At 37.7% G+C, this 72,089-nt stretch overlaps 3 protein-coding genes across 11 annotated transcripts in view; 1 reads left to right on the top strand and 2 right to left on the bottom strand.

Annotated features, from left to right (window-relative positions):
- The window catches only part of LOC131429868 (ras-related protein Rab-8A), a 12,254-nt gene extending 8,998 nt beyond the window's left edge, over positions 1-3,256 (bottom strand). For both annotated transcript variants that reach the window (XM_058594297.1, XM_058594298.1), the window contains exon 1: positions 2,732-3,256. In XM_058594297.1, coding sequence (XP_058450280.1) covers positions 2,732-2,855 — 124 coding nt within the window. In that variant the 5' untranslated portion in view covers positions 2,856-3,256. The remainder of the gene's footprint in view (positions 1-2,731) is intronic.
- A 4,643-nt stretch (positions 3,257-7,899) lies between these two features.
- Positions 7,900-9,825, bottom strand: LOC131431177 (uncharacterized). Of its 2 annotated transcripts, XM_058596738.1 has the most exons (6): positions 9,756-9,825; positions 9,442-9,697; positions 8,850-9,392; positions 8,505-8,792; positions 8,094-8,440; positions 7,900-8,036 (listed from the first exon to the last, which is right to left on the bottom strand). In XM_058596738.1, exons 2-6 carry the CDS (start codon positions 9,655-9,657, stop codon positions 7,955-7,957), a joined length of 1,476 nt encoding a protein of 491 aa, XP_058452721.1. In that variant the 5' UTR covers positions 9,658-9,697; positions 9,756-9,825; the 3' UTR covers positions 7,900-7,954. The 2 variants fall into 2 exon arrangements, with proteins under 2 accessions (XP_058452721.1, XP_058452720.1); XM_058596737.1 differs by having other exon boundaries at positions 9,442-9,783.
- Positions 9,826-15,641: 5,816 nt separating this feature from the next.
- LOC131432883 (ubiquitin carboxyl-terminal hydrolase 32) lies at positions 15,642-69,455 on the top strand. 7 transcript variants are annotated; one of them, XM_058599446.1, is made up of 13 exons: positions 15,642-15,881; positions 22,862-23,155; positions 37,145-37,379; positions 40,105-42,749; positions 42,842-43,153; positions 43,299-43,597; positions 58,326-58,957; positions 59,020-59,183; positions 59,244-59,452; positions 59,516-59,701; positions 67,191-67,838; positions 67,899-68,229; positions 68,302-69,455. In XM_058599446.1, the coding sequence occupies exons 2-12, from the start codon at positions 23,098-23,100 to the stop codon at positions 68,169-68,171; spliced, it is 5,661 nt and encodes a 1,886-aa protein (XP_058455429.1). In that variant the 5' UTR covers positions 15,642-15,881; positions 22,862-23,097; the 3' UTR covers positions 68,172-68,229; positions 68,302-69,455. The 7 variants fall into 7 exon arrangements, with proteins under 7 accessions (XP_058455429.1, XP_058455427.1, XP_058455432.1 ...); XM_058599444.1 differs by having other exon boundaries at positions 15,642-16,075; positions 22,867-23,155; XM_058599449.1 differs by having other exon boundaries at positions 15,642-16,075; positions 43,320-43,597.
- The last annotated feature ends 2,634 nt before the right edge of the window (positions 69,456-72,089 follow it).

The raw sequence follows: 72,089 nt of genomic DNA, 5'->3' as shown, positions 1-72,089 counted from the left end.
ACATTCTTGGTAGCCGGCTACCCAGAGCAATAAACACATGATAACATTATTAAAACATTTACTAACAAAGTATCCTCTCCTGTGATGCATGTGGGAATGCAGAGGATTCCTCGGTTCTTAGTAGCAACATGCATCGAACTAACAATCCTTTCCCTCCCAAGTAGATCTGCATTCGGACGTGGCCGGCGTCGGTATTGATCAGCATGCATGGTTCAATACAGTTTGCACAGTGTGAAACAATGTGTTATTCCCAAACATGTTACTTCAAAAAATCATTTTGCAATCTCAATTGGTCCAGATCAATAACGGAGTAGCAACACACGGGCGGTCTCTAATGCTAATGCTAATGCTAATAATTTAGGACTCAACATTGCTAGTCCACATAAATGAGCCGTTGCTGATAGCGTAGCTGAGGTTGACCAATCAGACAGCTGCGGAAAGTTGAGTCACTGCGAATGAGCTGATGGCTATTGTGAAAAAATCCGAAAATATGAAGGCCCCCGATTTCGACAACACGTTTAACATTGAGCTGAAACATTTGAGTATTCGGTCATTTGTTTTCTTAGCTAAAATGTTTAACAGATGCTGGGAGCTTGGATACTTCCCTTCAATGTGAAAGTTATCCCAGTTTTGAAACCGGGGAAAGATCCTTCCTTTTCCAAGAGCTATCGGCCCATCAGCTTACTCTCTGCCCTATCCAATCTGTTTGAGAAGTCAATACAAAGGCGAATTCTTGCTTTCGCAGATGAACATGAAAAATGAAAAATAATCAAAAATTATATTGCAGATAGAGCATTCCAGATTTCTCTGAATAATGCACTTTCAGAAAGATTTACTATTCCTGCTGGTGTACCCCAGGGAAGTATCCTAGGTCCCATTCTATACAACATTTTCACATCAGACATCCCACCTCTTCCAGGTGGTGGTGTTCTGTCACAATTTGCTGATGATACTGCCATTCTTTACAAAGGTCGTGTCATTAATGCTCTGAAAAATAAACTACAGACAGGTCTGGACGCTCTAACTGAATATTTTACAAGCTGGAAAATTGTGATCAATGCAACAAAAACTCAGGTCATCTTGTTTCCACACCCAAGATATCCAAAACTTGTTCCATCAGACGAATGCCGAATACGATTCGGTGATGAGGTCATCCAATGATCCGGAAGTTATCTATCTAGGACGCACCTTTGACAGACATCTGATATTCAGGTCACATGTTGACAAAATCGTTTCAAAATGCAGCATACTCATTAGGTTTCTGTATCCGCTGATTTGTAGAACATCTAAACTGTGCCTGAAGAACCAGATGGCTGTATATAAACAAATCATCTGCCCCGCAATTGAATACGCAGTCCCTGTTTGGCGGGGCTGTGCACGAACACACAAACTTAGGCTTCAGCGCATTCAAAGTAAGATCTTAAAGATGATTCTAAATCTACCCCCTTGGACAAGGACTAGTGAAGTACATGAGATGGTCTCCCTGGATATACTAGAACAAAAATTCAAACAAAACTGCAAGAAATTTGAAGAGAGGTGCTCAATCTCTGTAATACATTAGCTTGCTTGACCACAGCTACATATTACCAGCCAAAACAAATATTTTTTGGGAAACGACTTTTTTTTTCTTAATTCTGTAATGCTCTTCCGCGTCATTCTGGTGGTTCCTAAGTTCCGTTTTTGTTTTGCTCCCAGCCTTGCTGACTGTTGCCAAACATGTATCGAACGATTTAGGAACGTTATGGACAGTGCGTACAGGAAAACCAAGCTGTTTTGCAAGTTTGATGCTTCTCACGAGCGATACGGATTCCGAAACAGATGACTACTTTTCCAATATCTTTAATACAAAATTTGTGTTATTTCGATTTCTTTGGTAAGAGTCTGGTTTATAGAAAAATCCTGTAGTATAGACACAAATCATATTTCGTAGGAATTAAGCCGAAAATACGTAAAGCTGCATTGAGTTTATCATTCCACACACGACTAGACTGTTTAAGTTCCTAAAGTGCCTTATTTAAGCGACATACTAAATTTCGTTTTCGTTTTTCATGTAAAATTTTTTTGTTAATTCACCTAGAAAAGTTGTCGATGAATAAATCATGCTTTCTCCAACAAGCATAAAACACCTCATCTTTTATACCAACAGATTAACAATATCCAAATGGTACAAGAAAGACTTATGACATAATAACAGAAACGAATTTAAAAAGTTGTGAATTGAATTTAGAAACAATACAACCATCACAAGCCGCAATACATGCAGTGGCGGCAGATTGTCTCTGCACTTGTTTCCGAAGATTGAATTTTCTAACCTTTGAACTTGTAGATTGATCGTATCATATTGCAGTACTGTTAATAAATTATTAATGCTCACAGACCTCATTGAAGCAAGTCATGCCAACTTTCGAATTGGAATACGAAAGGATTTACGAACAACTAACATTAAAAATAAAACATCTTGGAACTAATAAATAAGAATTAACAAGTTCGAATGTGTTAATTCTATAGGAGTGACAACATGCACATCCAACAGATGAATTTCAATCCTAAATGCCTTTAAAGCTTATCATCCTGGCTCTTTCCACAATAACACAGTGACAAACGAGCAGTACATTCCAACAGTTAACTTTCTATCTGTCACATCGCCCGAAACACATCATGTCGAATGTAACTTCCACTCTGATTACTAATAACACTATCAATGCAAGACTGAAACTGGTAAGTGACTCACCGATCGTACTGATGAAGGTGGTGTTAAATGCATCTTCGGAAAAGCGAAATAAGATACACGTCTTGCCAACACCGGAATCGCCGATCAGCAATAGTTTGAACAAGTAATCGTAAGTTTTCGCCATTATTTCCTTCACGACAGGTTCTTCACCTGAGCTGTCGGTACTATTTTAGCAGCAAGAGCCAGCACCTACGATCCAGTCAATGAGACGATTGATGATTTTGTCTCGTTCACTCCCGCTGACCAGACGGCAATATCAGAAGTATTTTCCCTTCTTTTGCACAGGATCGCCCTTTTGCACAATTCTTTGTTCCGTTTGACTGTTACATTCGCTGTTACTATACACTAATGTTCAACAAATTTTTCGCGAGCTACATGAAATCGTACGAACAATAACTACGTTATTTTTACAGTATGAAATGTGAACATACGAAATATAAAAAAAATAATACGCTAGACTTCCACACTCCGTGGTCAAGACGACGAAGTTTTCCTTTCTATTTTCTCCTTTTTGACTGATGATGGATGTCGTTTTTGACGTTTTCTGGAAAAGACGTAATGAGTTGTGGTGAGTTTATCGCTGTCACCTTTGGCAGGAGTGCCAGACAAAGTTTTTTTTTCTTTAGTTCAGGATTAATTTACACTAAACGCTTTTTATTCGAAGGAACGTACCAATTAAGAAGAATGAATAGATAACGCATCTGAAATCCGCATGAAAAACACGCAAGTTCGGAAATCCGTATATAAAAACTTCAACTTTTTAAAGATCTTTAAAACAGAAGTGTGCATATTCGCTAAACCAGCCAAACCCCACAATTTTGGATAATCGCATGAATAAAATAAACAATGGAAATTATACCACAGATAACAGACATCCAAGCTAGTACAAACTTTTTCAAAAAAGCAAAAACATTTTGCAGGAAGGAAAAATGACAACACGTTCACGTATCAGGAAATGATATCGTTTCTCATAATGAAGAGGAACGATTTCGAATTGATTATTTTGTCCGGTTATTCCAAAAATTCATACTTACAAAATAACTTGACATTTAAATTGAAAATATTTACCCTATATAAGCCTTTTTCCGTCATTTACACAATTTTTTATTCACTTCAAAGCAAAAGATGACCAGCGATCTGCATTGAGGTTTATATGCCCGTTGAAAAATGATCGGCGACCCTAGTGAAAAATGGGTGACCAATATATTTCCTGATGAAAACAAAACATTATGTAAGGCGACTATCACCGGCATGGAACGGCTACGGAACAACAACATTATTTGTAAGCTATTTTATATGGAGACACACAACGTCAAATTCATGGAACATTTCGACGTAGTATGTGAGTAATATCCGATCTTGCCAGGCTTCTGCCGACTGCCAGAGGATTCCGACAGCTTTCTAAATTTTGCAGGTGAAATTGCGTCTTGCACTCGCCACGTCACGTCTTGCAAGATCGCTTTTCCTTTTTTTCTGTTCGATTTCACTTGATATTCGTCAATACGGCAGTACATCCAAAAACGAAAACGAGTCTTGAACTCAGGTAAATGAAACGAATGACGCAGCTCGCCGTCAGTGTAGCGTCTATCCGGCAAACTCGAGTTTTTTATTTTCACTTTCATTTCATTTCATTTTTTTTATTTTCACTAAAGTCGGTTTGTCAGCGTCCTTGCTGTGCCGGGACGGAAACGACAAAGAAGTGTTCCGACAAAAAAAAACACTGACGGTACTTTCACTGAATTGGAACGAACAACTGTGAATAGTCCTTTATGTAACTCTATTTCGACGGAAGGTGATCATTGACTTTTCTGACAGCTTCTCCCTTCCCAGCATTGGCTAGGCTGCCCGACGGCTGACTAACGGCTGCCAGCGGGCACAATATGGCTGGCAGTCATTCTGGTGTCCGTCTGCCTCACCGTTACCAGACATACACCCTCAACGATACAAACGTATCCACCAGGATTTCTGAGATAGACGTGGCTGCCAGCCGTTTGGCCATACCGATGGAATTCTTTGACATTTTCAGCGAAGGTGAAAAGATGAAAACGCCGTCACTGAAACAATTTTGGTAGCCGTCTGGTGACCATGGCTGCCCAGGTAGCCAAAACGCTATGCGGGTCAAACAGCGATGCCAGATAGTAGTAGTGTCATTTCCGTATAGATTGGCATTTTTCTCGGAAGCTTTCGCGGTGAAAAGCTTTTTTTTTGCTAGTCAGACAAAACTACACGCTGCCAAAAAATTACCTAATTTTAAGTACTTTTCACTCAATAGAGGGGTTGTGTGCAGGAAGCCAATTTTGGGTAAAATGGGTTTTACTTATTTTTGAGTAAAAGCATCAATAGTACTGATTAGGTAGAAACTACGCAAGCGATATAAAAATCAACTTGGGTAATTTGATTTCAGTTTTCGTTCGATGGTTTGAAAAATAAAACGCAAACAATAAAGTGAACTATGATTACTTTATTTATTTAATATTAATCTTTTTACATATTTCAACAATGTAACTATATCATTGAACTACCAAGGCTGTTCTATTCAGTTGCTGAAACTGCACCGTTGAGCGATCGAACGCATCTCAATATCTTCCATCGCCTGAAATGATATTGTGGTGTAATTATCATATTAAAAAGAAATTATACAAAGCTACTCACACTGCGATTGATGACAATCATTGAATTATTCTCCCAAAACCGGCAATTTCACAAAATAATTTCACTCACTTCAAATCTGACCGATAGTTTCTGCAATGCAACACACAAAATTTTTTCACCCAACAGCAACTTATTGAAGTAAACTACACTGTTGAGTGAAAACTACTCAACCGATACAGTACTTTTCACCCAACAATTAAAAACATGCTTGATTACTTCATGTTAGGTGAATTTAAGTCAACCGTTGGGTTTTTTTTTGGCAGCGTGTAGTTTCCGAAGTTCTCCGTTGATAAATTTAAATTTCCGTAGATTTCCGTAGAAGAAATCTAATTTCCGTAGATTTTGTCTACGGATTCGTAGAAAATGTTCGAATCCGTAGATTTACGGAAATTTCCGTAGATCTGACATCGCCGGTCAAAGCTACAACCCACATTATCAGATCCAAATGGATTCCGAATCAATTCCGAATCGGCGAGAAATTTTCATTCGGAATTTCATGTGGAAATCATAATGAATTCCGAATCAATTCCAATCCAGTGCAACAACCGATTCCGAATGAATTTCGCCTACAACCGGTTGATTCGGAAATCAGTCGGAATTGAGTGAGAAGATGCGGACTGAATTGTCAATTTGTCTTCTTCTTCTTTCCCGATTTTGCACGTTTTCGTGCTGACTTTCAGTTTATTTTTAAATGAAAACATTACATAACTGATTATACACATTGAAATCTTCATGTTTTTCGGATATACAGAACTAGTAAATAACCAGTTCTTCTTAGAATTCCAACATAAACTGTTGAAATTCGCTGGAAATTAACAAAACGGCCTACCTTAGTCAGCATCATCCATTCCTCTAGCTGGAGTGTAATGAAATGGCTTAAGTCACCTAAATTTTACACTAACACATTCATAAAATGAGCGAATATTCAATGACATTTATAATGTCACTGTCAATCAGGTTGATCGAGCAGCCAACTCAGGCGAAAATTCTAGCACTGAACCGATCGAGCACTGAAAAATCATACAGTCGAGTAAGAATTCATTACGCATTCCGTCATTTCGATAATGTGGGTTTCCGAAGTTCTCCGTTGATAAATTTAAATTTCCGTAGATTTCCGTAGAAGAAATCCAATTTCCGTAGATTTTGTCTACGGATCCATAGAAAATGTTCGAATCCGTAGATTTACTCTCTACGATAAACACCAATAATAATCACCCCAATTTATTCTGTTTTTGTTACAGACTTTTAAAAATTGAGTTGTTCGCATACTTTGGACAAAATCTACAGACTTTTGAAATTGTCGCGATGTTTTCTTTACTCGTCAAGCCAGTTTTGTGTATCATACTTTATAGAGAAATTAAAACCCGCAGACATTTTTTCGGATTTACAGACTTTTGTAACCTTGTCTGAATATTATCGTTGCAGTTGGAAACTGGAAAATACTCCCAGCTACAATCATTATTATCACGTTCGACGTGGAATATATGATGTCGCAAGCACCACCAATGACAAATTCAAGAAGGAATGGTCAACATCTTTCGCGGCTCTTTGTATTTGCATAAAAAGTCAAGTTCTTTTATATCGTATTTTGCACCCAGTATTAATTTATGGATATTTGCCTTCGAGTTTGCATACAAAAATTAAAAAGTATTCCGAAGAACATTTGCTCTAGTTTAGATGTCCGTGGTCTCTGCTTGCAGTTTAAAAAAAATGTTGCTGACAGCGGTTTCTTAAAATAGCATGTTTGCACAGGTGGACGAATGAATATGTTCAAGGAAATTATTTAAACGCATTGAAGAAACCTTAAGAAAATTCGAAAGTTTCAACACGGAAAATCAAACCAATGAATTTGACCATAGAAAACAGACATCCAAGTAGAGATTTCAATGTGTGTAAGAAATTTAACGGTTGTTTTAAACGGCAATCACCAAGTAGTAATTCCCCTGTAGAGACACCAAAGATGAATAATAAAGACATGTATGTGCTTATAAATATTTTTGAAAAATGTGATTCGTTCCCGGTACCTTCTAAAATGACCGCACTCACCGCTTGGTGGAGCGCGAGATTAATTGCATTATCATTTCAACCAAAGTGTGCCATTATATCTCAATATATACAAATAAGCTATACCGAATCGAAAGGGTTCTCACGGTTTGACTTTTGCATTATGAATGTATGATGGGAACTCAGCAGTGCAACCAACTTATCACCATTGGTGCCAGGAGGACCGCAGATGTGCGCCAAAAAAAGATCGTGACTGTCATGTCTGGAAATTCGTTTGTGGAGACGCTTCGAGCAGCCCAGTAATCCTTTATGGGTTCTTGCGTTCGTGCTTTCATACAATGATAGTTCATGCGTACCCAACGGTGATTTTTAACAGATTTCTACTTGTATGCTTTACACAGCTCTTTTGGAAAAGTTTGTACTAGATTGGATGTCTGTTCAGTGTGATTCGACGTTGGTAGACATAACGTACGATCAAAAACACTATTTAATAAATTCATATTAATAACGCGTGTACATGGAAAGATAGTATCAAAATGTACGAACAAAAAATAACGAATAACGAATTTAATTTGTGATTTCCATTTTGATGGGACCATTCAATCGATCATTACCGTGTTGGCGTACGAAACCTTCAAAGTGTTGTTGCCTAGAAATAAATAACTTTAGTTCGTAATTCATCCTCTATGCATTGCGAAAAACTAACCTTTTTCGAATGGTCTGAATTAGTTCAGTAATTTTGAATATATAACGATTCACATTCAAAATTGACGTTGACAAATAACTCACAGAAAGTTGAGGCAAGTATCGATTGCAGAAGGCAGTTAGATTGTAGCACAAGCAGCTCAACATAAACACTAATGCATCAACTGCTTTTAAGTACAGTTCGGCACAGCTGACAGTTTCAGGAAGTTTCCAATTATTGTAATATTCGGTCAAATCAGTAGTAAACTGATCGTAGTATTCAATAACAGAAATGAAAGATGTGTACATCATTGCCTCAGTCGGTGCGTGCGGTAGTCTAGTCATGACCAGTAGAGCAAGTGATATTAACTGTAAGGAACATTGCTTCGAATCAATTATTGCAAAATTTTATATAACATTTCTTGAACGTTACTTTGATGAAATAAGAACATTGTCCATACTTCAGTGACAATTTCGTAAGCAATTCCATCAGCTTTATAGTTGATTTAGCGAAACGAGGTGCTCCATGGCTCGCCACCTCCATGAATTCCTTGTTCGTACGATGTTTCCCTCTGCAAATGTACGTTCCAAATGCAAACTCTTCGTAATCAGAATAGAGCAGCCGTAACAGAACCATCAAGAGATGCTCTGCATGCTCAATGCCCGTAACGTTAGTAATATCACTCATAACGATTTCCATTATTCTATCACATCGGTTTCTCTATATTTAGGTAAGCAGTTTAAAAAAATGAACATTATTTGGTGAAACTGGCGTTACCTGTGATGATTTCAGAATGCTGGATTTATTTAAACTTGCAACACATTTATCCAGCGCTGACAGAAAACTAAATGGATTGTTATGTCGCAGTTCAACAGGGGCATTCGTTAAATCGTCTAGTAGCCTTATAAGAGCTTTCGGACCTACCAAACTGCATGTGTGATTGGTAAGACTACTTTTCAACAATGACAGAGCAAAGGAAAACGTACGCCGGTCAGTCGTTTGCAGTAGTTGATGAATGCATGTCATGGTCTGTTTCATTAACTTTTTCGGACAACCCGGAATATCATAAGATGCAAAATATTGCATAATTTCACGTAAACACAATAAATTTCCATATTGGAATTGCCAGTTCGGTGATCTGAAGGTTTTCAGAAGATATCGAGTAAGCTTCCGAAGCAATATATTTGTTGGACCTTGAAGACGCATAATGTTTTCGATTTCACACTTCGACATGAAAACCTCAATAGACAGGTCAGAATGGTTCATGTGGGCTTCGATCAATTCGTGTTCGTAGGTAATGAGTAGTAAATGCATCTGAAACTATTATCAATATGTTAGTATTATGCTCAGAAAAAGTATCTAACTTTACCTCGGCGTTATATCGATCTGGCTGTTCCAGCAGCACATTATGATACCTATTAAGCAGGAACGCTAGCTGTCCTAAACGCTGCTCATAGACAGGAATAAAATACCGATAACAACTTTCATCCGGCCATGTTCTGATGACATTGTGATATGTGCCGGGAAGTCGACATCGTTTTGCTAGTCTGGTGGCTTTTTCCAAAATTCGTGTTTCAATTATCATCTTACCGTTGATTTTTTTTTATTTCTTCAATACTTTTTGCCTAAGACAAAATAAGACGTATTGTGATTTTGGAACCAAGAATCGGGAATCACTATTACAATTTACATCGTCTCGTCGACTATGATCATGTACGGAACCGCAAAACTACCAAATTTTGAGAGCTTCCCATCTACCCAGTTAGTTTTGTCGATTTCCATTGCACCGATAATCGGACCAAAGCGGACCTTACACGAGTCATTAAAAATGTCATTACTAAAAAATAATTTCATTTTAATGAACGTGTAATGGTGCACTAATGACGAGATTTCTAAAGCGGCCCTTACACGAGCATTAAAAATGTCATTTTAAATGATGACTAAGTAATGATGTATTTCAAATTTGTTAGGGCATGTTCAGGAGTGTTCTAGTTCTAGATGTATAATTTAAGTCAGTTTTAAAATTTAAATCTAGAAATTACAACAAAATAAACTGGCAGCTCCAGCAGCGTTTTATCTGTGTTTCAAATATAGATAAAATAGAACGACAGTGTATACCAGTTATAAATTTGACAGTAGAACTAGTCGAATAAATAAAACTAAAACGGATTGCTGGGGATACGTTTGTTTCAGTTTCATTTACATTATAGACCACCCATATGAATTTTGCAACAGCTGAATTTGCTCTTAGAAATCTCGTCATTAGTGCACCACTACACGTTCATTAAAATGATATTTTTTTTTACTAATGACATTTTTAATGACTCGTGTAAGGGCCGCTTAACAAATTTGAAATACATCATTAGCGGCCCTTACACGAGTCATTGAAAATGTCATTACTAAAAAATAATATCATTTTAATGAACGTGTAATGGTGCACTAATGACGAGATTTCTAACAAATTTGAAATACATCATTGATTAGTCATCATTTAAAATGACATTTTTAATGCTCGTGTAAGGGCCGCTATTACTTAGTTATCATTTAAAATGACATTTTTAATGCTCGTGTAAGGGCCGCTAATTAGCGGACCTTACACGGTCATTAAAAGTGTCATTACCAGAGTTGCCAGGTTATTTTTTCCAAAAATCTGTCAAAACTCAAAAAACTATCTGGATTTGTCTGGGTCTACTATATACAAGAAAATTTCTGCCGGGCTTCACTTTCAGTGAGCCAAAAAGTAAAGAAAAGGTCTCTTCATTTATCGTATGACAATAGCTAGGAAAATTTGGAAAATCTGGGAAAATTTGGATAATCTGGGAAATTTTGGAAAATCTGGGAAAATTTGGAAAATCTGGCAAGAAGCGAGAAGAATCCTGCATTTGCCAGACAAATCTGGCAACCTGGCAACGCTGGTCATTACTAAAAAATAATATCATTTTAATGAACGTGTATGGTGCAGTAATGATGAGATTTCTATGCAAATTTGAACTTAATTGATGAGTTGATGGACTGTTGGTTAATTTTTAAAAGGGATGCACCACTTTCTTCGTATATTGAAATGTATTCACCAGTAGTATTTATACATGGTCGATAAGTTTTGTCAACCGTCAGTGTTGGCAACTGTTAACTAAATCTGTACATATAAAGCTCTAAGACAAGACCTGACATCTGGGGGGGCTGCTTTTGTTCCAAAATGGACCAGTTTCTGATTGGCTGATATTGATGTTGCCACCTGCACATTGTGAAAAGAAAAAACTTTTGCAGGGTACGCGAGCAATGATGCCAAGTATAAAGAAAATCAGAAAACAAATTTATTAAAATGTATAATTTTAGCTCACCAATGAAAATGAGAATTTTCGGAGAATGTTTCACTTTTTTTCAATCTCATTGGTGATAAATGTTTATAGTGGCAAGACTGTGTAATTAAAATAGGCAATCTTTTTAGTGAATTAAAGTGTATCCAAAAAAGATTTGTTAAATTAGTGTAAACTCGAAAGTGTGTTTAGTTTTACGAGAAGAATGAACTGTTGCGTTCCTTACTGTGGTCGCATTAAGCATTTCTATCCAAACCTGACTTTTTCCGGTTTGCAAAAGATCCGATAATACGTCAACAATGGATTCGATTTTTCGTTCAACAGGAGATATTTCGTGTTTTGTCATCAAAGCTCAATTAATTGTTTTTAAGCATTAATATATAATAAAGAAATGCATTCACCAAAACATGTTTTATGTTTATTTCAAATCAAAAACCTAAAGTCTAAAAATTTAAATGTTATATTTTTTTTCCTAGCATATTTACTAAAAAAAACTGTAAATATGGCTACACTGTAGCCGATACGTTGGTATTTTTTCCCCAGGGCAAAAATGACGAGAAGGATGATTCGGTAGGAAGAATAAGAAGCCAGTTGTCAGGTCTTGTCTTAGATAAAGCTTAGGAATAAACTCACTTCGTTTTAGTAACCTGAATAGTGTACACGCGTTTTTTGATACTCCGAAAACCTGGAAAGAGAAGAAAGTAAAAATTAATAAAAAGTTCTAAAGTCTAAAGTGGAAAGTTACAAAAGTGAAAAGTTCGAAAAACATAAAATTACGGAAAGGAGCAATTCGTAGCAATAGAATCATTACTCTGTTTGCTGGCAAGATAAACGGTGGGCGAAACTTACAAAAACAACTGGATTGACGGTTTCGCTATTCATAGTTCCTTGTAATATTGAGATTGAGATTTTTGTAGAATCATAATTTCTAGGCTAAATCACAGAGACCAAACATCCAAGCTAGTACAAACTTTTTCAAAAAAATTGTGTAAAGCATGCAAGTAAAAATCCGTTGGAAATCACGTTGCGCACGACTTCACACGCATGAATTACCGTTGTATGAAAGCTCGAACGCAAGAGCCCATAAGGGATTACTGGGCTGCTCGAAGCACCTCTACAGGAGAATTACTACTTGGTGATTTCTTTTTAAAACTACCGTTAAATTTCTTACTCACATTGAAATCTCTACTTGGATGTCTGTTCCCTGTGGCTAAATTGTAGGATTTCAAAGGATTCATTCGTAGGACAGAGAAACTGAATTTGTTTATATTTGTAACATTCGCTATTGAAAAAACAGCTGACTTTAAGTAAAGTGTTTCTTCACTCAAGCAAAACATAGGGAATTTCCTAAAGATATCGTATGGTTTGAGCCTCAAGAAGATCGTATGCGAATAATAAGACCACATTATGAAGTTATGAAACTTAGAATTTCGAAATAAAATTTTATGAAATTCATACGAAATTTAAAAACAAATTGTGCAAGATTTCTATGACAAACATGCACACAAAAAAATAACGTTGGTAAATTTAAGAAAATAAATTTGAGAGCTTTGCTTGGCGCCCGACTGGTAAACCTCCATAGCCTAGATACGTGTCGATAGCTCCCACATTCTTTTCCGCAATTCTAATGCATGAATTCAACCACTGCCAGTCCGTCTTCTCAACTAACGCATGTATCGCTCCTGCTGATAGACATCCAGATTATTCTTTGGTTCTTGATCATGAACCAATTGCTGATACCGGGTATTGTTCACGACTATATTTATAGCAACATTTTCCTCATGCTCTGGAGAAAGCTTGGTGGATGCTTATTTGGTTCGCCCACTATTGGTCTATCGGCGATGTAAGCACATGGAACATTTTAAAGATTTGGACCTGCTTTCGTAGGTACAAACAGAACAGAATCCTTTTCCGATTTTTCCAGTTTATCGTGTGCATACATACTGATCGGAGAAATTGAAGTCGGAGATTGGATTTTTGCCCCACCGATAGGATCGGAATCTCTTTAGTATTGACTCAAATGATCGGCTGTGTATAGTGGCCTTTACACTCAATACAAGGAGTATTGAAAATACTTTTGATTGTGTTGCAAAAACTTCATCGGATTGATGAAAATATTAAGGAAACTGTTTAATATGTGCAACGAACTCTTCTCTCGTTGTTTCAATGTTCTGTTGAAATATTAAAAGCTCAAAACGCTTTCTTTTTTTGAAATGAAATTAAATGAAAGTGAACGGCATTGGTTTTAACAATAATCCCAGTTATAACTCGTCTGGAATATGATTCGGACTTCAGAATGGTTTCTAAATGATTCCGATTCCGACTCGGATCCATTTTCCATTCGGAAATCATACTAAATTCCGAATCACATTCTAGTCAAGTTAACTGGGGTGGAGAGAGCGGAACAAAGAAAAGATTAAAAACCGAGGGGGACGACACTTAACAAATGCAATTCAGATCCGAAAGGATTTGTCCTCTTTTTTCAGTTGTGCATATCTTTGCAGACACTTGTTCATCTTTGTTACACATAGTAACGGTTGGAGACGGATCGATCGTCTTTTGTTGAGTTTTTGCTGGTTGAAACTATAACCATGGAGATTTTATACCTTATTATTATTACCAGTATTTACATATGTAAATAAAACTGACACTATAATTAGAAAAAAATCGTGTATTTCCAAAATTGATACACAGAACCCATGGTAACTCTCAAGTGGTCACGGTATATATATAATAATTATTAATTGAGGTTTTCTGAATAGTGTACTGAAATCAATAATTTGTAGGATTATTTTTCAATGTGGACAAGGATAACGTACGAATTACTATAATGTTGACTATGTGTTCTAGTCAACCAGCGGTCTTTGAAGTAAAAGTTCTCTAGAAGATTTAGTAAATTTCAAATATATACAGAAGCATCCAATACAGAACCTGTCTCAACAGAAAATTCAACGCAGCTCTAGGAAGTTAAACACAGCACACTCGTGAGATGTAATTCCTCTTTTTCATACTCGTGAATGTCGATAACTATTTTCTTATTACAGTCACAAAAAGTACTGGATGTTGAGATATTTCGAAAGTAAATAAGCCTTTACTGTCAGCCAAATAGCAATTATTATGGTCAGTGTGTTACCGAGGAAATTTGACACCCGTGGCAAAATAAGTTTTGCTGCCCCCATCGTTGGTGTAATGAGACTGAGCTGCATCTCCGGAGAGATCACTTGGACGAGCAAAACAAAAGTTCTCAAGGATTGGTTCGCTTCCCCCCCTTAAACGTTGTGCCAGGGATGAATGCCCCCAGAAATGCCTGGAAAATGCTTTTTGTCGCAGTATTAAGTATTAAGGAAGCAGTGATAGAGATCTTATAAAAAGTTCATACCACAAATTGATCTAAGAAACTTTTGATTGGTGTTCAGTCATTTTCATTAAATACTGGGGATCTTAAGAATATAATAGTTGCGATACAAAAGTAATACAAAACAAATATCAATATTTTAATAATTTTATTAATAAATAACAAATAATATTAATAATTTTCGATAAAGAATCCATAAGCAGTATAGCAGCACAGAATAATCATGTATGCAAATATTTTCATTTTTATCGAGCTCTCACTATCGAATCTCAAGAATACCTCTCCAAATGTGACAAACGAAATGTTTCGGATTTTCCATGTTTTCGAATAAAGGAAACCAATCCATTTCATTAATAGATCCTTGCTCATGATCAGGTTTTCCTATGCCCCTAAAGATCATGCAGTTTCGAATTCTTGTCAAACAAATCAAACTATCCACTTAATGAATACAATACATTAAAAACACAATTTCACTATTCTTGATTTATTGATCCACCTTGACAACTCGTTAAATGTCACTAATAAATATAAAAAACTCTTCTAGAGATCGCATGCGCTTCGACTTTCTTACTGACGGTTAGACACACTTCTGAACGGTTAGATACGCTTTTGAACGATTATATGTCTTATTAGAGGTAAATGCAATTTCATTATATTTTGACGACTTTTTTTCATTTCTTTTGTATAATCCGGATCTGTCGTCCCCCTCGTTAAAAACAACTTAAAATTAATAGAGGTCCAACAGGAGGTAGTTTTTATTTTCCGTGTATTCATTATTCACCACGAAAATTAGTTCCTCATTATCTCACCACGTATACGTAAAGCGTGAGACAACAAGCGTGAGTGTGTGCTGATAGTGTAACTTCTTCTCCTGTGTCATTCCGATACGTCAGTCAGTCGAAAAGCAGAGCATTCAGCCAGAATGCAAAGTACCGTCAGCGGAGCTCGCGTAGAGGGGAAAATTTTTGATGTGATTAATTTGCAGTTTGCAAAAAAAGTTGATTCCTCAATCGGATCATCCATTTATCTAAATTTTGTTTCAAATGCATGACTACACGGTTACGCGAGTGTTATTTTACTGTTGAACCGAACTCCCGTGCAATTTAAAAATGCATCGTCACTGCTCAATTGAATCAAGTGCGTCGAGATAAAGCGAAATTAATTTTGTTTCCTGTTCCCTTTCCGATACCCGTTCGATTCCGTGGAAGTGAGCAATAAAGGAAAAAACAGCGAAATCCTAGGACAATGAAAGAAGTGCTGGTGGTGATACTACAATTCTCATCCCGTTAGGGCGGAAAATACTGAAATTTTAGGTTGCTGGATTTGATGTGGTTCGTACATCCTAATCACCTGATACGGTGAAGTTGGTCCCTTTTGCGTGATCGCTGTTTGTTCTCCAGTCTGATGTGCAATAATAAAAGAGAATCGTCACAAATTGTCAGTGCTGCCAGATGGAAAGTTTTAAAAGTGCTATGTATAGGTTTTGGTGTTTGCTGAATAAACAAGTTCAATAATTTCGTCAGGCCGAAATTTATTAGGAAACTACGAAATATGCTACATCCGATGGATCGCCGTGTTAGTTTACAGAATATAGTTTTGCCAAATATGTAAACAAATCAGAGGTTTTCTGTCGAAAAAGGGAATCAGCTACGAAAGTTAGTTTGTACAATGCATTTTGGATCTTTCCGAATGTTTTTATCTAAATAATCTTATCTTATATATCGTTCTTAGCATACATTTCCTTTTGTGGAATTTGGCCTTTATATTTCAACAGATTGCAGCCAATTCATAGTGTACAGAATCATTGCAAAGCTATTACTACAATTCTTCTGACACTAAGAATCCTTTCTGGATCGAACATACGACAACTGTCTTGTAAAACCAGCACCCTATGCCCATTTCGTTGCATTAAAAAGGTGTTTGCTATTTTCATATTGAAGAATCCTGCTAGATTTTTTACCACGAGATAGGGTTGTGGTAATTCTCTGGACATGTCCCGTGTAGGGCAACGGTACCAGCTGATCTAAACATTACAGCTTCGACCAAAACAAAAAACAATTCCTCATTATAGGAAAATGTTGAGAAATGGAAAACTCGATTATAATAAAATCTAACTGGTTTAAATTCTCACGCAATTTGTTGCTTTCTATAATGGTGTACCCAATAACACAATACGATATAGAAAACTTATTTTTCGTAAATTGTTATGACTAAGTCCCAGCGTACACACAATTATCGGGAATTCCTCTTCAAAGAGGATGTTGATAGATGATTACTTGACCGTTATCGCAAAGAACGTGATTTAATAGATAGTGTCATGTGTTGCAAGCCTAGAGTTAGTTATAGATATATGACTGTTCCAAATGATGTTTTGATGTTTTGCTCATTATTACTATTCATTTCATGAGGTAAAATAACGACAATTTTACGTTATTTTTCAGATACAAAAGCATGTAAATCTAATGTATTAAAGATCTTATTTTTATGTTCTGCCTTCGACTCATCAGTGCATTGGCAGTTTATCCTGAAAGACTCCTAATGGTTCAACATAAACCGCTAAGAAGACGTAAAGTTAATGCCATTTGCAAAAAAAATTGTACTGAAGTGTCATGTATTTACTGCAAGAAATGAAATTTGGTGACGGTCTGGTTGTATGAAGATAGTAGTTATTTATAAGTTTTAGTGTACAACGTATCTCTTTGTCGTGAATACGACTTACTTTACTATGGGACACCTTTTCAAAACTAGCCATATGGATGAATGGGCAGGACTTAATCGTGAATATCTCGACTTGTATTGATGGCAGCAACATAATTCTTTCACCATTTCATCAAAAATGTGATCCGGAATTTAGGATAATATTTTGACCAGTGTGAGAGAACCACAAACAACTCAAAAATGAAGTTTTCTCAAAATTTGAAAACAACGCGGAAAACTCTCTACTTTTGCTTGGTTTTTTTTTCTCGCAAGGACCACGATTTTGAGGTAGTCAGGCACATATCTTCAACTGAACGTTATAAAAGGGGAACCGTGGTCGAACATCTATAATTTCTTCTTGAGCGTTGGATGGAAGCAGTTGTCAGTGCGAGAAGACGCATTCAAGCAGCGGTTAAAAACCTCAAACGCTCAGGTCGTAGTTCTCGTTTGCCTTCCGCTCGTCGGGGCGAGAAGACGCATTAAACCATTTTCGCATCATTTGGCACTGCGAAGGGATGTGTTGCGGTTTGTACGCAAAGCTAGTTCAAACTCAAACAGGATTGCATCATACAACAGAGCTGTTGGTCGTTTGCATGGTGGAGAAAGAAAACGAAAAACAAAAAGTGGACAACATTATAAAAAATCAGCCGTTTTAATGGCCCTAAATATTATGTAACGAACTATTAGGATTACTTCTTTGCAAATCGAAGGTAAAAATCATCAGTTTATTGAAAATCCAAAATAGTTTGTTTTGCTTCGTGCACTTTTCGCTGTGCAAAAATCGTTCGAGAAAAATGTTCTGAACTGTGATAAATATCGTAGAGAATCCCACAATTTGGTCCTTATAAAAGGCAAAAATGAATTCTGTACAGCATCTTGATAGTTTTTTTCAATGAAATATGCAAATCCGAAATGAGATAATCGACGTCAAAAATCGTTTAAAATTCTAGTCGTGAAAAGTGGGAAAGTTTCACAATTCACGCAATCGATCAACTATCAATTCGATCTCGAAAGTATAAAGAAATCGTGTCAGTTTTATTCGTATTCACGTCATCCAGTTATGCCTCTGACATCACACACCCCTACTTTTTAAATGTAGCATTTATTAAAATATAGTTAAAATTAAATTACTAAGATTTAAATTGGGTATGCAGGCACAATGGTGACTTTTCAGCACTATTATATACATGATTTGGTTATTACCATTAAGACACCATTTGCTTCCGCAATTCTGTGATTTTTTGTGTAGGGAAAATTGTAAACCTGCTTGTAATGGGGAAAAGGAATTTATATACTAACTAACTAATACAGAGAGCGAACCGATTCAATTAAAGAATGCATCGATTTTTGTTGGAATTTGCTTATAATATTATGTGACATTACATCTAATGGTTCTATATTTGTGAGTCTGTGTAACTCATTTGTACTAAACCAGGGGGGACGCTTCAAAATCATTTCCAGAATTTTATTCTGAATCCTTTGAAGCGTTTTCTTCCTGGTGGAACAACAACTTGACCAAATTGGTACTGCATAAAGCATGGCTGGTCTGAACGAATTAACAATTTGTTCTTTAGACAGAGTTCATAATTTCTGTTTATAATTACACTTTACCTGGATTCGTTCAACGTGATCCTTGAAAGTAAGTTTTTTGTCATGCCGTAAACCTCAGTATTTTACTTGACCAGACCATGTCAATTCCAAGCCATTCAATTTGATAATGTGACTATTGTTCGGTTTAAGAAAAAAGCTCTTGGCTTATGAAGAAAGATAATTAATTGCGTTTTTGCTGCATTTGGTGCAATTTTCTGTTTTGACAGATAATCACTGAAAATATTTAAACTTTTTTGTAGGCGACTGCAGATCATTCTTAGATTTCTACCTATGGCTAACAGACTTGCGTCGTCACAGAATAGCGATTTCTGACTACCGGATTTGGAAGATCGGAAGTGAAAATATTACACAAGATTGGAGCTACGCTCGAACCCTGAGGAACACCTGCTCGTACGGGTAGCAATTTAGATTTAAAATTCCGAAAACTAATCTGAAGAGTACGATCAGTTAAATAATTTTGAATTATTTGGATCGAATAAACAGGAAACTGGAAGTCGGATATTTTTGCTATTAAACCTTTGTGTCAAACACTGTCGAATGCTTTTTCTATGTCTAGAAGAGCAACTCCAGTGGATAACGCAGAAGATTAATTTGCTTTTATCATGTTCGTTACTCTTACTAGTTGATGAGTAGTTGAATGTTCATGACCTAAACTGCTCTAATAAAAAAATTAAATTCTCATTTGTATGAGACATCACTCTAAACAAAATATTCTTTTCAAAAAAGTTTATTGATAGAAGAAAGAAAACTAATTGGCCGATAACTTGATGTTTCTGTTGGATTTTTATCAGGTTTAAGGATGGGAATTACTTTAGCGTTTTTCCATCTTTTAGGGAAGTAAGCAAATGAAAAACACATGAAATTTTCACCAAGAGTCTCAAGGCAACATCGGGAAGATTTTTAATAAGATTCTTCCCGATTATTAAAGATTCCATCATTACCAGGAGCCTTCATGTTTTATGTTTCCTTATGATTGACTTAATTTCAACAAAATTCGTCTTAGTAATATCATCTCGCAACAACACTTGAGTTGAAATATGATCATATTTAAGGGAAACTTCATTTTCAGTAGGACTCACAACGTTCGACTAGATAGTTTTGTTGGTATATAAACATAATTCAGTACTACTGGTCTCCCGTTTCCAGTTCCGGAAGTACCAAAATTAGTGAAGAAAAACTCCAAAAGTAGAACTCACTTCGATTTCTCTGCGACGCTTGAACCTATTTCCAAAAATCTTCCATTCCTTTAAATTGATCACATTTTCTCCAAAGCTACTGTAACATTTCATCCGGATCCGACTTCCGGTTCCGCAGTTACAAGGCGGTGAGTGTCAAAATTTTCAAAGCGTCATCTAAAATGATGATACAAATACTGGTACGCACCAGTACGTGCTGGTTGGGAAAAGGGAAAAACAATACATCTTTACGAACGATGCACACAGCGTGATTTGTGCGTTTGTCATACACGCTATAAAGAAAACGAAAACCAACACGAAAGCTTAGATTTGAAAATACAACCTAGTCCATCAGCACCGTAAACACGGGAATAGGATTTTTAAATCGAGTTGAACAAACCAGAATCACGGTGCGGCTACGAATGTCTGCTACTGGTGTGTGATTTTGGTAAAACACGGTGCTGCGGTTGAGAAAAATCTTAGCTTTTTTACGGTTTTTTGTTTTAAGTGCGACCGAAAGAATAAGAGAATGTCAATGAATTGATCTCTGCTCCGAGGCCCGGCGGACCGAGTGACATATATAATTCGAATCAGTTCGTTGAGTACGCAAAATGTCTGCCTGCGTATGAACAAATTTTTTGAACACTCACCTTTCTCGAAGATGGCCAAACCGATTTTCTCAACTCTGGAATCAAATGAAAGATTTTAAATTGCCATAGAAAATTTCAGAACTTTAAATTCATCCGACTCCGGCTCCGGAATTACAGGGTTACTAGTAGGGTGGGACAAAGTTGTATGTGAAAATGATGAATATGTATATTCATGTATGTATGTATATTAAACTATGCAAAATTTCAGCTTAATCGATGAAACCATATTTTCGCGCCCGACGTTCAAAGTTTGCATGGAATTTTGTATGAGGAAATCGACTTTTTACAACAAAATCGGCTGGAGCTCACCTTATGATTTAAAAAAAAAAACAGTGCATGTTTTGTTTCCGTAAGAAATTTAACCAATAATAAAACTTTTGTAGTCTACAAAACAATTCGACCGTTTTTGAAATTTTGCAATAAAACATCGCTGTTTTAAGTTGCGATTAAGAATGTCTCTTATTTTTATCAGTTGTTAACTTATATATCCTACCCTCTCCTAGTCTAGCTAATTAGTTTTTACAATTGGTGAGAATCTTGGGGAGGAGTTAGAATGCGCAGTGTTAGCCGGGTTTAACCAATGGGACTAGTTGTATCGAGTCGGCCATTGTACACTTGGAGAGTAAGAGGGGAAATAAGCTTTTTGATGAGAGTGAGCGGGTGTGATACGGAGAGGAGCGGACGATAGCAGGTTGGGTTATTCTCGTGAGTGTCGGTTTGAGTTAGTGTGCGTTCGTGAGTTACTGTTATTCTAGGTCGTGCCGGTTGGTATTCAAATGTGGACATGAGGGGTGTCAAGAAAAGGGGAAGTGACACAGTAGGTCATGTTTATTTTGTTGTTCGACGATGATATAACCGTTTGTAACTTGATGCTTCCTTGTTTCTTTGCAGTCGAAATTTATGTCAACGTCGTTCCTTTCTTTGGGTCAGCGTGAGGTGCAAGTGTTGATATTTTAGTTGCCTTCATGTAGGTAATGTATTTGTTTTATGTAGGTTTCTAGGTTTTCGTGGAATGGTGTTTTTACTAAATTTTGTCAAGTGCGTGTGGTCTGGGATGTGAGAAAGATTTAGTCTTGAATATTCATATTACATGGACTGAAATGTGTGAGGAGATTTATGGTTTGAAATGTGTGAGGAGATTTAGCGTTGAATGCTCATATTACAAAATAATTATCAAAAGAGAACCGACACAAGGATCGAACAATTTCTCATTTCTTAATATATCTAGCACCACTGCTGCCAGTGGTCGTAATATGATTCGACTTTCTTTTATTATGTTATAACGGTTGATCTGATCTGATTTGTCCTATGTGTTCACGATAGTTATTCAGCTTTGAAGTTCCATTTTAAGTGATAAATGATGTTCCAAAACTATTCGAAGGAATGTTTGGAAAACTAATAAGCATTCCACTATATAATCTGTAAAGATAATCACATGTATCATGCAAACGAAGTACTAAGTGTGCTGTTGGATAAAATATTTCACGTGATTTATAGTTCTTCACAAACACATGTTTTGATTTGCAACTCAACTTCTGCCATAAATATTTCTCTGTTAGAGAAAAATTTTTGTTCATAGCTTCATTTGTTGATATTTACCTCTATCCTGATAATTACGAGACTTTTTAATGAAATTGGTAAGCTCAGAACGAATGTGTTAGTTGCAGATTCATCCCAACCGCATCAAGTCAATTAAATCTTTTAACTAATTCAAGCTTGAAAGATCCCAACGACTAATCGTCTATCCCAACCATCACCAGTCAAATCCAATCCACGATCGGTTCGGAATGAATTCCGTCGATTTTCAACTCAACAAATGAGTCAAACCTTTTTTCAGATGGGGGTTCGCGTTCTCAGACCTATCATCCGTAACGGCTTACTAGAAAACCAATTGTGTAGTAATCAATATTTTCCCATCTGGCAGCACTTTCTCAAAATGATAGAAGAAAAAAACAAGAATGTCTAAACAAATTCTTTATCAAAGAACAGGAAAATGCATTTTTCAAGAGTAGTGTGAAGGTTCGGTGTAATAGAATGTGAAGCACTGATAATCTCGATGACGGTGCGGGAATAAAAAGTGAACCAGGAAAATATTCTGAAAGAAGTGCATCTTCTAACGCTTTTTTGTATGGAACAGTATCACTAGCTGCAGACTGCTGCAGAGCAGAGTTGTGTGCGGGCGAGAGAATTTATGCCGTTACTGTAAATTCAACGATAATAATGGGTGCTAAGGATTCAAAACCATCCTGCATAAGTTATGAAGATGCAGTGAAGAGAGGTAAGCATTTCATCTCAATTAATCATTTCTTATAACTACATCCAGAATCCATTTTTCTACATAACTACGTGAACCCAAATGGAGAAGGTTCTCATATAAAATTTGCAATTGTATTCGAATTTAGATTAAGATTGTCTACGAATATTAAAGAAAAAAAACCACCCGTTACCCAAAATCAAAACAATCGACAGGGTAATGTCAGAGACATTACTGGATGACGTGAATGCGAATAAAACTGACATGCCTTTTTCACACATCCGAAAATCGAAAATCGCACGTATTAGTTGATTGATTTTGTAAAGTGACGATTTTCAAATTTAAGTTGGGAATTAATATGACTTCAATTTCAATAACTTACTTGTCAAACCCGACTCGAAAATACAAATTGTATAGCGATTTGAAAAAAATATCCTCACACCAAATTTACGAATCCTACAATAAAAATTATTGATATCCACTATATTATTCACTTATATACTGATACGATATGCACTTCCGAAACTAGATAGTTTTAGTGAACATCTTACAAACCAGTTGTATTTCCATATAAAAAATATCTTGTTTGAAGATTATTCAGCCCAGATGAAGTATTGTCATCATGCCAAAAATTTTGATCTGTTCGTTTCCCAATAGGCGAGAAAATAAATTTTGGTTTTGGTTTGGCTTTTTTATTAGAAATTGATCATAGTTAGTGTCTGGTTTCAGGAATCAGAACAAATTGGCTCAAATGGCACGTTCCCCTTGATATTTGGAGATTTGTGCCTTGCCATCAATTTGTTTTTAGCATCATTTTCCCGATATATAAGAGGGAAGGATTGAAAGGAAATGGTAAGGGTTGGACTAGGAGGATGGGAAAAATTGACGACACAAAAACACATAAAAGCAAAAGTAAATTCTGCACCCCTAAGGGATGCTGAACAATCTGCTGAGGATCACATTTAGTGGAAGCAGAAGGAAATTCTGAACCTCTACGAGGTCCCGAACAGTCTGCTGTTAATAAAACCTCCAACCCCCGAGAGGATTTAGAGATCTTACAAAAGCGACACCATTCTGCACTCCCGGAAGAATGCAGAACGACTCGCAGTATGTACGAGCAGAAGTAAATTCGGTACCCCCCAGAGGATGCCAAACAATCTGTCAAACCCTATTTAAGGTTAATACAGTAGGGATTCATTCACTCCAGGAAGAACGATGAACCCTTCTGACTATAGCTCCTTACCACATTGGGTGAGAAACGAGAGAATATCCTTCAATTTTAGCTCCGCATACACAGACTCAACCATGTATGGAGAACCAAAAACCCGGATACGTAGCTGCCTCAATGCGGGACAGTTACATATCAGATGATATGAAGTACCATAATCGCATTCACACAAATCACACGAATAATACTCAGCACGTTGAATAGTAGCCATGTGATAATTGAGTTTGCAATGTCCAGTCAGAGCTCTGACCAGAACACTTCAATGATACTTGGAGAAATGCAGTAGACACTTTGACATTTTCAGATCTAAATCTGGTAGAAATGCTTTGTCTGAGCGCAAGTTTGCAAGCTGCGCCAGTAGCTGGCATGTTTGGATGCAGCCCAAGAACGTATCTTGTGCTTTATCCAACTAGTTGAAAGTGGTAAAGCTGGTTCAGGACCAACGAAATCATTCGTTGCACCAGCTCTAGCCAACTCATCAGCCCATTCATTTCCAGTAATACCAGAATGGCCGGGTACCCATAAGAAGTAAACAGCATTTGAAATGCTGAGGTCTTCAATTTGAGTTCGACATGCGATCACTAGATTCGACCGTGAGTCATTCGAACTGAGTGCTTTTAAGGCTGCCTGACTGTCGGAACAAAAATAAATACGTTTACCACAGATCCTCTGCTGAAGTGCCGATTGTACTCCACACAGAATTGCGTAGAATTCTGCTTGGAACACAGTACAGTATCTACCAAGTGAATGAGACTGCTCCAGCCTATTTCACGACAGTAGATACCAGCACCAGCACGACCATTCAACAGAGAACCGTCCGTAAAACAAACTATGTGTTCATCAAGTTGTCGTTCCAGACAACCAGACAACCATTCCTGACGAAGAGGATAGCTCACATTGAATGTTTTGAAAGGAAAACTGCATGTGAGAGTTAGGTCACTAGGAGCGAGTAAATACTCATCCCACGGAACCATTTGAGACCACAAGCGAGTGTGACTGGTAGCATAATCTAATGGGTTACTGTTCCAAAGCCCTGTAACCCTAAGACGGTATGCACAAGATAATGCTTCTTGTTTTAGGAACACATGTAGTGGTTTAATGCACAGTAGCGCCTCTAGAGCAGCAGTAGGAGTTGTCGTGAATACTCCTGTCATCGCCATTAGGACGATCCTTTGGAGATGATTTAGCTTTGACTGAACTGTCGCGACTTCTCCTTTCTGCCACCATACAAGACATCCATATGCTAAAATTGGTCTAACGATAGTTGTGTAGATCCAATGAATATATCTGGGTTTGAGTCCCCATGATTTTCCAAAAGCTCGTCTGCATTGGCCGAAAGCCATGCAAGCTCTTTTAATCCTGAAATCAATGTGAGCAGACCAATTCAGTTTTGAGTCAAGAATAACCCCGACGTATTTAACTTGATCGACCACAGTGACTCCTGAACCAAAGAACTGCAACGGACGAGCTCATGTGATTATCCTACGATGAGTGAAAAGCACCATTGATGTTTTGCCCGGATTTACAGATAATCCAAACCTGACAACACCATTGTTCAACAGATCGCAGGGCTTGCTGCATTAAATCAAAGAGAGTGTTAATGCTTATACCACCTTGAGGACACCCACAGACACTCAGCTTTCTAATCTCTGGCCTGCCGAATCGATGATCAAAGAAGTTGATTGCTAAGCATTGCGTGTATCCAGTAAGGGAAAAACCCAAGATATTCCGTTCACGACTGCAATGTTTAACCTCCTGCAGCCATTCAGCCATCGGCACGGAAATACACCTTGACTTAGGAGTTCCTATTTTTGTGGCCTTTTACGACATGGAATAGGAAACCAGTGGATCAATTCTTGGTAAAAAATAATTCCGCCGGATGCCACACGGCTTACCTGTTTGGTGGACTTATACCACCGGTACAGGTGGACCGTAGCGTTATTCTTAGCAGTTGGGAAACCGCTACCGACACTACACGGCTATCTAGGCTGCTCAGAGAGGGAAGTTAACATTGATGGTCAACTTCCATGGATGGCCGAACAGCCGGTCGAATTTACGAATCCTACAATAAAAATTATTGATATCCACTATATTATTCACTTATATACTGATACGATATGCACTTCCGAAACTAGATAGTTTTAGTGAACATCTTACAAACCAGTTGTATTTCCATATAAAAAATATCTTGTTTGAAGATTATTCAGCCCAGATGAAGTATTGTCATCATGCCAAAAATTTTGATCTGTTCGTTTCCCAATAGGCGAGAAAATAAATTTTGGTTTTGGTTTGGCTTTTTTATTAGAAATTGATCATAGTTAGTGTCTGGTTTACTAGCGAACAAAACATGTCGTAAGCCCACTTCGCTCAACCACTGAAAATATTCCGTATTTGTTTGTGTCGGTTTTGTACAATACGCTTTGTGCGATGGTTCGTTTAATTCATGCGATTGAAATTTTGCGCGCCTTACTTTGGCACTGATTTTCAGCTTAATGCTTGTTCATACCAAACATTTAGGAAAGCTTTAAATTTGAGTTATTTGTGATTAACTCATACTACTGAAAATTTTCTCATAAATCTCTGACCATATTTTCGATGATATGGAGAAAAAAATATGTTGCTGTGTTAAATACAACAAGAGATATTCGCGATTAAGTTCTACCCATTCTTAAATAGGATAACTTTTGAAAAGGCATCTCATAGTAATGTATTCACGACAAAACTACAAGAGACGGACTAAACAACTTTTGTAAAAATCACTCCTAACATTTGTTTTGAATATTTTGACAGCAGTATATTTCTGTGTTCCATAGAAAAAGAAAATAATTCTTTGAGAATTTTGGATGCCCTGAAAGAACTGTTAAGTTTCATCCAGGTATTGATCAAACACAGCGGAATTTCTATGAAAATGTCGCTTGTGCGAAGCGAATGGCGCACAAAATATATCCACAAACTGTTCAGTTGCTGATGTGCATAGCTACCTTCTTAGTGGCACTGACAAGTCGCACAAAGTGCAACATGATTCGATACAGATTCTTGTTTTGTGAAGAGATCCTATTTAAACGAGACCGTACCCATTGAATAGAAGAATTCCCATGAAAACAGTTGTCTCTAGTGCGGTCTAAATGCTGGAGTGTACAGCAACATTCTCTATGGCATTATTGAACTGAACTGAACCAAAGACATCATATTAACAAGATATCGAGCTCTTACATTTCCCGATCAAATCATTGACATCATTCTTTTTTGCGAGCATTCCGCTCTCAGATGATAAGAAGGATAAATGTCAAGTTCGTGCGCGTCAAAATGGCAGCACTGCGCACCCATACAATTGACATGATATGTTGAATGTGATGCCGTGCGATGGCGTTAAAGAACTGAAGATTGATTTCGCTTTAAGCTAACAAGGTCTGACAGAACGCAAGTTGGTTCGATATTGTTTCTTGTTTTATGCGTGCGATTTTCTTTAATACGAACACTCACATTGAAGAGCGGAATTCGAACGAAGCTCGTGAGCTTATGGATACGAAACCGTCGTCTTTGTTGGAGAGGACCATGATAATGACTTGGAAAACAGGGAAAATTAGATAGTGCTCATTATTAATTGAATTTCCCCCTCCGATTACCTAAACCATTTCATTCGAAAAGATGCGTAGAAATATTTCCAAGAAGTAAGTGTTACGTAATCGAAACTCTGTTTAAAATTGGTGGGACTGCCTGACCGCTGTAATATACGATTTTTTTTGTATGGAAAATAAAGACGTAGTTCTACATCAAAAGTAGGCTTTAATTGTGCTACGTCAAAGATTAAGATATAACACAAATAATACTCAATTGAAATATATATTTGTAAACCGAGAACGGCAAAGTTAATTTCAAAGTTATTCGGATAAGGAGAAAAGTATTATTACGAAGAGTTCTAAAACGAATAATAATATTAGCATTGTGTACCAACCTGTATTAACCTTAGTTTACATTAATTGGATTAATTATTGGAGGTTGTTGAGTAAAAGTCTCGACACTTTCATGAGACCTGGTACAGCCGCATGCGGTACCTTTTTCTCATATTGTATCTATTTCTCAAGTATTTCATTTACGTTCTGGTAATTCTGAGTTCCCGCTTCATCATGACCCATTAGGTTTCGATTAGATACAGTTACGGACAGTTCGATTCACTAGAGTACTTGAGGACAAAATGCACCTAATTAGTCTCATACCATTGAAGCACTCTTTTTAAATAATGACACTAATCTAAATTCGGTCATAATAGCGGGTTTTTAATTTGGTGCACCAAAAACGACGTTTTTGAGTCATTCAGTTTTTTTTTCAATTCCACCATTGATGAAGTCAACTGTGATGAAAACTGCACTTCGCTTTCCGTTGGTGCAGATAGCTTGCCAAATAAGATATTTCGAAAGCTTTCTACATTTTTTCTACATCATTCACTTTGAATTTTTTTTGTTTGTGTATAAAACACATATTCAGTCATTTGTTGCAGTTCAGCTTTGATGAATGTTTCGTAATAGCTACTGATACAATGTGGTTAACATGTGTCAACCCGAATAGAGTGTGAGATCAAAAAGAAAACTCAATTTGATGTTGTGCTGTTCGCATATATAGATTACTTAATTTGTTATCGTGTTGGTCGTTTTAACGGGTAAAAGATCAAAATCGAAAGCAAAAAAAAATGCTGTGTGACATCAAACTGAAAACTAGTTTTGCTCTCAGTGAAAGCACATTGAAAACTTATGATGTAGATTTTCTCGAAATGACACATCACGAGCATAAGCTAAATATAGACTAGCCAAAAAAGGTCCGGGATAGTATACTTTTAGGCGATTTACACGCAAGCAAAAAAAAATTTATACAACCCCACTAATTACACCACGAAGAGATTCCGGTTTCGAACTCAGGTGATTTGGAATGTGAACTTTTTGTGATTGCTATGGATTGTAAGTGATGATTGATAAAATAATTCTCATAGTATCTAGCGTTATTGAGTATATGAAGTTCTAAGCATATATAATTAGGAATGAGAATTGCTTTGAAGAGTGTCTTCGACACAGTTTGTGGACTACTTTTTAACTTTTAAACTGAACGCAAAGATTGTTACAGGACCGGATACTTAACGTATCTAGAAGGAAATCGATGACGTCAAAAATATTTCTCATATCAAATTCTGAAATAAGCTCCTTCTACGGCAGACGATCAGCGAGATGGGAATGCCGAAGCCACTATTCAGATTGATCTGCTTCAGACAAACGTGGTACCGATGATCGCCAATTTATCTAATGCCTCCCAGACGTGTGGTTTGACACCAATATTCTCGTGATTGAAAAGAAGGAGCATTATTTGCGTAAAAGTTGAAAAAAGGTCGAAAAAAATCGTGTCTTCGCGGTTATGGTTGCGGTCAACTGCATGATCTCGGCAGGATGTCAAAGCATTTTTGTAAAAGGCAACATAGGATTGAAGGAATAATTCTTCCATTGAAACTTAACTTTGTATTTTTGTGTTGCCATTTGAAATTTGCTTAATTTCAATGGATTCACTAAGCTGTTGATTTTAATATTTTCATTTTTTGAGTTTCACAAAACTTTTGCCTTTTTTTTAATGAACAGCAAAATGATGAGTCGATGTCAAATTAGGATTTCAATCTGATGTTGCTATCACAATCAGATTACAATTTGTTTTATTTTAATGTTAGACTTTACTCTCGAGTGGTTCTGAAACGTTTTGAGTACTCTTGACATAGTTGAATTGCAGAGCATTTCTTCAAAAGTAGGATAGGGCAGCACCGGATACATAATTTTTTCATGCTTCTTCATTCAACTCATTCACTAATTCCTTTCGCAACAAATCACACAAATTTCAGTTTAGCTAGGAAAAGGTTACAGCCAATCTTAAGCGTTGAAATAATATCGCTCCGAATACCATCTTAAATCGAAAACTTTCTTTTGTTGAGGGTCTCAGAAGAATACTTTATAAAATGGAAAACCGAAAAATCCTTATTTTTACGTTTCGTCTTCGACTCATCGGTGCAGTTACTACATAACTTCGAAAATTCACATAACTTTGAAAATCCGCATAAAAACGCATAACTTCGGGATAAAAAGGCGGGTGGGTAATGTCAGAGACAAAACTGGATGTCGTGAATACGAAAACAACTAACATGTTCCCTAACACTTCCGAATATCAATTAGTTGAACAATTGTATGAATTATGAAAGCATTCTCCTGTTTCACATTTTTCGCAAAAACAAAGAAGGCTTCACTTGATCTCGATTACTGTGAATTTCACACAGCGAAAAGTGCACAAATCAAATCAAACAGCTCTAGATTTGCACTAAAACTTTTTACCTTCGATTTGCGAAGAAGAAATCCTAATAGTTCTTTAGAAAACTTTTAGAGCCATTAGAACTGCTGATTTTGTGTGATGCTCCCCACCGTTGTCCTCTTTTCGTTGTTTTTTCACCAATGCAAACGACTAGCAGCTGTGACGTAATCGCTCTTGTCGGAGGCGAAACTAGCTTTGCAAACGACACACAATACATCTGCTCGCAGTGGCTATAGAATACAAACTGATCCAATTTTTGTTAAGAGGTTATTTAGGTGATTTCGTTTGTAGCTTTTTCACTAATGGGTATAGTGGCTATAAAAAAGCGGCATATAGAATTTTAATATCGATTATTTCAATTCGGATTTGCATTTCATTGAAAGAAATTATCAGGATGCTGTACGGGATTCATTCCTGCCTTTCAGAAGGACCAAATTGTGGAACTCACTATGATATTAAGCACTGTTCGGAACATTTTTCTCGAACGACTTGTTGTACAGTAGCAGATATTTTGTTCTCTTCCTCAGAACGCGTTCTGATTGGCTGGTGTTGACATGGGTCAAATGAGACAGGTTTTTTAATAGTGTTCTTTTGAAATACTTCAATGCTGTTGCTATACACGTTCAAGTTGAAAAATTTCGTTTCTATTGGTAGTTAGATTATATAAATCCTTTCACAGATCACTTAGCTATGAGCTTTGAAAAAACAAGAAAGGCAAACGCGCCTTATGAATTATCCTCTTTGATACTCGTTTATACCGAACATTTCAGAAAAGTTTAATTTTGAATTATTTAAGATTATGTCACACAACTGAAAATTTTATCATAAAATTGTGATCATATTTCCGATGGCATGTAGTAAAAATTATGTTGATTCATTAGATACATCAAGAGATATTCACGATCAAAAACTTATCACTCTCTCAGAGTGTACATTTTGAAAAGGCGCCCCATAGTAGAGTAAGTCGTATTCACGACAAAAGACGCATATTTCCGAAAATCCGCATTGAAGAACTGCAATACTTCGGAGATCCGCCTAAAAAAACACACAACTTCGGTAATCCGCATTGAAGAAACACATAACTTCGAAAATCTGCATTAAACGAATCGCATATTCTCGGAAATCCGCATAAAAAACTACATAATCTCGGAAATCCGCATTAAAAATGTCGCATAACTTTAAAAATCCGCTTTAAAAACATCACATAACTTCAAAAATCCGCATAAAAAATCACATAACCACGCAAATTCGCCTTATTTTGAAAATGCGCATAAAAAAACGCATAACTTCGGGATAAAAAGACGCATATTTTCGAAAATCTGCATATAAAAATGGCAAAGATTGAAAATCAAATACTTTTACTTAAACCCGACCCAAACCCGAAAATAATTTTTTCTTCCTAATTCGAACACGATTCGTACCCGATGAAAAATTAAAATCTTTTCTCGTACACGACGCGTACCCGAAAAATTTCGGAGATTTGAAATGCAAAAACGTGGTTGGGTAATGTCAGAGACATAACTGGATAACGTGAATACGAATAAATCTATCACGATTCATCACACTTCTGAATATCTAAAATCGTTCTCATAAGTTGATGTATTGTGCTAATTGTTTAAGGATTCATTTCTTTACTTCTACAATCGTAACGGTGCACCTATACTGAAGTAGGACGAATTAACGACAAACTTTTTCTAACACACGAATGAATGGTACGAAGCAAAAGAGAGTAAAAAAATATTAGCCTGCAGAAGTACACACGGTACGAATTACAATAATTTCAATGGAAGAAAATATCAAAAAGTTCTTAAATAATTAATTTACTGATACTAAGAAATCAACTCCGCTGGCTAGAATGGACGAAACGAGTCAATTTTTACATTCTATACCTACCCAGGTATATTTGGAAAAGGCACCCCATAGTAAAGTAAGTCGTGTTCACGAAAAAAAAAAATCCCATACCCGACCCGAATCTGGTAAACATATTTATTCCTGAACCCGACCCGTCCTTGTCGGGTTCAAGTCGGATTTTGGGTACAAATACCCGCAACCCGACCATATCTAGTTCGCAATACCTATTAAAAATACTCGTACTGCATGACTGTCGCAACTTATTTTGTACGCTTAGAACACGTGAAGAATTCTTTACGGTTTAATCATGGCATTCGCCTGGTGCAATTATAACAATTATAAATTATAATTATGTACGCACCAAATTGGTTTTCCGAGTCCAGATTAGATTACTGATAGAGTTTATGCTCCATCAATTTATTTCTGACCCGTTAGTTCGCCATTTCACTTTATTGGTCTTACAGTAAGCCTTAATGTGAGTTTGAATCGGTATTCGAAAATATTACCACATTGTAAACAAACCGATTTACGATACTGTGGTCGTTTGCGACAGATAAGAAATTGTCCTGATAATGATAAGAGACGGCAAGGGCGACTACTGTTTCAAGATAACGGTTTTTCGAAATATAAATGAATGAACTTTAGTTTATTTACATTAGAACATTTTTGCACGCGCGTGTTTATGCTTTAACCTAAAACAAACTGTTGACATTGACTTAAAAGGGAAGAAATTTTGTAAAAAAAAACAAAGACGTTTCATAGGTTTCCTGTTGACCTTTGTCTGAGATGCCCTGCCGATATACATTTATTGCAGCATCTTTTCCACTTTCAAGATTGGCATTCTATGAACCATATGGTAAAAAACTTCCATTTCATAGCATTTTCTTCAACGAAAGCTTTGCCAATTAGATATATATTTAATTTTTAGATCGGCAACTCGAATTTTCACTGATTGTTCAGTAATCCAAAATCTTTTTCCGAGATTGGTGTTTTCGACTTTTTCTGGCCGATGCAGGTTGGGTCATTCAGGGGTTAGCCAAATTTTGTGCTTTCTTTCAGCACGTCAGTATTGACATTGCATTTCGATGCAAAGAAAAAAGTGTTCTACAAATAGCAGAAACTTTACGTCTGCTTAGGGCATGTTCAGGAGTGTTTTAGTTCTAGATGCATAATTTATGTCAGTTACAAAATTTAAATCTGGATTTTATAACAAGAAAAACTGGCAACCCCAGCAGTGTTTTACTCGTGTTTCAAATATACAAAAAATAGAACGGCATCGTAGACCAGTTTTAAATTTGACAGAAGAACTGGTCGAATAAATAAAACTAGAACGGCTTGCTGGGGATCCGTTTGTTCTAGTTTCTGTTCTATTATAGATCGTCCATACAGAACTTCTAGCTGCTGAATTTGCTCTTAGCGGTTCAAATTGAACTGCCGAGTTTTGCATAAAGCAATTCAATTTGAACTACTATGCACTGATGAGTCAAAGACGAAACGTAAACATATCAAAATCGGTTATGTGCCCTAGCACAAAATTTGGCTAACCCCTGAATGCAAAATCATTGGTTAATTCGGGACAACCATCAACATCAACTAGATCGATTCGGCAAGAAGGCAATACTGTGGCACTTATTACTGGTGTCACTACACGGTGAAAACCAAGTGAAGTGACTGTGACCCTTATTATGGGTATCACTTCACGGTGGAAATCAAGTGAAGTGAATGTAGGTTCTTATTACGGAAGTCGCTTCAGAGACAAAAGTAAATACTTGGATGAATTTGATGTCATCATAAACATCACGCCACCAACATATTGTTGAAAAAATTAGTTTTTTTCCACCACAGTGATCACTTCACTATGCGTGATACCGGTAATAGGTAAAATCAAGTGAAGTGACATGTAAGTGAAGTGAATGTGAAAGTGAAGTGAATGTGAAAGTGAAAGTGAAAGTGAGAACGGTAATAAGGGCCTGTATATTTGATAGGATAGGATAGGAGCTAGGATTTGATAGGATAGGATAGGAGCTTCTGAAACCTGGTGAAACAACCAACAAATTGTCAATTGGTACCATGAATTGATCATGGCCATCCCTGATTTTGTGTGCTTGGGATTTTCAAAATAAGTACATTTCTCATCTTCCGATGCCGCAAACCCTTTGTTTCATACTGAGAATGCAACATTTTTTCATTGGCTTTTCCTACTCTCCAAAAATGTACACTCGATTTTTTCGGAGATGGCTGGACCGCAAATTTAGATTGAAAAGAAAGGGGTCTTGGTCCCATTGGTTGTTATTGAATTTTACCCGGATCGAACCTCCGGTTCGAGAGTAACGGGATAAAGGTGCAATCGATTTCCTCAGAGATCGCTTTACCGATTTTCCCTAACTAAAATTTAAAATTAAAGACCTTGCAGTCTCATAGTCTGTAATTGAATTGAATTGGATATGAAACTGACTTCCGGGTCCCGAAGTTATGAGATAAAATATGCAAAATGAACTGAAAAAGTTCACTCGATTTACTCAGAGTTCGTCTATCCGTTCACAAGCTTAGGTTTAAACATCTTATAATTTTCTACAATCCGGAATTACAGGGTAATAAGTATAAAAATTTCATTCTTAAGAGCGTGTATAAAAATACATGGCACGAAAAAATCGTGCCAAATACATTCAAATTCAAATATTCCCACGAAAAATTTCAAATAATAAAATGCAATAATAAAAACCTGTTTTAATCCACCTAGTGGTGTAATGATGCCTTTCTCATATTGATCATACCATCATATATAATACTGTGGTATTCTTCAAAATAATTTTCTTCGATTCTTAAAAAGAATGACCGAAATCGGTTTGTTTGACCGTCTACTGATGAAAACTATTAATTGGAGAAGATTTGAGGTCGATTTAGAATTTTTTTTACGGTTTTTCGACCTTTTCAGTGATGGTATACAATTTTTAACACACTTTACCTTATATTTCCGGATCTGGAAGCCGGATCCAGATGAAATTCAGGAATTACGTATGGGACCACAGGACCTTTCATTTGAACCTAAGATTATGAAAATCGGCCGCGCCATCTATGAGAAAAGCTAGAAAACATATTTTCATTTTTTTGCACATTTTACCCCATAACTCCGGAACCGGAAGTCGGATCCAAACAATATTTAGGAGTTTTGTATGGGACTACAAGACCTTTCATTTGAACCCAAGTTTGTGAAAATCGGTTCAGCCATCTCTGAGAAAAGTTAGTGCACTTATTTTTAATTTTTTTTGCACATTTTACCCCATAATTCCGGAACTGGAAGTCGGATTCAAATAATATTCAGGAATTTTGTATGGGACCACACGACCTTTCATTTGAATCTAAGTTTGTGAAAATCGGTTCAGCCATCTCCGAGAAAAGTTAGTGCAAAAAAACGTTACATACACACATACGCATACACACACACACACACACACACACACACACACACACACACACACACACACACACACACACACACACACACACACACACACACACACACACACACACACACACACATACAGACATTTTGCGTACTCGACGAGCTGAGTCGAATGGTTCGGTTCGAAAGTCGGTTTTCACAGTGATTGCATGACCTTTCTATATGAGAAAGACAAAAAACGGTTTGATAGATTTCAATGATTATATCTTTATTTGAAAGGTTGATTCATGAAATTTTTATGAAAAATAATTTCGTTCAAATGATCCTCACGGCTGGCTTGGCAGTAGCCAATCCGATCCACCCAATTTTCGAGTACATTTTCAATTGTTTTCGGTCTTTTGTCATCAATATCAACTTGAATTTCATGCTTGAGGTCTTCAATTGTTTCTGGATGGTTGGCGCAACATTTATCTTTAACCGCTCCCCAGAAGATCACATCACCATTTCTACTGATAATTCGATTTTCAAAGTTTGTTCGCAGAACATCGATTGTTTCGTTGACTGTGTGGCACGTAGCACCGTTCTGTTGAAATCAAACATTTTTCATAAATAAATTTCATGGATTAACCCTTCAAATAAATGTATAATCATTGAAATCTATCAAACCGTTTTTTTATTATTGCATTTTTAAATTCGAAATTTTTCGGGTGATACCCTGTAGCTCTATAATGTTTTTCTCAGTTCGTTCTAAATTTTCTGTGGTTCATAGATAAATTTTTAATTCTTTTGAAATCCTTCGAAGTTTACAAATTCTGTACCAAAGTTTTCCAACATCTATAAGTCTATTATTTAAATTATATTAAGTCTGCATAAAACCAATGAATCTTTTATTTTCATCCAAACAATTTTATTTCTCTGAATTCAACACATAGGGTAGTCGATCGAAAGTTCCAATACTAAGGTTTGAGTAAATATCATATCATATGAAGCAGCTTGACCTTCGCCTAAATACGTTGAAGATTTGTTATTGGATGGCAACGGTACTTTCTTTGATAGTCGGTACAGATAAGTCTAGGGCGCACGATAAGATTACGAGGGTTTTCATAACAAACAACACCCATACACCGATTCGAACCTGCATATGTTATTCAATCATACAGTCAACTCAATTTGGTGTTTGTTTGTTGTACCGTTACAGTTACCGACTCGGAGCTTCGAAGAATCAAGGACGCATTCAAGCGTTCGGCCGGCACTACTGGAAGCGTTCTCAGCAAAACTGCTTTCGTGCAGGATGTCCTGGGCGATGGCGTACCGGCGGTTGTGGCCGATTGGCTGTTTTCAGCTTGCGGTGGCACGACGAAAGGAATCGCCTTCAAGGAGCTGCTATGCGGATTGGTGCTGCTGACGAAGGGTACACAGGACGAGAAAATCAGGTACGTAACAGGTGGAGGATGGCGAGACGCATCTAACCAGTGCCGTAGTGAGGGTAAGGCGAGTAAGGCAACCGCCTCGGGTGCCAACATTCAGGGGGCGCAAAAACATGAAGGAATCAGAAAAGAAATATTCGTGCAATTAGTTTATCAGAAAAATAATTTCACTCAAATTTTATACTGTTACATTTATTTACATGAAAGTGTAATTCTACATCCATTTAGAATACAGAACCGCCATTCAGTAACGACCGTAACAAATATTTTTCATGCGCAGGAGACGCCCTTTTTTCGATTGTGGATGTACATTTCGATCTATCGAAGAACAAGTTCTCTGAGAGCAACTGGTTTAGCAACCGTTTTAACTAACAAAAGTTACAACAAAAGATTTTATCATAGTTTCCAGACAGTTTTTCTGTCCTTGGTATCGTCATTAAGGTGACGGATATATTGTACATGTTTCATCTTATAATTTTGGAACCAGATGTCCGATCTGAATGAAATCTCGTAGCAATCTATGGGATCATAAGATCTTTCATTTGAATTTTTGGTGGCCAAAATCGGATGAAGAAAGTTCCGTTTTGAAACCTTTGATCACTGATTGCGGTACTTCCCGAACTAGAAAACAGAAATCGGAATTCTCCAAGGGAGTATGTTTGACCATCAACCCAGTTGAAATCGTAAGATCTAAATGGCTCTGGCACACTATTCGCGTGTTAAGATTTTGTTTATTAAAATTGTCATATCGATTAGGGCTCTTTCGAAACCATTTGCTTTTTGATGAATACAATTTTTAGCTGCTATTTTTTCCTCTGTTTATGGCAAATGGTGATAAAGTAGTGTGCCCAATGGAGATTTTCAACCTATTTTTATTTATTTATTTATTTTTAAATTTATTTATTTTTGTTAAAAGCGCTCCAGGAAAGACAAAACAATAAAACCGCATAACTTTGAAAATTCGAAAAAACACAGGGCCACGTGTTGAGTTTTAAATCGACCACGTGGCCCGCTCAATTCCCTTTGCGCATCGTATTTCTCTTGTACTCCCTCGTATATGAGCAAACTGTACCGGGTTGCCAGCATACATTTTATTATTTTGATGAGAAGTTTTATCACATTAATCTATCGTATGGGTTGGACATTACATGATTCCAATGAACAATGAAAAAATATTCAACTTACACAAAGATTGAATGTCTGTGTGTTTGGCAGCCTTGTCGAGCCAATTTTATTTCTCTCTCCTTTTTCAGAATGCTATCAGGAAACCAAAGCGAAAAAAATGGCGGATGCATTGAAACTGACTTTGTTGTTTCACAGAAAAATACAAGACTTTATTTTTATCGCGATAACATATATGTTTTTATGTACTAATCGCATCTAAACTAAATTATCTAGACTTTGTCACGGTAGATTTATGATACAAGCCTTCAAAGCCGAGATATTCGATGAACAAGTAGAGGTTTGCATTTCCGAGCGTTCCAATTTTCAGCAGTTCTGCAGTCAGAAAAAAATACAACACGACCGCTAAACTCAATGAATCATTTCACAGAATATTCTCAACTAAATTTCGGAGACATTATCAGGTAGGTTTTTCTATATTCTGCACCGTTTCCAAGAAAATTTAATTTGAAACGGGAAAATAGTAAAAAACCTACCACTTTACGGTAGTGTCCTCAGCCCTTAAGTTCGGGAATCTGCGTAAAAAGACCTCACACTAACTATTGGTTCTATATTTGTGAGTCTATGTAAATAATTTGTTCTTAAACAGGAAGGACGCTTTAAGATCAAGATAATACTCCATAAAGTATGACTGGTCTGAGTATTTGTTTATGATTTTTTAATATGTTCCTAAGGCTGAGCTTAGAATTTCTGTGAAATGATCAGCTCATGGCTGTCTCATATGCAATGTATTTGATGTGTCAAGTTTTTCAATAAAAATTTAGAAACATGTTTCTTTTTCAGAACCAATTTGAATTTTCCGGCACCCCCTGTACGTTTTTCGTCTTCTCCCGTTTCTAAAAAAATGATAAATTCAGCAGAATCGACACGCAACTTGAGGATAGACAGCAGACATTTTTTCAGGCACTTCAGCATACACATTTCGTAGGTGATGGTCCCGATTGCAATATAACTGTCGCTTTTCAAGCCACAGGAACATATATTCTGCCACACGGGAGAAAAACAAACATTGTTGTTTGTTTACTTTCATTTGTTCCGCGTGGTAGAATTTGTTAGTCGTCGATAAATTGAACGTTCGTGTACTACTACGTCGTTACAATCCTGGAAGCGAAGTATACAATGTTTGCCAAATTCACACAAACAACCAACTAATACGAAAGATTATCGATTTTCGGAAGTATGCGTATTCACGTCCTTCAGTTATGTCTGTGACATTACCCACCCTCCTTTTTCGTTGGAGAACGTTGATTTCACCAACTTGCCGTGCGGGTAGTTCGGATTTTCGTGATGTACGAACAAAACTTTGAAGCGGTGCTCCTCTTGCTTCGGTGCCATTTTCAAGAAAAAAGACAAGATACTACACACACACACACACACTTAAAAAATTTTCATGTTGAATACACAATTTCGACAGCACTGATCGCATCAATCTTCACATACGAAGAGTATTTAATGTTAGGAATTTAATTCAGAAGATCGTATCGTAGAAATAATTAAAAGTAAATATAAAATAATATTTAAAATCATCTACCTTATTTTTCCATTTCAGATTTCTATGGACTCTATACTGCAATGACTCCGGTACTCACATTCTGAAACAAGAATTCCAGAAGGCTATACAAATCGAAACAACGTACCAAAGCAATGTTCTGAACGCAGCAACAAACATCAGCGCAACTACCAACAACAACAACAACAGCAGCAGCAGCACCAATCAATCGATAGTGAGTAAAATTAACAGCCTTCCCAAGTACACTGTTGCGTTGTTTGGCCAAAACGATCGAGTTACGTTTGAGCAATTCAAATCTTGGATTCAAATCTATAAGGGAGCAACAGTGCTGTCGAAATGGTTGCTGCAGGATACGTGTGTCAATCTAAGTTCGGAACTGGAGACCCCTACCTTCTATCAGAGTTTGGCAGGAGTCACCCACCTGGAGGAACAGGACATCGGAGATTTGGAGAAGGTGTTTTGGTTGTTGAAAGGACTGGCGTTGACTGGTCAGCTAGATTTGGAATCACTTGCCCCGTTGATTTGTCCTCCCGTACCCAGAACCGCCCTGGGTGGAGTGTTTCTGGCGTTCGATGAGAACCACGATGGTCACATTGACTTCAAGGAACTTTGCTGTGGGGTAAGCGCTGCTTGCCGGGGCCCGAATGTCGAGCGAAGTAAATTTTGTTTTAAAGTTTTCGATATCGATCGAGACGGAGTGTTAAATTTCGCTGAAGTTAACAACATGATCGAAATTTTATTATTTGTCGCCAAAGAAACGAACCCTGCTTGTTACAAAAATGTTACCAGCAAAAAAGTGACAGAAGAACTATACCGAAGGGCCACTGATGTGAATCAGAATTGCGACGAAGGTAAAATGAAAAAAGAGATTCCCGATCCAATTCCTGAATTTCGGTTTACTCAGGAGGATTTTTTGATTTGGAGCATAGAAAGTACCACCAATTTGGTTCAACCGTTTTTGGATTTACTATTTGAGGTATGCCACATCGTACTGGGGCTGAGGCCACAGTGCAAACATCTAGAAGGAGACATAGTACGAGGTTGGTTAGCCCGAGAAGTGAGAAGAGGCTACAAAGTTGGTCAGTTTTGGTACTTGATTTCATCCGATTGGTGGCAATTTTGGAACCAATATACGCAAACTTCGGTGAATTCCACTTGCGTTCATTGTAAAATGGCGGCAAGTTATGGAAGTGTTCGCAAAAATACTGCTACTGCTGCTGCTTCCATTGCCGGGGTAGACGAAGCGATGATATGCGATGAGAGTTTTACGTCGAACTCTACGGAAAGCATGGGTGATTTGCTTAACACCGGAGATTCATCGAGTCTAGGTTCAGGGAGTAGTGGTATTTCATGCGGCAGGCAATCGGGTGGACCTCCGGGAATGATAGACAACAATAATTTGATAGCACCAGTTCTCTATAAACAAATACCGACGCTGACGGGAGAAGGTGGTCGTTTGAAACTGGATCTGACGCTAGCACAACATCGAGATTTTGAGCTTGTTCCTGAATCATTATGGAAAGCTCTATCCCAGTGGTATGGTGGCCCTCTGCCACTACCGAGACAAGCTATTCAACCGCTGAGCACAGGAGACGTTGAGCTAGAGTTATATCCATACAATCTGCGAATTCTCCGACATCAAAGTGTACCCAATCAGCAACAACAACAACAGAGTAACAGTGCTTGGGGTAGCATAGCTGGAGGTTATGGTACATTGACCACCAGTAGTTATCCAAGTGTGTCATCTGTTTTACAACCTCCTAAAAAGTATCTCGCTTACACAGCAGCCTTCAGTCGACTGGCCACTGTGAAGCAAGTTGCTGAGTTCCTCTGCCAAAGACTGAAACTCAGAATAGAAGACATACGGCTCTGGCACCTAGTGCCAACTCCCACGGGGATCACCGATGGAAATTTGCTGGAAGATGATAACCTAACCCTTCAGGAACTAGCCATATCAGATAACGATCAACTGTTACTAGAGATACGCAATAAAGATTTAACCTGGCCAGAAGAACTGGGGTCTCTAACACTAGCTCATAGTAGCAGCTATGGAAATTTGGAACGCCGGGGAACACTTGCTTCTATTCAATCACAGCATCCACCAGGTGCAACCGGATTACACAACCTAGGTAACACCTGTTTCATGAACGCAGCTCTACAGGTTCTTTTCAACACTCAACCACTCACGCAATATTTCATAAAGAAGATGCATATGTACGAACTAAACGTCAGCAACAAACTAGGAACCAAAGGTCAACTTGCCGTGCGCTATGCCGAACTGTTGCGTGAGGTATGGACCGCTTCACAGCGTTCGATAGCTCCGCTTAAGTTGCGTTTCTGCGTCACGAAACATGCTCCCCAATTCTCCGGTGGGGGTCAACACGATTCGCAAGAACTTCTCGACTGGTTACTCGATTCGTTGCATGAAGATCTGAATCGAGTGATGGAAAAACCGTACAGCGAACTGAAAGATTCTGATGGACGATCGGATGTGGAAGTTGCTGCCGAAGCTTGGTCTCAACATAACGCCCGAAACCAAAGTATTATCGTGGATCTTTTCTATGGACAGCTGAAATCCAAGGTGACCTGCACGGGTTGCGGACGGGATTCGGTCCGGTTTGATCCGTTCAGCTTGCTTAGTCTGCCGCTTCCTGTGGAGAACTACACATATTGCGAAGTTCTTGGTAAGCATTGCAATAGTTTTTTTTTCTTTTTCTGATTTGTTTTACATAGAATCTTTGTTACTAGAATATAATACTATTTCGTACATTTTCAGTAACTCTGTTGGACGGTTCGGTCCCAGTGAAATATGGCCTACGACTGAATTCGGAACAGAAGTATTGGGATCTGAAAATACAGCTCGCCGAACTGTGCGTCCTCGATCCCGAATTGATGCTGGTTTGTGAGTTGTCGAACTCTCAAATTCACTGTATACTTCCAAACGAGCAAAAAATCAAACCTAGTACGGCTTGTGAGCTGTTCGTGTACGAGTTACCGAAACTGGACAATGTTCTGGTAAGGTCCCGAGCTGGTTCGGAGCTTGCCATCAACATCGAAAAAGGATTAAAAGATATTCAGCGAGCGCCAGGTAATTAGTTTTGGTTTTATGTACGTTGTTTTCGTTTAATTGAATGTTTCGTTTATCGCCATCCATATCTTCTCTTTCTCCATTACTGTCATTGTTATCATGTTGTGTTGTGTCCAACAATCACAATACTTTTATATAAAAAAAGCCCTTCTACTACCGTCACTAGAGCCGAACCAGCTTACGACCAACTCGGCCCACACCATTTCTTCTTCGTCCTCATCATCGACCACCGTAGACGACACGGTTGCCATCACCGGTGGCCTTCGAATAGGTCATGGTGGTGAGAACCCTTTCAAAATTAAACCCGGTTCCAGTGGGATAGCAGTCGGCTGCACCGGTCCCAACGGTAGCAGCAATCGTAGAAGTTCCGCTACGACGGCAGCGAAGGTAAGCCGGTGCTTTGGCAACACACTCTGCATGCCCCCGAATATGTTGTGCTTCAAGGTATGGTTGTGTATATAAGTTTTACAGTAGAATAGTTCTAGTGCGTAGATTTTTATTCAGATTGGTGCTTTCTTTTTATAGAATTTAAAGAAATATGTTGTTTTTAATAATGAAACTGTGCTATCTATAGATTTCTAGGCACTATAGATGGGACCAATTAAACCAGATATTTATAACAATTTTTCTGGGACGAGTCGCTTTTAATCTATTGATTATCAACTAAACCGGTTTGTTGAAAACAAATCTTCCTGAATTATCTCATTGAGATCTTATGTAGTAACTAAGTATCGTAGATATATGTAACTAATGGAACACTTTAATGGGTACTGTTTTAATCTGATAGAAATCGTGTGAATAAGATCATCTTATTCCATGTGATATATTCGTCTTTCATTGTGATTTTCTAATTATTCTTAAAAATTTCTTGGTGCTGAATTCTACTAACATTTTTTATATAAGAAGCTTAACTTTTTTTCTAAACAGGTAAAAAGCTCCTAATACTATTTTGGAGATCTTGGAGACTAATCTAAATATCTAAATATCGTTCTATCGTTCACATATAAAAAAATATGAACAATATAAAGACTATCCCAGAAAGTATGGACGCACTTTGATTTCGCTGTAAATAATTCACAAGTGTTAGATATTCAAATTTTATTCGATATACTGATAATATTAGACTACAACAACAGAATATTATTCTCAACATTTGCTACTTAGCCATTGTAGACTTGCTGGCGCACCTTCTTGCGACTGTTCCTCATTAAATTCCGTACAGACTTCTTGGCGACAAGTTTTGACACTTTTTCCAATCTTTTTCGAACTGTTGCATGGTTTCAGCTGCCGAGACATGTTTCCTAAGACGTGTCTTCGTTAATGCCCAAAATTCCTCAATTGGTCGAAGTTGTGGGCAATTTGGTGGATTCATGTCTTTTGGGACGAAAGTGACATTTTCGGTAGTATACAATTCTACCGTTGATTTCGAGTAGTGGCAAGAAGCAAGATCTGGCCAGAAGACAACAGGATCCTTGTGGCTTCGAATCATGGGTAGAAGTCGTTTTTGTAAACATTCCTTGATGCATATTTCGCTGTTCATTGAAGCAGTGGTGATGAAGGGTTTCGAAATCTTACCGCAGCTACGAATTGTTTGCCAGACCATAGCTTTCTTACCAAATTTTTCGACCTCTCGCACCGTATAATATTGCGGTCCCGGCAAGGATTTGTAATTGAGTTTCACATAGGTTTCGTCGTCCATGATTATGCAGTTCCAATTTCCAGCAAGAATCGTATTGTACAGCTTTCGAACCCTCGGCCTGATCGATGCTTCTTGTTTCGAACTACGTTTTGGTTGTTTCTGCTTCTTATTCAAACGTTTTTTAGTACGAAGAACATTTGACTTCGAATTGCCCACTTTTTTGGCCACATCCCGAACTGAAACCTCCTTCTTTTGCTCGAAAGCCTTCAGTATACGTTTATCCAACTGAGGGTTAGCAGGACCATTTTTTCGACCCGTTTTCGGTTTATCCTCAAAGGTGTTATCCTCACCGAACTTCCTGATTGCATTTCGCACGGCTTTTCAACTTACTCCTTCCATTTTTGCTATCTCTCTCAGTGACAGTCCGCGTTCTATGCACCATTTGTATACAGTTTTTCGTTTTTTTTTGAAAGTCCACGCATTTCGAAACAAACTAATGAAAACAAATAAACAACTGCACAAGTGGTTAGAGAAGAGTGTAAACAACAGGACGCAGCCATAAAAATTGACAGATTCTGAACCATTGCGAAATGGCAGCGGTTTTTGGTTGCGTCCGTACTTTCTGGGACAGTCTTTAAACGTTAAATTTTGATTTTAGAATAGCAGATTTAAAATATTGCAAAGCAAACAAGTGTTTTATTTTTTTTTTATTTTTTCGGTCAAATTTTCAATGATTGAAATAGCATTCAGCTATTTGCTCAATGTATGTTTTTTAGAGTGCATAGTTGATTCCCTACAACTTCTTCTTGGACATCATTTTTGACAGTCTCCGAGTTACAGTAATTTGAAGAAACTGCATTCGTCCTATTTAAAAAAAATCATCAAAATCAGATTCCTGATTTTGATACATTTTTTGCTAAGCGGAAAATCACGGTCAACTTAGGACCAGCTCAGACAAATAAACAGATGAAATAAACTAATGCCGCACAGCCCTTCTTTAGCCTTTTCAAACCCCATCTAAACTTTTCTTAACTCTCCATTTCTTGTTTAAGATTTAGATTGATTTGTCTATTAAATTCTGCTGTTAATTTCTGCAATTTCATTACTTTTTTCATTATTTTTTTAATCAGTCTTCAATGCAGTCAACTTCTATTTGTTAGTGTATATTTTTTTAATTGCTTAATTGATTTCTTGTTACTCGATTCAGATTTTACCACCTTTTCCGTTGTAACTTTTTGGAATTGCTGTACTTCTGTGCTTCTATGGTTAAGGTTTCTCACAAAATAAACTAACTAACAATATACCCACATAGTTCTCATGAATGTGTTCCGTTAGCAACAATTATTTACTTTATTTCGTTTCGTAAATTTATAATCCTGCGTGAGCGTTCGAAAGGTTCTTTACAAGGATCTTCACAACACCGAAGCATGTTGATTTATGAATAAAAGTCTTGTCTTATGTTCATAGTTATTGAACGTTAGTCACAAAAAGAAAGCACCTATCTCGAATCTAATTTGTTGGATATTCTTAGAGAGTTCAAAGTGGATTGGTTTCATTTGTAACAACCGGATAAATAATTGGTACAGAAATAATACTTGGTGATTTTCAACCTCTTCTCTAATAATATTTAACAAAATTAATATCTATTTTTAAATTAGTATTGTTACGTCCGTTTTGTTGGCCAGTTTGTTCTAGTTTGTTTTTTTTTCGTCGCCTATAATTAATTACTGTTTTTTAGTGATTTAGATTTAGATTTATTAGTAGAATTCTTAGTATTGATACTATCAGTATGGGCTTTTGGTACAGTGAAGTTTTTCTTAAGTAGACCATTGAAGCTTTGAAAACACGTGATCTTGATATTTTTGTTGTATTCCACAATCCAGAGCTTGTAAGGTTCGATTAATACAGTTTGTGTTTCACAAATCTTCCCAACTATATAATCGAAAAATTTCGATCTTGTACGAGAATGAAAATACGCATTTTATTTGCCACGATTTTAATACTAAAGTCATATGAAAATGGCGATTTATCTTTTAAACTTACCTTTTCTGGTGAATAAGGAATAATACGAGTTTCTCAACTGTAGAGTTGTAACTGGAAGAAGATAGACTTCTGACTTCAATTTTTTTCCCAGAAATTATACCATCGATAAAACAAAAAAAAGCATCTTAGTATGTTTTTATGAACGATTTTTCATAAAAAAATTTGGAACATTCGTTCCTAGTAGCATTCGACAATTTGTCCATTCTGCTGAACCAGAATCGTTACCATCTCGTTTTCGGAATATGCTCGAGCAAATTAGAAACTGCATTTTGATGAGCTTCACCCAACACATCCAACGAGTATGAGATCTGTTTTCTATATTTCTCCTTTTTTCCATCATTCGTGCTACATGTTCAGCCCAATGTAATGTTGTGTTTTATTAGTTCTCCAATGTTAACATGTTGCACACGTTTCGACTTTTCCCATAGCTTCTAAACCAGTGATTCCCAAACTGGTCCCTACTGCCCGCTAGTGAGTATTAGCTAATTTTCAGTGAGAGTTTACTACTCTTAAACTTGTTAACAGGTGGGAAATGAGTTGCAATTAGTGGGCTTAGATACTAAAAATCTAAAAATCTTTCTGTTGAAGGTCCAGCTTCAGAATCCAGATGGTCAGAATTATTTTCAGAATTCGAATCCAAAATCTTAATCAGGATCCTGAGGTCCAGAATTCAGATTCATGTTCGGAATTCAGGTCCAGAATCTTGCTTCCCGGGTTAGAATTTAAGTTCAGATCCAAAATTTCTGTTAGCAATTCAGACCCAGAATCTAGGCCTGGGATCAGAACTCACGTTCAAAACACACGAGAAACTATGTATTCCTCGATTTCTTCGCGTTTCGCCTTCGGCTCATCATTGCTTAAAGCAGTTCAAAATGAACCGCCATCTCCGCCTAACAGTTCAATTTGAACCGCTAAGCAGACGCAAAGTCCACACTATTTATGTGATCCTTTAAGGATATAACACTAGGTGCCATATCCTATCTGACGTCTCGGACGAAAACGAGTGACGACTGACTACTGGCCGCCGCAGAATTTGAACATTTAGGGTTGTTTGGTTTGTACGTAAAGTACATATTTAGTTTCGATTTCTCCGCGTTTCGCCTTCGGCTCATCAGTGCTTAAAGCATGGTGGTTCAATTTGAACTGCTTTAAGCACTGATGAGCCGAAGGCGAAACGCGAAGAAATCGAAACTAAATATGTACTTTACGTACAAACCAAAAACCCCTAAATGTTATGTATTCCTGTAAGGAGTTCAGGTCTATACTCCAGGTCCAAAATGCAGCCCTAAAATTCGGATCCCGATTTTCGCTCAAGAAGCCAAGTCCATGTTCTGAAACTAGGTCCAGAATTCAGGTGAAGAGTTAAGGTTCAGGATCTAGTTTCAGGTTCAAAAACTCTGTCAAGAGCTGATCCGGGGTCAGAACCAAAGTCCAAGTCCAGGTTGAAAATTAAATTCTAGAATCCAGGTGCAAATTTCAGATTCAGGTAAACAATCTTTGTCAAGAATTTTGGTCCAGAATCTCTGTCCAATTTTAGAATTCATATCCATAGATTGAGATCCAGCATCCCGTTCCAGAATTCAGATCCAGACTAAGAATTCCGGTCCATAATCGAACTCTCGATTTTAGGTTCAGAAGTCAAATTCTGCACTCAGATCACAAATTAGGTTTGGTCAACTTACTCAGGTCCAGGTTCTGAGTTCCAATTATAGTACGGAATTCTGGTCTGCAATTCAGATCTTGGCTAAGAGTCTATGTACAGAATCCAGGCTAAGATTCAGAATCCAAATGAAGAATTCTGTATCAAGTTCACAATAAAGAATCAGGATCCAAGGTGTGAATGCATGTCCAGAACTTAGATCCAGAAACCAGGTCCTTAATCATGATTCAAAATTTTAGACCAGAATCCAAGTCCAGAGTTATGTTTCCGAATCCAGCTTCAGGTTCAGAATCCAAAATCAGGATCAAGTTCCAGGTTCCCGATTCTGGTGCATTCCCAGTATCTCTGTCAGCTCCAGAATCCTGCTCCAGATTTAGACCCAAAGTCTTCATCGAGAGTTCAAACCAAGAAATCAGGTTCAGGTCTAAAATCCAAATCCATGCTCAGTATCCAAGTGTAGATTTCTGCATCAGGTTCAGAATCTCCGTCAGAATTCTGGTTCTAAAACCATGTCCTGATTCAGTGTTCAGATCCAGAAACACTTTCGGATATCCAAATCCATGGTTTAGAATCTCTGTCAATTATTCAGGTTCAAATTTGGAATTGAGGAATCCCCAGAGAACTCAGGTCCAGAATACAATCCAGGCTTACAGTCCAAGTGCAAAATAGGTTCAAAGTTTAGCTTCGGAAACTCTGTCAAAACTTCAGAAAACAGAATTCTGGCGCAGAATCCAGGTTCAGAATCTAAGTTAAGGTCTCTGTTAGGAGTTCAGATTCACAATCTAACTCCAGGTCTAGAAACCCGATCCATGTTCCGAATATAAGTACTGAATTCTGCTTCAAGTTCAGAATCCATATTCGGATGAAGAATCTGTGGGAGCCGAGAGCGGATTTCGAATAAATCGATTGCAAACGTTTACTGATAATCACGTGTAATTTATTTGTCTTTTCTTCTCTGCTGTTTCATACATACTGTCTTTTGGCAGGGGTGTATTTCGAGGTGCGCTGTAAACCAATGTTGGCAGTAAGCACCACATAGCCCCCCCTATTACACCAAGAATCTGACCCTGTGTCCAGATGGTGTAATTTTGGTTTTGTCGTCAGGAAATGGATATTTCGTGATTCCTTGATCAGCGGTGAAAGCGGGCTTGAGACGATCTATTGAAATTCTTTGCACCTTTCCTTTGATACGTATGTCCATAAACTTAACGTGTCGTTTAACTATTTCGAATGGTCCATCATATGGTTGTACTAATGGTTTCTTGACCGCGTCGATTCTGACGAAAACGTGACTGCATTTGGCCAATTGAGGGTTTACAAAAACGCCGGGTTTCGCATGGTACAATGGATCGATCGGTTTTAATTTGCTTAGCGTTCAGTGCAGTTCCTTTGCGAATTCTGTTCTATCTGAGTCATTTTCGGGGGATTCCAAAAACTCGCCAGGTAGGCGCAAGGTTTGACCATATATCAACTCGGCGACCGAGCAACCAAAATCTGGTCGAAAAGATGTTCGTAACCCAAGCAAAATCACTGGTAGACGATAATACCAATGCTTCGGATCGACAGCCATAATCGCAGCCTTCAAAGTACGATGGAACCTCTCGACTAAGCCATTTGCTTGCGGATGGTATGCTGTTGTGCGGATATGCTCGAAGCCCATTATTTTTGCTAGCTCTAGAAACAATTCAGATTCAAACTGTCTGCCTTGATCTGTGGTGATGGTTTCTGGTACGCCGAAACGGGCAATCCACGTTTCGCATAATGCTCGTGCCACTGTTTCCGCCATCATGTCTTGGAGGGGTTTTGCTTCAGGCCATCTGGAAAACCGATCAATGATTGTAAGCAGGTATTTATGACCGTTTGATGGGGGTAATGGCCCAACAATGTCTATATTTATGTGACGAAATCGACTGTTTGGTGGAATGTATCTTTGAAGGGGTGCTATTGTATGACGGTGAACCTTCGAACGTTGACACTGTATACAGTTTTGAACGAACTCTTTGATGTCTCTGTTTGCCTTTTTCCAGATGAAGCGGTCTGTGATGATCCGGCGAGAAGAGCGTATTCCGGGATGAGCTAAACCGTGGAAATGATGCATAATTTTGTGTCGATGTTGAGGAGGAATATACGGCCGATCTTTATTCAGTGATACATCGCAATATAGAGGCTTTGTGGCTAAAGATGTTTGGCGCAACTCCATTTGAAGTGCAGTAGTTGTAGAACGCAGAAGAGTTTTTAGTTCGTTATCGTTTTTCTGATCATCAGCAATAGCGTTATAATCTATCGGTGTCGGCACTGATATTGTCTCAGTCCGTGAAAGGGTGTCAGCCACTACGTTGAGTTTCCCGCTGATATGACGTATATCGTTTGTAAATTCGGAGATAAAACGCAAATACCTGTCTTCGTGTGGCAGTCGGCTACTCGGGTTTGACGTCATTGCATGCGTTAGCGGCATATGATCGGTGTAGATGGTAAACCTCTTACCCTCCAGCATATGGCGAAAGTACTGCACGGACATCTTCATCGCTGTTAACTCTCGGCCGAACGTCGAGTACTTCAATTGGGACGGTGAAAATTTTTCGGAGTAGAAGCCTAATGGAACCCAGCTGCTTCCATCGTACTGCTGTAACACAGCCCCCGCAGCAGTATTTGATGCGTCGATATACAAGCTTAATGGTTTCGTTGAATCTGGATAATGTAACAGCGCTGAGTCAGCTAATGATTGTTTACACCGCTCGAAAGCTGATCGTCCTTTTTCACTCCAAACGATTTTTCGGGAATCGTTCTTTTTGTTTCCAGGAATAAGACTCTGAAGGTCTGCCTGTAAGTCAGACGCGTGCGAAATAAACCTTTTATATGAGTTCAGCAAAGCAAGAAATCGTCTTAACTCCTTAACGGTATCAGGTATCGGGAAATTTGTCACAGCCTTAACCCTATCAGGTAATGGAAGGATTCCATCTTTGTTTATGACGTATCCCAGAAAATTAACGTGGGTCTTCGCAAAACAACTTTTTTCGACGTTGATGACAAGGCCGTACAATTTCAGTCGTTCGAATACGGCGCGCACATGCTCGTAGTGTTCTTCAGGCGTCCGCGATGCAATGCAAATGTCATCGACGAAAACGACAACGAAATCCATATCTTTGAATACTCTGTGCATAAACCTCTGGAACGTTTGACTGGCATTACACAATCCGAATTGCATCCGGGTGAACTCATATAGGCCGAACGGGGTAATTACCGCAGTCTTGGGTACATCCACCTTCTCTACCGGTATTTGGTGATAGGCTCTTTGTAGGTCCAAGGTTGTAAAAATAGTTTTGCCCTGGAAAGTGTTAAGTAAATCGTGAATGTGGGGAACAGGGTAACGATCTGGTACGGTCACATTATTTAATGCTCTATAATCCCCTACAAATCTCCATTCTCCACTCTTTTTTGGCACACAATGAAGGGGGCTTGCCCAGCAACTGCTCGAGGGTCGGCATATTCCGAGGTCGATCATCACTTGAAACTCTTTTTTTGCTGCACTCACCTTGTCTGGTGCCATTCGTCGGCATTTGCTTGCGACAGGAGGTCCTTTGGTTTGTATATGGTGGGTAACCTCGTGCTGTGCTGATGTCTTGATAAGCGTTGGTAGCGTGATTTCCTTGAACTCCGCAAGAAGGTTCCGAAACGGGTGATCTGAAGCTATCAATGTTACGTTGAAAATAGAGGCTTCAGCCGTGCCGCCGGTCGATGATAGCTTGGTTAATTCGTCCACCAATCGTCGGTGTTTCAAATCCACCAGTATACCGAAAGAAGCTAGAAAGTCAGCACCGATAATAGCCACCCCCACGTCAGCGACTAGGAACGACCAGGTGAATCGTCGACGCAAGCCCAAATCTGTTGTGACGTATCGTTTGTCGTATACTTTTATTGTTGTACCATTTGCTGCATGTAAGACGAATGACGTAGCGCCTTTAGTTCGGTCTTTATTTGTTGCTGGAATAATTGATACATCCGAGCCCGTATCGATCAAGAATTTCATCTTGGACGAACGGTCGTATAACATAATACGGCGACTTTTTGTGAATGCGTTCGCTTCCGCCGTTTCAAGCGAACAAGATTTTAGTTTTTTTGATTATATTTACAGGGTTCGCGACATTTCAGCGCTCGTCCGGCAAACTTCCTATGGAACCAACATATTTCTTGATCCTGATCGCGACTGGATCTTGACGTGGATCGGCTTCTGGAAGAATCTCTCGCGAATTTGATACGGCGAATTTCCATTGTGAGCGCAGCAATCTGGTTTTGCAATTCGGACACCGCAACTGATTCGGTGCCATTTACGGATGTGGCAGCAACGTGCGAGGATGGATGCTCAGCCATCTTGTCTGCCATTTCGGCAAGCTTTCCTATAGTACCATCGCTGATTGATAACACCGCCTTAATGTTTGCAGGCATTCGCTGTAGAAACAGCATCTTCATTAGGTCGTCCGTCACATTTAATCCGGTTGCGATTTCTTGCATTTTTGCGAGGAGATGAGTAGGGCGCATGTCTCCAAGGTCGCAAGCACTCAAAAGTCGTTCCAGTCGTCCCTGTGCCGACACTTGGAATCGAGAAATCAACCGTTGCTTGACTGTTTCGTATTTATTCACGTCTGGCGGAGCTGTGACTAAATCCGCTACGTGGCAGATAACAGATTGGTCAATTTTCGCAATGATGTGATAGAATTTTGTGTGATCGCGTACAACGTTGGCCAAAGCAAATTGTGCCTCGGCTTGAGCGAACCACATCACCGGATCATTTTTCCAAAAGTCAGGAAGCTTGACCGACACTCCCGCGGCAACTGCAGCATTTTCTTGCTCGTCTCGATTTGCCATTTGCACTTCTGATTTCAGCTATCACGTCGGGGTCACCAAAATGTGGGAGCCGAGAGCGGATTTCGAATAAATCGATTGCAAACGTTTACTGATAATCACGTGTAATTTATTTGTCTTTTCTTCTCTGCTGTTTCATACATACTGTCTTTTGGCAGGGGTGTATTTCGAGGTGCGCTGTAAACCAGTGTTGGCAGTAAGCACCACAAATCTCTTTAAGAAATCCAGCTTCAGATTCAGTATTCTGATCCAGAAATCTTGTTCTAGATATCGTTTAGTTATTACTGAGTGAGAGGACTTGCGAATCATAGAACCAAATACAAATGTAATAGTCATGCAAATCTTTATCACAAAACTTAATCTTTGTCATAATTTCCTCTGTGGAAAGTCGTCGCTTTAGAGTCACAAATATACTGTTTGGCCTCAAATAAACTGTCTGATTTAAAAATTTTCCGTTTTTGTCTTTCACACAAGAAGAAAAACCAGGACTAAAAATGACTCGAAAAGTTATATTTGAACGAGATCTTTGAAAGTTCTTAGTGTTGTCCACATACGTCAAAAGAAAACACGCCTAATGCAGAACTTTTCTCCATTACCCAACGAAAAGACGGTCTGAAATTAAGACTGATAAAATGAAAACAATGAAATCCAAAAACTGGCGCCATAAGCTTTTAGAGACAGTTATAAATCTATCCGCAACCTTCTCCAATACAATCGTTCTGCCCACTGAATTATTGTGGATATTATGATACACAACTAAGAAGACATCCCGCTAGAAAATAATTTGGTATTTGATCTGACTGTGCACGGTCGGTTAAGTTCACATTTTAGTTGATTCCGTGTGATCCAATTTCACACTCAAAAACTTCATTCCTATATCAGTCGACCTCACTTTATTTCTCCGGTTGAGCAAAGACATGTGAGGTTTTTTTGTTGTGTTGCCTACCCAATATTTGAACGATAGGGTCTTGAATTAACAATTAATTTCGTTGGGATTGGGAATTTTTGTATCATTTCTATCTATTTTATATCTAAATCTCGAGTTAACTGTAAAAATGTTGATTGTCGCAGAATTTCAATTTTTTTTTCTACTTGGTGGACAGTAGAACGAGTAATATATTTAAAATAGGCATTCGACCAAAAAAGTGTGAGAACCACCCCAACGCGATCTGGAATAAATCCGGTGTTCTTGGACCGCCGCGGTTCCGTATGAGTCAGCATGGACTAGAAGAAAATCTGGTTTTTTGACACTGGACGCATGAAAATTGGTCAACGGTATCAAGAGTTCGATGAAAATCCCTACCCGAGCATTTGAGTGTTAAAACAAAACAGCTATGATGTCTCTTTAATCGGGAACAAAAATATGGTTGCTATGGTTCTTGTTTACATCACACACATAGCCTTCTTGATATTTGATGATTAGAGTGCCTAAACCCGGAGTGACGACAAATTTTCGTTTTGAATGACAGCTTTGTCCCAAACGAGCAAACAATCTGTCAAATACAATACAAAGCGAACGACACTGCCAATATTTCGGATTAATTGCGGCCCTGACACGAGTCATTAAAAATGTCATTACTAAAAAATAATATCTTTTTAATGAACGTGTAATGGTGCAGTAATGAAGAGATTTCTATCAAATTTGAAATACGGTAACGGCTCCCTATTTCATCTGAGCTCCTATTTCCATCTCATCCCGTCACCTCATTACTTTGAACATGAATAATATCTTACAACCTACCTGTACCAAACTGTGAAATGTTTTAAAATGATTATAAAAGCTATTGTCACACTTTCCCATTGAAAGAAATGGTTTTAAATTCTTCGGTGATCGTTTTTTTCATTTAAAATAAACTCACTTTTCAATTTAGGACACATTTTCGTCTCAAGGTTTACAGTTCGTCATGTTTCTGATTATCTACTAATCGATTCATCTCAAAACATGATCACTATTTCTCACAATTACACTACCATCGAATGCTGGATGACTTCATAATTAGTAATGTTCACTTGCCACTTGTTTAGTTAACGATTAAAAACTTCAAAAATAACCCGACAAGTAATAAAAGTCTTCAAAAATATGAGATGAAAGATTTTCACTTTGTTCACTTGATTGCGCTTTGTTTTCATCTCATTTGGTTTCGCAAAGTTGCCAAGTTATCTCATAATGTTACAAAACAAAAATTGTTTTTCTTCTTCACATTATTATCAAAAAGTATGTTTTTGGTATCCGTGACATTAGTTTAATTATATTATTGATATTAATATTTCAATAGAAATGTTTCGGCTTCAAATATTACCAGAAAGAGCGTGTTAAATACTATTGAAATAACCATTGTGGCAAATCTTTTTTGGTTTTATTTAAAGTTCACCAAATTAACTTTGAAATAAAATTTTAAATTTGAAGTGGAAGGTAACGGGAACGACCGAAAATTTTTTAAACGTTGAAATGAATTCAAACTGGTTCTAAAAATATCGTGTGTTGCCTCATAGTTGGCATTAGGCCGTTTTAAAGAAGAATTTTGACATTTTGAACCTGAGAGTGTAATAGTGTAATATTTTGTTTTGATTGCTGTCGCCATTATTAATTTATAGGATGAATAAAGGACCAACGATAGAATGGATAAAAATCCATTGAAATGAAATTAGTAGTAGAGTAGTGAACACATCATAAGTGTTTCTAGCTGTTTCATGAACATTAGTTACATTTTCAAGAATTGTGAATCAATTCTTAACGTGGAGCAAGGCGAATTAGGTAGTAATATAAAAAAGTTGTAGTGATTTTGGTGACTAAATTGGAGTTTTGAGGCGACGTTCTTACAAATGAGATGAAAAAGGGAGCCCTTACCCTACATCATTACTTAGTCATCATTAAAAATGACAAAAAACAATGCTCGTGTAAGGGCCGCTAATGTAGCGTTTACACTGTTGCTGGTTGTCAGCATGCTTGTGCCAGTGTACTGCCCTCTTAGGAAAAAAACGTTCAACGGCGGTCCTTCGTTGGTCTAATACGTTGGATCATTGGACCACAGTTGAACGTTTTTTTCCTAAGAGGGCAGTACACTCGCACCAGCATGCTGGCTGCCAGCAGAAGTGTAAACGGGGCATAAAAGTTTTGAATTGTTGCCAGCATTACGGATGAGATGTCGTCACTCTGGATTATAGGCGCTCTATTGGTGATATGTTTTCCAATGCTGTTTTTTAGCTAGTTGTCGAACACGTTAGAGGTTAATTGTTTTGTTATGTTTTTCAATAGAGAAATTGCTAAAATTTATTTAAAAAAATAGGACAAATGTGATGTTCTTAATTTATCCAGCCAAAACTTAAAAATGTCAACTAAAAATTTAGTTTTAGGGAAAAATGGGGTACAACGTTGTAGCACTAGTCATGTGATCATGGAAATTATCCTTTAACTAATTGGTGGGGTTATATTCGAAACATAGAACTGTCTTGGGTAACAATAATTATCTCAAACAGGAGAACTTTTTTTCTGTAAATTTGTGGGAGAAGAAGATTTAGGGTGAAACAGAATCCATTTAGTTGCGGTCACTCTGATAGAACTTATGAAGATGTCAGAAAAAACCGTTTAATTAAGTCGAATTCATGTTGCTCAGAGTTTAACAATCAATCTTCGAAGTAAAATCAGAAAAAAAGCGAAATGGGGGCTTAACGAACATGAAAGTGAATTATCATCCACCGATTCTACAGTAATTTTTGCATAAGAAAAACCCACTTTGAGAATATTTACTTAGGATTCTGAGCACAGTCGCATTTTTTATTCTGTTTTCCCCACTGTGCATTGGATGGACCAATATTCAAAGCGGCGCTCAGAAAGTACATGGCTCAACGTGGCATAGAGGTGGTATCGGATGGGGCCTGGTCTGGCGAGTAAGAAGCCGCATGGTCAAGCACTTCACCTAGAAGGCTTTTCAGTCAGTCGTAAATGCCATTTGACTTATGCCGATCGTTTTGATTTGGCTGTGCCGTCGATGCTTCACCTCGATTCCTTGCGATTAGGGTCCTCCAGACAAATCATTTTTCGTCGCTTCTTGGTTCCCCATTTGTCTCTCGGTCAGTTAATGTGGCACCCAATTTCCACATTTCTGAATCTTTTCCATGCATTATAAACATTTGAAAATTGCTTTTTGCTAAACTCCCAGTGCTCGTTACGTCTGCTTGTAATCTTCTTATTATATATTCAATATTGCTTGAAGTTTGTTTTCATAAAAAGATTTTCACTTGCCAGAGCATGCTGCGTCATTTGGGTCGCAATAATTATCTTGGAATTTTCGAGCCGCGTTTCACATGTTGAAAGTGTTAGAGCACGATCGCCATAAACTTTCACAAGCGCACGGTGGCTCTAGGACATTTTTATTCCTACGGCATTCTACCTACAGATGATCAGTTCTTCTTTAGCATCATCAGCCTAACTAGCCCTATGCTTTTGTCGCCAGACACAAGAATACCATCTATCGGAAGAAACCAGAAAACTGATTAATATTCATTGACACAATTTTGGTTCTAGTTTTGAAAGGTTTGATTTTGTATGATCAAATAGTCTCTAAAGTGAATAGAGAGTTAGAAACACGATTTTCTTTCAATGAGCAGGCTCTACTCGAAGTAACGATAACATTCACAAAAGCATTTCACCAACAGAGTTGATTATTATTATCTATTGGCTTTACTAAACACGATAAAATTTTGCACTCCTGCTAAAACCCTTGACGGTAACCAACACAGTTTACTCTGTAACATTTTGCTAATGCATTAAGATGGATAATTGGTAATTCTGCTATTTTAGCTTATATTCCTTCAAGTTCTCACACTACTCTAGTTAAAAGTTGAATTAGTTGGTTTGCAAATTGAAATTTATATCTTTTCCTAGGGGGCATTTCGAGATTAACTAGTAAAGGAACTGAATGATTTCCCCGTGAAGCGGTTGTTTTTAACAGTACCTTGAAATATTTCAGCACACTACCGAAGTCAGTGCTAGTCCTGACAGTACGTTTATATTCAATGAAATACCCCAGTTTGCTAACAACGCGCAGTACAAGGATCAATCTCACAAAACGATATCAACAACCAATTTGCTGAATAATGTGGACATCGGCTGGAATGCATCTGCGGGCAGTGGCATGTCAAGCGAACCGGATGAGCAAAAAACTCCCTGCAACGAATGTGATATTATCTATAATGACCACGCTACCGATGAGAGTGATCCTTTTCCATACGTCGACAGCAATACTATGCATCATCACCATCAACAGCAGCAACAACAAAAACACCACCACCACCACCAAGGTGATTCCTTCAATTTAAGTGCAATTAGACGACCGTTGAGTGCGAACAGCGGCGGAATATACAACAATCAGCCAAAGAACAACTATTTGATAGCGGTCCACCGAAAGCTAAGTCGACAGGATACCTATTTCCTATCGCACCATAAATCACGGCCCGGTCTTTTCGGTGTGCCACTTCTGATCCCATGTTATGACGGTGTGACGAACAAGGAACTCTACTGCTCGGTATGGTTACAGGTTGCTCGGTTGTTGAGTCCTCTTCCACCGACGCCGCCCGATCAGTCGAATCATGCGACAGACTGGTAATTCAGACGGATGCATTTAATTAACTATTTGAGCTTATGAAAAAAATTTGTATTCACAGTGATGATAGTTTAGGTTATGATTTTCCGTTCACATTACGAGCCGTCGCGAATGGGGGACGAATATGTGCTCTTTGCCCATGGTCTCGATTTTGTCGAGGGTGCGAAATACCTTGCAACGACGAGCCGCTACTGCAAGGCCTAAATTATTCGGCTGCTTTATACAGTAAGTACCCGACAATCAAAGTCCTATAGTTTTGAGCATACTTCTAATCGTGTATCGTAGGTAACAGTTCCACACCGAATCTTTCGTCAAGGGAACACACACCAACGTTTCGTCGTAAAACGTACGGAAGTTCAAGCGGATCTTCACTGGATGGTAATCAGTCTTCCCCGACGCCCTCACTGCGGTGCCTAAACTCCAGTCATAACCAAATTGCCATCGACTGGGATCCAACCGCGCTACATTTACGTTACCAGAGTACACGGGAACGGGTAAGATTTCCAGATAAGCACAACACAGTCCTATTGATATGTTACATTTATCATAATCCGTAGTTATGGACCGAGCATGAATCTGTCTCGATTTGCCGAAAGCAACAGACCGAACCGGTCGATTTGGACCACTGTTTGCGGGCGTTTACCTCCGAGGAAAAATTGGAACAGTGGTACCACTGTTCCCACTGTAAGCAGAAAAAGCCTGCAACCAAAAAGCTGCAAATTTGGAAACTGCCACCGATTCTGGTAAGTGATAGTGTAATTTAATGCATTGTTGTATGGATTGCCAACCGCTGGGTGATGTTATTGAAGCGCGCAAGCCCTGACGGTATTCCATCAATTGTACTCAATGAAACGTTCCGCCAGCATCGCATCTTCATAGAGTAGCGTTTTCATTAGTCCTCTATCATCATTATCATTATCATTATCGCATGTAGAAGTACCATTTGATCAGCGTAATAAACTATTCAATTTAAAAATGCAATCCATATTATTGAACGTTTGACGATGTACTAGTATGGTTAGTTTATGGTATTCGTTTATGCGGAATATAAGCTCCAACTGTCGTAGCTTTGTCAAGAATATCATGTACCGTTGTAGCTCACAGTACATATCTGCCGACCAACATGGATTCGTTTCCAAGCGTACGGCAAACACAAATTTCACGTATTGTAAATCATTCATGAAATGGAGAAGGAACATCAGTCAGACTCTGTTTATATGGATTAATCACCCGCAAAGGACAAGATCAATCATAATTTCGCCTAAACGAAACTCAACCGCATAGGTTTCTAATTTTTTTTACTATAGTTTACCATAAGGTACCCATCTTGGACCTCCTCTGTTCCTGCTTTACATCAACGACGATAATCTCTCTTAGAAGTGCTTGAAGCACTTGTACGCAGTCGACTTAAAGCTGTTTTAAATTTAATGGCCAAAGTGATGTGAACAACAACTTGATATTTTCGGATATTGGAATGATTCTTAGTACTATAGGATCGTAGCGATGATCATGGCTGTGAAGTCTGTTGAAACAGAAGGTCAAGTTCCGCATCGAAATACAAGTAGGTTTAGAATTTTCCCTACACAAAAATCTCAGAATTGCGAAAGCAAATGATGTCTTCATGGTAATAACCAAATCATATATATATATATATATATATATATATATATATATATATATATATATATATATATATATATATATATATATATATATATATATATATATATATATATATATATATATATATATATATATATATATATAACAGGGCTGAAAAGTCACCACTTGTGGTTGAACACCCAATTTAAATCTTAATAATTTAATTTTAACTCATATACCAATAAATAGTTATTTAAAAAAAAAAAAAAAAGTTCTGCATCGGAAAGTAGTAGGGAAGAGTGTTCGGTTACCGGCGCCCTTTTATTTGAACCTCATAACTTCTCACACATTATGCGAACATCTATACATCAATGGAAAGCTAAAGTCCCTAGCTAACAACTGGTTTTGATTCATTTGAATGAAAAAAAATCAATTAAGTTAAAATGATAATTTTGGCCATTTGAAAAAAGGTGTTCGGTTACCGGCACCCCAAAAAAATGGAAAAATATAAGTAAAGACTGCAGTTATTTAAAGAAAAAACAATTTTTTTCTTTTTGGAAGCGTTTTGGACAAAAGTCTTCATTGTCTAATGGTGACTTCGCCTTGGTCCTGTTGGTCGATGATTTGGAACTTTGGCTTGCTTTGTCTTAACATCAGCCTGCATATCATTGACAATTTTTTATGGTTTGTCGAAAAAAATGGGGTGCCGATAACCAAAATCGGTAGACATTTTGAAAATGACAAAACAAATCTTTATTTGCGAAAATCTTGAGAGCATTCGGTATTAAATCACGAAATAGACCGATTTCACCTCATAAATATTCAATCCACTCACCTTTCCGATTGATACTCTTCAATTTATGATACTATATGAAAAGTCAGAAAAAACTTTTGAGTTGATTTCCACACAATTAAAATTTGTTTTGAACGCAGCAAAAAGTACAAGCGTCTGTTTGCCGCTTTTTGCATCGTCATATCGGTACTAACATGTGATTAGGGCATATCGTGCGATAGTCCCTTGTGAATGCTCAAAATATAATGCTCATTGGCTCGACTCTACAACTTCCATATACACAATAATCAATCTTGTAGATGGAAGCCCAATAATCTACAATATGCTTGACTTCCATGTTTGAAACCTATGTATGAAAATACGCTAATGAAATCGATTTTTTTTCTACTAAACGTTCTGTAATTCTAGAACTGGAATTCAGATGAAATGTAATACCGTTCTATGGGATCATGAGGCTTTTAATTTGAATCTAAGTTTAAGAGAATCGGTTGTAACATCTCTGAGAAAATTGAGGTCATATTTGTTGTCACTTTTGGCACATATTACTCCATAAATTGGGAACCGGGAATAGAAAAATAAAAACTTAAGTATTTAAAATAATGTTTGTTGAACGAAGGTCGTAGTTTAGTAAAATAGAATAAATAGATGTGAAACATTGAAAAGAAAATTGGTTACTGAAATTAAGGAAAGTGAAGCACCAGCATGTGTGGCCTTTCACGGCATGGAAGCAGGAACCCAGTGGATTTACTCTTGGTCACATTTGTTGTGCCGCCGGATTCCTCACGACCTCTAGGCTGATTCTGTTCGGAGAGAGATAATAGATACGTAGACCGTTACATATATTTCGGGATGTCAATAATGACTAATGTTAATAGCTAAAATCTGGCAACACCAAAATAAAGTTTGACATTTTTTAACATAAACGTACTCGGAACGTTTTGATGTACAAGCGCTATTTGTGTTGTTTACAGTGAGTTAAAAAAACCCAATATGGCTAAAAAGTGGAAATTTCAAGAGAAGGATTTCGTTGGATTATATTTCACAACTTTCGACGTGAATTATCTTATCGGTCGCCGACGAATTTCGTGAAGGTCGTCCAAAATCAGTTGTTTTGCCAGAAACCATCGATGCTGTGTTTGAACTGATGATGCAAGATCGTCATGTGACATACCGTGAGATAGAGGCATTTTTGGGCATTAGTTCCACACGCGTGCATTTAATATTGTATGAACATCTGGCCGTAAAATGGGTTTGTTCTCGTTGGATGCAGCAGAATTTGCCAATCGCTCAAAAAGAGGCTCGTGTCGATTGGCGCAGAGAAATGTTTAAAAAATACGATCGTGGTGCATCACCCGGCGTATATAAGATCGTAACAGGTGAGGAATCATGGAATTATATGTATAAGCCGAAAGCAACACAGCAATCGACTGTGTGGGTGTTCCAAGACGAGCAAAATCCAACAAAAGTTGTTCGAGCACGAAGCACTTTGAAGCAAATAGTCGCCTGTTTTTTCGGAAGATCGGGTCATGTGGCAACTGTGCTGCTGGAGCAACGTAAGACGGTCAACTCTGAATGATACACAACAATTTGTATGCCTGAAGTCTTTGGAGAAATTCGCAAAGCGAACAAGACAAGACGAATCATCCTCCATTATGATAATGCGAGCTCTCACATATCAGCTCATTCCAGCGCCTTTTTGACCGGCCAAAACGTCGAATTGGTGGGTCATCCACAGTACAGCCCTGACTTGGCACTCATTGATTTATTTTTATTTTCGCATATCATGAAATAATTGCGTGGTCTACGATTTTTGACGCCAGAAGATGCTGTTGAAGCATCCAAAAACCATGTTTTTGAGGTACCATCTTCACAGAGGCAAAAATGCTTGTCTGATTGGTTCGAGTGCTTGCAAAAGTGTATCGATTATCATGGAGACTACTTTGAAAAACAATAAAGCCATTTTCACATAACAATGTTTGTTCTTATTCGCAATTCCCGAAATATAAGTAGTGGCGCTCGTACCAAAGATAAACTCAACATTACAATGTCCCATACGATTTATTGAAAAATGTTAATCAGTAATCGCGAACCAGTTGGTTCAGTCATAATGCAATTTTATTGACCCTCCGTTAACGAGCCTCGAGTAGTGCCCACACTATGTCATGGAAACAATACAAGTTAGAAAGGAAGTAAACATATGTTTACATTCAGCAAATAATGATTTCTTGCACAACTGATTTTAATGTGTCATGGGATGATGCAATAATAAACTAAATAAATTCTAGACAATGGTTCTACGTAGTTTTTTACTTTGTTATTGTAAGAATCACTATGGATATAAGGCAAAATTGCTCAATATCGTTCATACTGTAACTTGATATTTTTCCAAACCTAAACAATCATTGTCATAGTTACGACGCATCTAGTGATCAGACGCTTGTTGTTTTGCTTCGAAACACTAAAACTGGCAGTGAACCGAGCTGCTTATGCTTCAGCTTCTTATGAAATATGAAGGATTCATTCCCATGGGCAATTAAACGTACGTAGTAGCATACATCAAATAAACATAGATTTTCCAGTGTAATAGTAATGTAGGTGAGCAACCCGTGACGCCAAAAGCGCCATCTGGTGGAGAATAGGTGCTTAAATACTCCTAAAATGCATGCATAAAGTTGCCTGCGCATTTAACACAACCACAGTGGCTAATGGAAAAAAAGTACACCCGTTTCTCACCAGAGCACAGTGGTTCAAAAGCGCAATTTCACGCTCTTAATTGATAACTCATAGGAACGTGATTTTTGAGGTACAGTATCTTCAGCAAAGTTGCTCAGAATGATAGACGCCATCTTTTGGCAAATTCTATTTATGTGATTAATCCTCCTAAAAGTGAGATAAAAATATTAGTTTAGAGCCAACATAGGGGCTAAGTTACTTCGACAAAGTTGTTCAGAAAGATATTTCAAACAAATTTGCTGAAGGTACTATTCCCGTAACATGAGTGTAATTCATGATATAATGTATTTTCAGAAAAGGGTGTTCTAAAACCTTCTAAGTTTTTGTAAGAAAACACATATATTTTCAATTTATATGAGTTTTTCATGTTATACAAAGTATTTCATCATTAAAACTTTCTACACAACTTTCTCAAACATACTATGCTGCTATTATTTCAGTTTAATGGAATAGAGCCATTTTGCATGTTTTTTATTGCAAAATTTCAACTTGTTTATCATCAAAAGGCGCAGAAAGGTGCAGATGAGACTACTTACATATTAAACTACTTCGAAAGAGCTTTCATACCGTGGTTGAATTACTCGTCTGCAGGCGAGATATGTTCTTTCCAAATATCCTTGTCCTTGACATTTGCAATGAGAAGGTTCATTGTATATCAGATTAGACTTCAGGATATATTCGTTACCATGGTAACTTTCACAATTAATGGATTTTATGGACATCGAAGTCTACAAATAGAAAAATTTAGTAATCATTACAGACATTTTTTGAAAGTAACTGTCAGACGTTTTTTGAAAGTGAGATAAGAAGCCACGACTTTGAAAAAAAGCAATCATCATGTCGAATTACGTTATGTCATTCTCTGGTAAGTTTTTCCATAGAAAAGCTCTGCGGATAAATATCCTCTATTCATCAATTGAAGTGGAGATCGATAAACGCTTGCTATATTGTACTGTTCACAATGATTAAGAAGTTTTTTCCATACAGATTTCGAGAGTATTATACACGCGAGCAATACAGATCACTTACGAATCGGGATCCCATAAATTGGTTATTAGTTTCATCGGATCCTTTGGTTACAAATATTCGTGAATGGCTGAAACAGTCCAAAAAGAATCTGTCGGACGATCCTAAGAGTCTTTTAGCTGGTTAAGAAATACAAATAACTAAAAAAATGAGTATTGATCCATCTTTTCTCTACCAGAAGATGACATAACTTAATTCGATTTGATGATTGCTTTTTTTAACAGTCGTGACAAAACAGTTACTAAACTATTCAATTTATAGACTTCAATGTGCAAAAAAAAATCATATTTTGTGGCAAGTACCATAGTAATGAAAATATACTGAAATCTGATCTGACAAGAACTGAACCTTATCATTGCAAATGCCAAAGACAAGGATATTTGAAAAGAACATATCTCGCCTGCAGACGATCGCAGACGAGTAATGAAAGCTCTTTCGAAGTAGTTTAATATGTAAGTAGTCTCATCTGCACCTTTCTGCGCCTGTTGATGGACAAGTTGAAATTTTGTAAAAAACATGAAAAATGGCTCTATTTCATTAAACTGAAATAATAGCAGCATAGTATGTTTGAGAAAGTTGTGTAGTTTTTAATGATGAAAAACTTTGTATAACATGAAAAACTCATATAAATTGAAAACATATGTGTTTTCTTACAAAAACTTAGAACACCCTTTTCAGAAAATACATTATATCATGAATTACACTCATGTTACGGGAATAGTACCTTCAGCAAATTTGTTTGAAATATCTTTCTGAACAACTTTGTCGAAGTAACTTAGCCCCTATGTTGGCTCTAAACTAAAATAATATTTTTATCTCATTTTTAGGGGGATTAATCACATGAACAAAATTGGTCAAAAGATGGCATCTATCATTCTGAGCAACTTTGCTGAAGATACTGTACCTCAAAAATCACGTTCCTATGAGTTATCAATTAAGAGCGTGAAATTGCGCTTTTGAACCACTGTGCAGAGGTGCTGTTAGTGTCACCGTACAGTGGGAAATCTATGTTTATTTGATTTATGGTAGTAGGCAGCTTCTTTGGCAAAATACTGTATATCCATTGCTCGGGGTGATGTGCTTGGCAAGATCAAATTAACTTTTTCTGATAAATGTGCAAGAAAGCTTATGATCTGGCAAGGTATTTGCAGCTGCGTTTTCCGAGACAAACAAAACTATAAATTCTCTAATGTACAATCAAGATTGCCTGAAAAGCCACTTTTTCTGCACATTAAAGCTCAAAATGGACCTGTAATATTTTGGTTTATTTAGCAACCTGTCACTACAGCGGATGAGTGCTGCAGTGGTATTAAGACTATCGGATTGAAAAGCTATCAATCCAACCAACTGTCTTCTATTCCGCCCAATTGTGATATGTTGGGCAGTTGTCAAACAGAAGTTGATGTTGAAGATTGGTAAGGAAATGTGACTCGGGATGCGACAGAGATGAAGAGATGGCGTAACAAAATGGCCGCTCTAAGTGTTTTAGAATACAGCTAGTCAACGTACACGGGTATGTTATATTCGGATTTGGAAGAAAAGCTATTTTCGGGTTCGGGTCGAGTACGGGTAAAAGTTTTTTTTTTCTTTCGATGGGGTACGGGTTGAGTTCGAATTTAACAAATTGCTTATCTGATTATCTCTACTTTGTAAGAGCAAAATTACACACACTGTCTTACTGGCACATTTCGGCGTAAACATTTTGAATGGTCCTCGTATAAAGTGACGGGTTCAACAGGAGAGAAGGTAAACAAATAGAATCCATTTTAAGTATTTACTTATCCCATTTGAAATAAGATTGCTGGCGAATTACAATATAAAACAATTTACGATATAGGACGCGAATGAATTAAGCCCATCACTATCTTCGTATTATAATTTAATCATTCTACCCACAAAATATCATTAACAAATATGTATTAGTTTCTAGTAGTAACAGGTCCGATCTCACATTTAATTGTCTCTGTTGACTCGAGAGTCATTTTGACTTGGTTGCTTCGACTTGGACAATGCTACTCTAGACTATGAGAAACTGAAACGTTGACTGCATTCATTTGCTATACTATTTCGAATTTCAGATTGTCCATCTGAAACGCTTCAATTACGTTAACAACAAATGGGTCAAATCGCAAAAGGTGGTCAATTTCCCGTATGAGGATTTTGATCCCACACCGTACCTGGCATCGGTTCCACAGGAAACCATTCTTCGTCACAAAGAGCTACTGGAGGGAACTGGTAGTGGACATTATGGATACGATGGTCGCAATCATGATTGCCACGATGAAATTGTGGAGTTCGATCGGGAAATGTCTATGATCGACGAAGTGGGAGATGAAGTTTCGCTATCATCGATAACGGGTACCATTGAGAGGGTGAAATCTGCGGATACGGATGGAACCGATGATGGTGCTGCTATCGCGGAGAAGGAACCGGTAAGCGCTGGAGTTGCATGTAAAGTGAGTGAGGGTAGTTCTACTATTACCCCGGCCATAATCGGCACACAGCCGGTGGTTTGTGTTCGACAGGAAGGAAATGAATCTGAGGAAAGTCCGACCAAATCGAAATATCGTATCAGTGCCATGTCAAAGGGTCAGCGAAAGCGATTGGTTTCGTCGAGTCTGACGAAAACACCAGTGGTCGATGGACAGTTTAAAGATTTCCACAATCATCATCTCAAAGCCGACACAGATTCGTTCGATCTTAAATATCATCTGTATGCAGCTGTGGTATGTAACAAAGTTTTACATAATTTTAATACCATTATCGAAATAACTGTTCATTTACAGTGTCACTCGGGGATGCTCAACGGAGGTCACTATATTTCCTATGCGGCAAATCCGAATGGGTCATGGTACTGCTACAACGATAGTTCTTGCCGGGAGATTCCCGTGCGGCCGAAGATCGATCCGAGTACTGCTTATTTATTGTTTTATGAGCGACGTGATTTAGATTACGAACCGTATTTGCCTAAAGCAGATGGAAGACACATCCCAGCGGAACATCTGGCTGAATTCGAAGAGAGCGAAAACGACCTCAAAAAAATGTGTACGCTCATGTAGAAGTTAGCCCCGACGGCGATAACGGCCCCAATGCGCAGTTGGGGTTCCGCTACGCTCGGTGAGTTAATTCTTTGGACTTTGCTGCTACCATGAAATGCACTGTTTCCAACCATGTATTCGCTACTTTTAGGGAAATTGTTCAACCTATCGTTGCCTTCAAGTAGGTAAGCCATTACTGGAGAACGTAACTGATAATGCTCCTGATATTGAACAAGATCTGTTCTTTCGACTTTGATTCAAATGAAGCTGTACGCTACTGCATGCATGGATGGAGCTCGTTTCAAACCTTCATACGGGGTATGGTCTCTAAAAAAATCAATGTGTGATTAGTTCTGTGCGTTTTCTATAGTTTTGTTTCGTGTCTTTTTGATTTCAACTAATCAAAACCCAACGAAACAAATTTGTCGAAGACGGTGATTGTCGTTCTGTTGCTTGTTACGTCGTCGTATTACAGCTCCGTAAAAAATCGCGATAAAAGTTACAAGTTCGTTTACGGCCAATGCTGGAGGTCACTCGGAAAGCTACTCATGTTGACTGGAAAAGAAATGATTAGCTAATTAAAATATATTGTATAATAAAATTATATACTTCATCGTCCGTATGTAGATTAATCCTACAAATCAACGCGGACCAAGCTAAATCAATGCTGTTGATCTACGTTTTGTAAATTGTTAACAGAATATCACTAGCTTTATTAAACCGATAAGAAAAGCAATTAGATAAATAGATTTACTACTTAATCGTAAAACAGCCTGAAAAGATAAAAGGATCGAATCCAACATTTGTTTGAATATAAGACATTCCAAATTTCAGTAAACCCTGGTTTACGCAAAGATAACTACTTTCTAATGTGGATGGCGTTGGCATCGAAGCTAGCTTTTAAGTGTTGTGCTTTACGGCTGATGTGTAGTGAATAAAAAAATGGGGGGAAAATAGATATTTAATCAGCTTTCATTGAGAAGGAAACTATTAACTCCATTCAGTCATTGTTATTTTTTGTTGTGCTCCGAATACTCTGTTGAGAATGATTGATTTCTGTTTGGAAATAAAACAACTGAGGAAGATATTGATGAATTAGGTATCCTTTGGAAGGACAGATAGTGAGTTGTTACGAAAAGATGTTAAAACGATTGTTTGTTTATGTTTTCTATGTTTTACAAAACAAAGTTTTGCGCAAATCAACCAATTATTTTAAATTTTCTTCTTTGGTTTATTAGATTTTTTTTCTCTGAATAATATAATTATAATTATCATTATTATGGAAACTGATTCCTTTGTTACGTATAAAGTTTGACTTGGTTGAACCAATATTAAATATTGATGACTACTACTTCAATGAAAACTGAGCAATTGTGTTTTTTTTTTGAAAAATGAAAGAAGTCCTTACCTATCAATCTAGTCCTGTGGTGTTCTTTGCTGTATCTAGCAAACGTCTTCATGTAGCTCGAACCATGGCCGCTCTTGCCAGTTACTCAAGGTCCGGATTCTTCGTAAATTCCACTCCGCTTGATCGATCCACCTTGCTCGCTGTATTCCTATTTTTCTAGTGCCTATCGGATCAGATTCAAGAACTCATTCCCCATAGATTGTTCGCAGCTCCTTTGTTCAGGTCTCGTGGCCCTAGAGAACAACCGGTCTAATGAGCGTTTTGTAAATGGTTAATTTCGTTCAATGACGTATTTTACTCGATCGAAGGGTTTTTTTCTGATTCTAAAGTACACACGATTTCCTGCCAAAATACGCTTCTGAATTTCTCTGCTGGCATCACTGTCAGTGGTTATCAGTGAGCCCAAATACACGAGCTGGAGCAGTTAACCTATACATATACATGTTCTACACATGTTCCAGAGTAGCGTAATTGGCAGAGCGTCAATCCAAAAAGAAGAAAGGTGAAGGGTCAAGTCCTTCCTCTGGGAGACAGAGATGTCTATCTCCTCTGTGTGACGAAGAGCAAGCAAAATTTCTCCCCTCGCACTGACAACTTCAACGAGAGCTCTTCTCTTTCACATTTATACACCACTGTTGTGTAAGTGTGCACACATCATGAGTGCGCTTGTTCATTTCCTTTTACCTCTTCCACTGAATCGCACCAAAGTGCTAGAGCATTAGCTAATAAATTCTCTGAGGTGGATGCAGATACTTTCACAGAGGTGTACACGCCGGTGAGCACTCTGCTGTATGGTTTTCGTAGATGAAGCGTGGACACGCACAATCAGCAAAATAAAACAATTTATCGTAAAATTTTCGGTTTTCCTTGCAAATTTTTCATAGCAAGGCCAGATCTACTCTCTATTAATTGAAGTTCACAGAAGTGTTCGCTCACAATCACGCGCCAGTGGTCACTTGGGTGTATTTAGACGAGAGCGCGTGTGAGCGATTCATGCGAAGAGAATGTGTTTCACTCGCGCCAGCTGCTTTAACCACAAGCACACACTCAAATGCTGTCTATTCGACACTGAGAAGAAGTGCGCTTTCCTCTTTGTGCGGTGCTTCATTTTTTTCATCCTCGGGGTGGCAGAAATCTGACTCTAGAGTTTATCACTCTGGTGAAATGCCATCTCTGCTGGGAGATACTTTTTCGTAAATTGTTTCGCTATTTCATGCATTTTCTTGCAGTCTGTTGCTCGTTAGTAGTACGCTGTGTACACTCAGAGAAAGTAACAACACAGAAGTTTTTAAATTTGATTTAATTTTTGATTTATGTTAATATCAAGTTAGAATATGATTGTTTCAAACCAATTTCTTCTTTCAACATCAACAATGATTTCTGTGTGATGTGAATAAAAATTTTGGTCTAGACAAACAAAAAAAATTGTTCCAGCTGCTTCAATTTTTGAAATAAATTACCTATTTATTGCATATCAAAAAATATTGAGTTGATTTTACTTTTAAAAAAGTTTTTTTTAATTATTGAAGTTTTAACCCTAAGATTGTAGGCAATAATAATATACAAAAATTATTTACAGCGTATTTCGATTATAGGACCGAACCCTTTCGAAGATGAACTGTCAATTGTTGACATAACTCTTGTGTTTTCTGACTATCGAAGCGTGAATAGCGTTTCCAGTTACAAAGGTCCTTAACCTCTTCGGACCAGAAAAGCTTTCTGACCCTATGTGCGGTGCGGGGTTGGGGATCGAACCCAGGTGGGCTGCGTGAAAGGCATCGACTTTCCCATCACGCTGTATCCGTCCCCTTGAAAAAAGGTATTTGATGCATAATATCTCTACCAGAGCTTGATTGGGGTATGCAAATAATTTGAATTTCATAAATGTGAGTAGTTAAAATTGCTAAAAAATATATAAATCGAAGAAAAAATGAGTCAAAATCAATCCTCTGAATTAATTTTGAAGAAACCATTTTACTACTAAAAACCTGTTTTAATCCACCTAGTGGTGTGATGATGCCCTTTTCATATACATAATACTGTGGTATTCTATTAAAAATGTTTCTCTTCGATTTTTGAAAGAAACCAAGGGATTCTTTGTGCATAAACTAGTATAACATACAGAATCAAACAGTGCTTTGCTCGCGTAGGTCATCCTTAAGAAAACGAAGTGGGTTCACTATTACAAGCAGGGCTGGAAAAATCACCAAAAATCAAAAATCACCAGTGATCGACGATCACTGCTGATCTTAAGATCACTGATCTTGAACTTTAAAAAATCACTACTGATTTGATCGCTACTGATCCTAGCCTAAAGAAAAATCGTCGTCACATAATCGCACTCATCTGATCCTTATGTGATTTGATTTCGTGTAAGATCATGATTATGGAATTAGGAAATCAGAGAAGATTTTAATTTCAAAAAATCACTACTGATGCGATCAGAAATGATTTGAGTAGAAAATCGTTTTTGATGAGGATCAGCAAAAATTGTACAAAGGGGTGAGCAAATGATACAATTGTATAAATTT

This window comes from Malaya genurostris, chromosome 2 (assembly GCF_030247185.1).
Source record: "Malaya genurostris strain Urasoe2022 chromosome 2, Malgen_1.1, whole genome shotgun sequence".
NCBI classification, from domain to species: domain Eukaryota; kingdom Metazoa; phylum Arthropoda; class Insecta; order Diptera; family Culicidae; genus Malaya; species Malaya genurostris.
The sequence above is the reverse complement of the archived record's forward strand: the minus strand, read 5'-3'. Positions and strand labels throughout refer to the sequence as shown.

Excerpts from the sequence above, each read along its gene's own strand:
- LOC131431177 (XM_058596738.1), bottom strand. The coding sequence starts at position 9,657 with ATGATAATTGAAACACGAATTTTGGAAAAAGCCACCAGACTAGCAAAA. Across the intron at positions 9,393-9,441 it reads CAGATCGATATAACGCCGAG|TTTCAGATGCATTTACTACT; the intron begins GTAAAGTTAGAT and ends TATTGATAATAG. Across the intron at positions 8,037-8,093 it reads ATTCAGACCATTCGAAAAAG|GCAACAACACTTTGAAGGTT; the intron begins GTTAGTTTTTCG and ends ATTTATTTCTAG.
- LOC131432883 (XM_058599446.1), top strand. The coding sequence starts at position 23,098 with ATGGGTGCTAAGGATTCAAAACCATCCTGCATAAGTTATGAAGATGCA. Across the intron at positions 42,750-42,841 it reads CACATATTGCGAAGTTCTTG|TAACTCTGTTGGACGGTTCG; the intron begins GTAAGCATTGCA and ends GTACATTTTCAG. Across the intron at positions 43,154-43,298 it reads AGATATTCAGCGAGCGCCAG|CCCTTCTACTACCGTCACTA; the intron begins GTAATTAGTTTT and ends ATATAAAAAAAG.